Below are 70196 nucleotides of genomic sequence, written 5' to 3'. Positions count from 1 at the left end.
CTAACCACGGCTCAAAAGCACCAAAGCTTCATTTGATTTTATAACTTCTTTATGAGTTAATGCAGAATAGCGTGAATGAATTTAGTGGTAAAAAATATAAGCGGGGAGCCGCAGTGTGTCTCTTATTTCTTCAATTGTTTATATCTTTAAGGTATTACAAATAGGCCTATTATTAAAAGAAAAAGAAAATATATTCAGAAGAAATAGACTGTTTGTTTTTATTTTATTTTCATTTTCTTCGGTTTTTTTTTTTTTTTTGGGGGGGGGGTCCGTTTGGTTCATGTTAATCATGCTTGCCTGCCCTATAGTAAATGTTATATATCCAAATGTAATGCGGGTTATCAATATCTGCCATAATAAGCATTGTTTGCATAAAAAAATGATGCACCAAAAACTCACTGTCGTTACGTAAAGTATCATTCAATATGAGACCTGTTCTTTTTTTTAATTAAAGCTTATATAGCTTCAATTTAATTATACAATTAAATTGAATATTAAGAATATCCACATATATGAATAAGGCTACGATCGGGAACGAATGAAAATAATCAAAATAGGCTGTGAAGATTTCTAAAGGCATTCTAACGGTATATAATTTCTTCGTCTTTTTCTTACTATCATTGTTATTCTTTTTCTTTTTCTTCTTTTCTTCTTCTGTTATCTTCTCTGTTGTCTTTTCTCTTTTTCGTCTCCCTCTCACTTTTCCCTTCTTCTTTTTCCTTTTTTTTTCTTCTCCTCCCCTCCTCTTCACGTTTCAATGATTGTCTTGTAATATTTCATTGATGCTCCTTTTCCATATATATTGTTCGTTATACACTGATTTTAAAATGTTTACTTTGTCAATTGTATGTTCCACACGGCCCCAATGGAAATCAGTCTGTGAACTGTTTGGGCTTTTTAACCGTGTATAAATAAAATAAATCTTATCTTATCTTATCTTTAAAGAAAGTTACTGGTTCCTACTTAAATCAAAAGTCAGTTTACAGTAGTTTACCATCTACGTTAGATATACATGCCATTGACTACACACAGTGGCGTAGACAGGTCTTTTTACCAGGGAGATGATTTCATAATAACCCATTATGCATCTATATGTTACGCATGTACGTGTGTGGTGTGTGTGTGTGAGGGTGGGTGTGTGTGTGTGTGAAGTTGCCGTGGCCGAGTGGTCTAAGGCGCCTGGCTATACATGGAAAGTCCGGGGTTCGATCCCGGCCGCGACACCTATACCATTGAGCAAGGCATTTAATCGACAATGCTCTTTTATCCTGCATTCAAATAAATGGAAATGCATTATTCGTAACTAGGTGTGTACACTTGTTTTTTAGGGGGGTTCTTTAAGAAGAAAAAAAGTGTCTATGTGGGCGCACGCTCTTGTTATATTAAAGCTTAAGATGCACATTATTGTTATTCGATGGGAAAGGGAACGGTAAATGAAATCCTATCAAATCATCAAGAGCAGGGCTACATACCTGAGTAAGCGGTTGGGATAGTAGCCACCACGCATACACCAGTACACATTATTACATAGACCTACTGTGCTCTTCATCATCATATTTTTGAAATTATGTTTCTTTCTCTCAGTCACTCTACTTTTTGTCAGACTTTGTAGTTCGTTTAAAAGATAGTTTACAGTAGTTTACGAACTACCTTGGATATCCAGGTTATTGGCATATTACACATGAGTGTAGATCAGACGACATTGTATTTGTCAACTAAAACTAATTAAAGTTAGGATCTGTATACTTAGAATGTTGCTTTCTGATTGGTGAAAAATGAATCACGTGATGAAATAATTTTGCCCATCAAACACAAGTCGTGTTTCATTTTGTCACTGAAGTCACAACAAAACGTTATCGTTATTAAAGTATATTGCACCGTGCACTATCTTTGGTATAAGTGCGTTGTACTGTAATATCTTGCATAAAAGTTTGTTTGCATTGAAAACGTAACCTTAGAATTCAGATTTCTTTCCTTTTTTAATGCGGTAAGATATTCAACCTTTCAGCATGAATTATTATTTGCTTTATTTTAATTCGGGAATGATCAGTCGGAAGCTGCAATCGTTATCACACTCATCATGTGTCCAACCAACATTGGGCATTTCTTTTGGGCATTTCTATTAATCCAGTGTGATGACTATTTTGCTCATTCTAAATTAATTGCTGCTTATTTTTTAACCTTACTGGACAATATGCTTCCCCGCATTGGGTAAAATACTGCCCCAAATTGATTGGACACATAATTACCCTCGTGGTGATAAAAATTTTACCCAATATTTTTTACAGTGCATCTTTATCATGAGAATATAAGATTTGTTTGTATTCTGCCACCCATTCCCGATGTTAATTGCCTGCGTTAGCGCAGCTTAGTCAGTTCTGATCTGAAACATCACATTTGATTCTTGGGCAAGAAAACTTAAAAGTGACTTCATTATTTTTCCTCAACAGAAGTAAAATAGATTTACATGAAACACACTTCGTTATTTCTCTTTTTTCCTTTCATTGTTTTCCGATTTTTTTTTATTTCAATACTTGAAAAATCATTTGGGGTGGTCGTCCTTCCCCGTCGAGACACGAGGCATCGTCCCTGATGAAGTACTTTCACAATCATTGTTTAAATTAAACAAATTGACACAAATGAGCTTTAAAACTTGGATTTTTTACGACTTTCCCCTGCTTTCCAACACAAATCTTATTACTTATTTTTTTAGTTTGTTAGATAATGTCTTCCATTAGCTGAATGTATATTACCATGATATAATTTTTTATTTATATGGCGTCATCGCATCATAACGATTGCAAAATAACTCACAAAATATTGCAATCTCCTTTAATCAAAGATCAACCCACACATATCACAGAAATTGTCTCGATTTTTATTGATAATCTGACTTTGGTGTTAGAGGAGTGATATACTGTATCTATATATTGAAATGAAAATGAAACTCACAGATTGCAGATGACTCACATCTTTTTATGATTTAACCCGAATGTTCTCAACTTTAAACAAAAAATATATTTCATATTTGTTATCTATCCGGATACTCCTTCTTTTTATTTGTAAATACCAACTACCGCCTCAAGCTTTCAAGTCATGTCCTTGGCATACAGGAGCAGGGTGATGTCACAGTGACATCGACAAACCTGCTTCTGACCGATCAAAATTATTACGTTAATTTCAATGGCATACCTTAGATCGGTTTGAAATCGGTTTCATTGATGTGACTGAGAAATCAAAGTGAGACTCTTTACAATTCAATTCTGTTGCTTAGTGCCAACCGGAGGAATATGCATAATCGCCCTCAGCACTGTTTCAAAATTCCTGTTTTATAAAGACAGGAGCAAACTTAAAATGAAAAGATTTGACTCTTTACACAGATAAAAGGGTAATGGAATACAAATTATATGCCCCCCTGCCTAAATTACGAAAGTTGATCAAATTTGCATTCAAACTTTCCAAAATTTGTGTATCATATTACTGTGATTTCTCATTTCGAAAATAAATTGTCCTCCTGATTTTTTTTCCTTGATTTCGTTTTATATTGTATTTTTATTAGTCATTTCAATATAGTTTAGAAAATATTTCTCCATAAATTTAGATTTCATTTGTCATCATAGTCACATTCAATGAATTTCTACTATTTTTTCATTTGTTAGATATACAGGTAATATCATAATCGTGTTAATGTATATCAGCTTCAAAATGTCTAGATAAAATTCTTAAAGGAATAAAAAACTAAAATATCAAACTAACAAAGATTGAAAACTGTAGATATTTTCAAGTTTGATGAGACAAATATGAAATTGTTATTTACTTTCAATGATGGTAGTGAATCACAGTCACAGTGTATAAAAAAAAGAAAAAAGCGGAATAAATGTGATAAAGGCGTTATATAAGGTTCGTGAAAATATTGGAAGAAGGGTGATAATTGGGTAAAATAACGGCAAGGCTGTTTCCATTTTCAGAATTGTTGTTTAAAAACCCAATGCATACATGTTTCCTTCCAAGCGTTAGCGATTTTTTGTCTCGCCCACCAAATGTCGTTCGTCGTCTGCAGTCGGAGGTCAACGTTAACATGCAAGACTCATATGACACCTAACTCGGCAACCGTTAGTCACTTTTCAACCAATCTTGGATGGTAGATGGACTTGGGGGACCTGCATGTTATGCTGCAGTCGGAGGTCACATGGTAAGGTCAAAGGTCATTTTCAGGTCAACATTAAAGTTTACATGCAAGACTCTTATGACAAGTGTTATTCCATCCCAGTCATTTCACAATGAACTCGGCAACCGTTAGTCACTTTTCAACCAAACTTGGATGGTAGATGGACTTGGGGGACCTGCATGTTATGCTGCAGTCGGAGGTCACATGGTAAGGTCAAAGGTCATTTTCAGGTCAACATTAAAGTTTACGTGCAAGACTCTTATGACAAGTGTTATTCCATCCCAGTCATTTCACAATGAAGTTTCGATACAATTCTGCTGCGTGCCCTCGCAAATCACGATATTTCGGGTTATTTTCATAAGTGGGCGAGACACAAAATCGCTTTTGCCTTGTTTAACCAACTTGTTTCACAGCGTATATACAACTTTATTGGGCCTACATAGGGAACGGTTTGTTTGCATTAATGCTTCATTTACTGTAATGATTTGATTTTAGCTTAAAATCTGATCCTCGGAATAAAGATAAGAAATGTATATATAAATATTAATATTAATATTAATGACCAATATATGCAAATAATTTACATTTTATCATGTTGCATGGTATACTCATAGTGTAAAGGTTGTTAATAGGATAATATATAATTGGTTTGTACCACAGTGTTGTAAAAAGGTTCTTTTAGCTTTTAGTCTTTAGCTTTAAAATTAATAAACACCATAGCCTCACACAAACACTGTAAAGTGTATATGCGGTACAAACAATATGTTAAATGGCTTTTTTTGTTGTTGATTTTTTCCGAGTAGTTTGGCTACAGCTATTACCACTATCACTACTATCAATTATGTTTCTTACAACAGCAATACAAACAACATACCCCCCCCCCCAAAAAAAAAAAAATGAATGATAAATAGAACAATATATGGCAAAAACAAAAACAATGATTTAACCATTAATGATGGTAATAATAATGATTACCATCATGATCATCATCATTATCATCATTTTCAACATTTTTATAATATTAATAGTAATGTAAGTAATAATTACAATAATAATGATATCAATGATTATATAAACTATGATAACAACTCTAATACTACTAATTACAATGAATAATGATTCAAAAATTGGTGATTATGATGATAAAATAACAACAAAAATGTTTTATTTATGAACAGAATGGATTTATATCTACGTGTCATCGCAAGGAAAAGAAGAGAGCAGGTTTTAGGTGATAATGTTCGGTGTGAGGGACATATCTTGAAGCTGTACATCATTTTGATATGAGAGTATGACATTCGATAGGTAAACATTCCAGTAGACGGTAATGGAGAACGGGTGCTAACCATCGCCCTAGGATGTAATTGCATTAGGCTTTTAGCATATCACCGAGATTAAGGGGAGCAGAGGGTCGGGTTGTACTATACAGGGAGGGGATGGGGTAAAGAGGGATTGAAGAAAGACGACTATAAGAAAAGAAAATGGGGGCTCTGATCGAAAGTAAGAATGGTTTTGGGAATGAAGGTAAGGAAAATGTCGGGAAGATGGTGAATAATATCGCGTGGAAGAGATAGTGTGAGAGGGTTGTTAAGAGTTCCCAGTTACACCGGGGGAGTGACTCCCGGTTCGACCAACGCTATTACGTTGTTTCTAATGACATGCCACCGGTCGGTTTGATGTCTCTATCCTTGGTGTGACAGCAGCATCAGGGAGAATGTCAAGATAAGGTAATGTTGTTTGCGGGAGGGCAGGGTTGATGAGGAATGGGAGTGGAGGAATGGGTGTGAGTGTTGAGGGAAGAGGGTTATACTAGGAGTGATGAGCGTGTGAGGAGGAGGGCAGCCAATGCAAGGTGTTGGAGAGAAGAAGGTGTGGAATAGGGGTGGAGGAGGAGAATGTGAAAGAACATGAGAGACATGAGAGGAGTTAGGAAGAGGGAATAGATCAGGGTACGTTAAGGTGAGGAGAGGGTGTGGAAGAGGGTGCTTTAAGTTGAGGACGGAGATGTGTAAGAATTTAATTAAACATGATAAATAAGAGGAGAGGCCGTTGAGTCATTTCCTAAAGAGTACGGGTATTTGTGCATGATGGTACGAAATGGTCAGGAAAGTGTGTGAAAGAAAACGCCTATTAGGTGGAATTTGAAAAAGGGTTTTCAAGTTTGAGGATGGGGGAGGGAGGTTTTACATGATTAGGAGAGGATGTGGAAGAGGGTTGTAAAAAGGTTAAGAAGAGGGATGTCAAGCCTGAAGAAGTTTCCTTTTTCGGTTAACGTTGTCAAAATTATATTTGGTTCTCATAGACAAAAAATTTTCGACCATGGAAGGTGATAAATTATGAGGGTTTATCGGGGTGAAGAGTGTGTAACCTGGAAGGGTAGAAGAGACGATGATAAGGAATAAGAATTTGCGATAGAGAGGGGGGGGGGTGATAGGGTCTAGTTGGACTGACTGGACGAGTGACGGAAGGGGAGTTTCATTGAAAAGATTTGACAAATCTTGGTCTACAGGGAAAGGATGACACAAAATAAGGATTTATGAATATATGATGCTGCAGACTGAATGGTGTTGGCTCTTGCAATTCTTTCATCGAGATGAAATTAGTCCTCCGGACACAAGATGCCATATTGATTTCCCTACTGCTTCAAGCAAGAATTAGAATTTATATCATCACATGACCACAATACCACAGGGCTAAAGTATATTCAGTTTCAGCAGAATAGTATAGTAGAATTTTGCCCTAATGAGCTAATAAAATTGGAAACAACAACAGCTCCTCAATATGACTTGTGATATTTTCTATAAAAAATACTGAAAGTGATTTTTCTTTTGGGGAATTTAAAAACACACACATTTTCATACCCGTTATCTAAAAAAATATTTTTAGTCATAATTATGTTCCATTGTAAAATTGGAATTTATTCAACATGATATCATGGAGAGATGCTCGCATATATTTAAAAAATTGAAACTCATCTTGATGGATTTTCATCAGGCCTACACCAATACTTTTCTGTGGTTTTTCTGTTTTTAGGAAAAACAACTTTTCGCTCACAAGTGTAGGCATAATGATACCCATCAATGTAATAAAATCCCATCAAATTTCTTGGTACAAAGCTTGTAAATAATAAACCAGTTCGTAGTTACTTCTGGGACAATTTTGGTCAAATGACCTTTCATTTCTTTCATTAAGATAGGTAGATTTCAAAGCAAGATATTACGTAAGCTTGCCTTACATAGCGGGATGAAGAAATTGAATAGACCAGGTGACTAGAATATAGCACATCAATGAACACTCTATGAAGTTACTAGTTGCATTTCTACTTTGAATGCATACTAGAGGATGTTGTACAATGTACTTGGCAGACTGTGAAATATACCAGTCATTCGTGGACGCATTTTTTTTGTGGATGTGAATGAAACACAAAATTCAAAAGAATATATGAATAATCAAGACATCGAATTTGGTGCTTATCTCATTAAATTTTAAACCACCATGTCACTTTAGTACAAATGACCTTATTATGATCATGCGTAGAATATTTTGATCATGCGCAGAGTCGAACTACGAACTGGCTTATTCCATGAAAAATGCATGCATTCACACCAACCGTACCCGGAACTAGAAGTGAGACTTTATGCCTGTATTCTCTCTATACTATTACCTTTTAGTGTATAAACAAAAACAAATTGAATATTTTTGTGTTTTAACATTTCTGTTAAATTTGAGGGGGATTGCATTAAACTAATATAGTTGTCATCACCAACATTGAATGGGTATGATGATTTGAACAGATATAGTACAATCAGTACACAAAGTTATGACATTTGAAAGTTTTGCATTATTTCGGTGAGACTATTATGTGTCTTCATAAAAGTGCAATGAACAAGCTGATGATGTCATATTCTACTTATTTTTTTGTATTTTATGATAAAACATTTTATATATTCATTTGTTTTCTTCGAATAATTCAAAAAATGTCTTGACTACTGATTTTATGTGTAAGAAAATCATTGCTCCATCTTATTTAGTTACACGGGAGACATATCATACACACATGTATAGAAATATTAAATAAATATGGTTCATGTCATCATCATCATCATCATCTGGTATATCATAGAGCTAGGTAGTCCTGTAGAAATTCCCGATCATCGACTACGGGCAGATAATAATAACATAAGGATAAGTCTGGAGGTGACACCATAATCAGCCCACCTATCAATGAGGGTATGCATATAACTCTTAACACAAATATCGCTAAACTTTAAATTTCAATAATTTCGTTATTTGCTATCAGATTTGGTGAAGTCTCCAGCATTTTGCTCAGCAAATTTTACTCTATTTATTCAGGTCCAAATATTTTCAACCCGGAGTTCCCCTTTAAGACTTGAGGAAATAACGATAGCCATCAAACATTTACATACTTGGAAATCTTTAAGCAGACCTCTACATATGAAATCTTGGCGTGAAGTATTATTCGGAGGGTAAGGAACGATATTTTAGATTGAATTCAGTCAAGATTCAAAGAACTGTAAATCGAATCAATGTTAAACATGCGCCCTATTAAGCGCGTGGTTCCTGCAGAAGCTTTGTAACATATTCTAATGCACCTGTAAATTCTACTACCACGTAAATTCTGACAACTTAAAGATTATTTATTCTGAACGATGTTCAAATGTGATACTGGGCTGTACAGGCGCGATGTTGACATCGCCCTATATTGGAAAGAACTTGACCTGAATCCCACCCAACATCAGGACTCACTCAAGTAGGCCCTACAGTAACTTGGAATCGTTTATTGATTACATCAAGACAATCTCCAAGACTCACTTGGTGACGTAAAGTTGGAGACGTAATACAAAAAAGATGTTCAGATGTTAATAACCTTAATGCTTAGTCACACCGTTGAAAGCTACTCCCGATCGACATAAAGCTATTACACTATTTCCTTGGTAAAACATTGGTCGGTTTAACGTCAGTTTCGTTTTTGTGGCTCTACAAGGAAGAACACCTTACTGATCAGTTGGAGCAAGACGCAGTACGTTTCTCAAATATTTGTTTGCACCATCAATGTCACTCCACAAATCCAAAGTCACCTATATACCACATAACCCTACAAGACAATAGCAATGTTAAATGACAACGGTTCCTAGGCAGTCTGATCATGTGGGTTTTCATGTTATTGAACCATCTATCAGAACTCAATATAATATTTCCTCGTTTGCCTAAAAATAGCATTTGTTACATCTAGTTGCCAGCTAAGAATCATAGACAGACCATTTGCTGTTTTCCCCTCATGCCATGAACACCTTTTGATTAGTCAACCTGATATACTGAATTGATTGGATAGCCCATTGATCTTTTATTCATATCTTACTTCTTTAACTAAACAATGAAAATCTTTTGATAATTTTTTTGTTTATCTTATGTTATGTACCATATTTGTTGCTTTATTGTATTATGTTTTTGTTGTTATATTCTACATTTTGCTTATTCCTTATGATTTCAATCTTTTATATTGTAAAAGCTTTTCGTAACTAAGCTCTGTGCTGCGATGGAAGTTTTTATCTCAATAAACCATTTTGAATTGAATTGAACAAGCTACGTCAATGCTTAATGCACTTCAAATCATAACCCTACACTGTTAACAAGGATTAGTAAAAACAAACAAGTTGTTGGTGACTGTGTTTCCGACCGAAAACTAAGATATTGATTCAAATGTTCCAGAATTTTATTGATGTTGCATGACCATGTTTTGATTAGACATAATCATTCACAAACGGATCGATTATTTTGAACTTTTGTTCTAAGAGTTCTAAGAGTTCTAAGAGTTTGTTTACATTGTATACAGTCTCTTTCTCCCAGTCTCCGATAATAATTGTGTCATATCACTCTCCAAATGAAATAGATGTGATGGCATTATAAATATCCCAGTGAGGAGTCCCTATTCAATCTGGGTCAGTGATTGTACTCTCGTTGATTGAATACAATAAATATCCCCCAGCAGCGATGGGGGATCTTTACTAGAGGCCAAGCTTATATCGTTCCTTAAATATCGTTCATTATTTATCAAGTTATAGTCGGGACGGGTACTTTAATGACTTGGTCAGTAACGGCCCATTGCACATAGCTGTTAGAGGTCTTAGTTGATTGAATATGCACCCGAAGGTTTGATACAGGCATGCTGTTTTAATGGCGTGGGCTCTTGAAATTGTCTTTACGAATAACCAATGTGAAAATTATTACGACCGTCTCATCAGACAGGATACACTCTTTACTGAACCTCATAAAATAATTAATGAGACAAGAGAAAACTATTGTTAATAGCACTGTTTAGCGCGGGTTTTAAAAACTTTTTTTAATGTAAATTAAGTGATATTTTATTAAATATTCCATGATAGGAAATATTACCAAGCTTATCCTAATAACTAGCAAATGATAGCCAAATAAAGGGTGCTTGGCGAATTTTTAACTAAACATTTGAAGTTGTTGTTAATATCAGATGTCAAAGACATAATACTTTTTTCTATATAGATGACAATTAGATGTGATAATGAGTTGGATTATCGCGGTACATGTTTTTAAAATGAGCATGTGATTCTATGAGGAACACACTTTCAAATAGAGCATAAATTTCCTTTTTACTAAAATTCCTTCTTAACTATATAGAATTTGTTCTAACCACTACTGTCTTCTTCTTCTTCTTCTTCTTCTTCTCCTTGTTTCAAGGAGGAGTGCGCCTGTATCCGCATCAATTCCATTACCCATCTCATTTTCACGTGACTCTGCTAATGAATGTAGTCATTATCATAACAGTATACCACGTACCTCTGTCAGACGTCCCATTAACCAGACAATGATAAATCAATTCAAGTTTAAAACTGTCACACCAGAATCCATGTTAAGACAGAAAAGAGAGTGGACTTCATCGTTATAACCCAACTGCACAAATTAAGAAAACCATAATTTTATATTGCCTGTTTTATACTCTGCACTTAATGATGCTTTCCAATTATACGGATTATGTTTATATATACGCCGCAAAATAATATTGTAGGAAGACATACAAGACAATTCTTACTTTCAACAGTTTAGCTTCTCTACCTAATAATGATAATAATAATAATAATAATAATAATAATAATAATAATAATAATAATAATAATAATAATAATAATAATGATAATACTAATAATAATAATAATATCAATGATAATGATGATGATAATAATAATGATGATAATAATAATATTAATAATAATGATAATAATAATGCTCTCTTAAACGCTCTTAGAAAAAAAATCAATCAATCAATGACTCAAAGTCGTTTCAAAACTCTAATTATTATTTAGTATTTCTGACCATTTCCACTGGCAGAACATTATTTTATTCCTTTCCCCTTCACCTGGTCACGCTGTCCATGCAATCAGTAAGCAGCAAATCATATTCTACCTCCATCTACATGCGTGACTGAACCTTTATTTCATTTTTTTAAAAAGAGTTTTCTAATGAATCTTGACATTTAGAAAGGTCCCGGCAAAATTGAAGTAAGGTATATAGATTGCAATCTTGTTAAAAAAATATGGGTTTAAGATAGATCCAACTATGTCCCGTATAATGGCAGATTGGTCATGGCTATAAACTAACATGTACGTCGACTTTCTCCATACACTGTCCAATGTTTCATCTTCAATCTGGTAAAATCCAATAAGTGAAATAATAAATAAACTAAATACTGACGGTAGGAGTCCTTAAGACAGACCTGTATAAGCTTTTTGACAGCCATGTATTTGTATCCATTGTTATATATTAAGATAGAAAGCACGCCTTATTATTATCATTATTAACAAAATAAACTGGACCCATAATGATTATGTCTCTTATATCGATTATTTGTTAACGTATATAGGTAGGTATATTATAAATATTTGTTCATAAAAAATATGGTCCGTATTCTGAACCCTTTTACCCTGGTCTAAAGTTATGGTTTATCTATGGATAACCATTTTTATATAAACACTTTTAACTGTAGAATTTTGATTTATCGCTTCATTTGATTCACAAATCATTCATAATATAGCCAGTTAAAAGTAATTCAAATATTTTTTTTCCACTATTAAAGCGTGAAAAATGTAACATTAGGAAAATACAATGTGGATAAAATTTTCATTTTAAATGTAAAGCCTAAGCCTTTCGAAATTTTAGCACAAGAGCCACACCAAGGTAAAAGTTAAAATGGACCTGAGGGAATGGGCCTATGATTTTAACTGGTAGAATGAACATTTTGTATCTTTGTAAAAAGATACTAATTATGAATAAATTGGCAATGAGAGAAACAGTGACTGATGGTTTTATGAAGGGAGATCACAATTAGAAATACATACAGAGACATACATTTAATGAATGATATCATTGAAAATGATATCCTTTCACATTGGATTCAACCTTCGACTGATCTATGATGCCACACATGTTCCTATAATCAATTACACGTGAACGATTTACCAACACCACCGCTAAACTACTTGGCGCGAAAATATTCCCAAGTAGGCACGAATTTGTTAGCCCGTCTGCTTGTCCCCTATCTATGGATCTATGTACAGATGAACGTATAAGGGTTACATCGTGTGTGCTTTGCCGGTTACGTGCTGAAAGATTGAGCGTTATACATTGGCCAGCTAGAATGCTAGTCAGGGCCCTGGGAACGATTTTTTGACTGGGGGTGCTGATGTAAATATGGAAAGCAGAAAAATTAAAATAAAATAAATAAATGAGTAAAAAGGTTTTCACTACAAAATGATGGACATCAAATTGGTCCAGAGAAATTTGAAAAGAAAAAAAAAGGGGGGGGGGTTCACTACAAAATGAAGGTCATTTTGGTTACATTTCTCAATTTGTACATTTCTTCCAGAATTCCTTGGGTGCTGCCTATGGAGAATAATACACGCAGCAACCCCGCTTCCCAGGGCCATGTTACTAGTACCTAATAGGTACCCTAGGAGTTTGAATTCTTTATCCGAAAAGAGTAGAAAAAATAATAACGATGACGGAGTGGGTATACAACGACGACATCGATAGTATATCAATCAGGGGCGAATCCAGGATTTTCCAAAAAAAAGGGGGGGGGGCATTTTTTACAGGAAAATCTTAACACCCCCAACAAAAGGTCTTCAATACCAAATCGAGGTCATTTGTTCTAGGAAAAAAATTAACAAGCAAAAAATAAGTCTTCTCGAATTCATGTAATTTTGTTCCATGAACAATTTGACAAGCAAAAATAAAAGGGTCCTCACTAGTCTATGCATGACGTATTCCACTCAAATATATTTGTTGTGCTTCTCAAAGGGGGGGGGGCACGGGCCGGATGTGCCCCCCCCCCCTTGATCTGCCACTGATATTCTTTGACACTGTAATAGCTCTATGATTATACTCTACCTCCAACCATTAATCTGATACGACTTTCAATAATAACATTGTTTGGAAACATATAGTTTTTTTTTACTTCACAGCGAAAATGCGGAGTTGAAAAAAACAACATCAATAATAGATACAAAAGTAATTATGATGTTGTAGAGTATTAAAATGCATCAGAATGAATAAAATTGGCTCTTTAGATCTGCTATTATTCTCGGTCATTTTATTTTATCGGTCTGAAAATATATAATAAGTATTAAAATAGCTTAATAGGCAATGGATGAAACACCTGAATATTCTTAATAACATTGAAAATAACGCACTAGATTTGGTCGGTCAGGAGTCGGTTTCGCTGCTACGAATGGTCATATTAGTGCTTATTATATGCTATAGTCATTGCATTTACATAACTTGCACATAGTTTCTGCGCTATACAAGTTAGTATATTATTATATTATTGTTATTACTATTGTATTATTAACAGAACAATATATTGAAATAAGTTTACATGTATTTAAAAAAAAAGAATAGAAAAGAAAAGAAAAAATGAAAAGAAAAGTAAAGAAACGAAAGAAGAAAATGATATAAAATAAAACAAAAGAAAAGAAAAAAAATGAAGGAGAAAGAAAGAAAAGCAAATAACTCTAAAATATGAGAAAAGCTATTAAAGTTTTTTTTCAAAAGCTGTGGATAATCGTGAATTCTGATTGGTTGCGAACAAAACCAAAGATAGAAGAAGAAGTCTAATGAAATAATTCATGAAATCAAAGATTCTTCAATAAAATAGTAAACGATAACGTAATTCATTATAAAAGATTTGCACAATGACAGATCGTCAAGACTAGTTTAAAGAGATTTGCTGGAAGGGATATTATACCATTGCATGGTTTTCCGTTGGTTTCAGCGCACGTATGCATGCAGACAAAAAACGTGCATGCGAGAGTGAAATCGATTTATCAAATCAAGTATTTAACCTCTATAATGACATTTGCGATTGAATCAAAATGGGAAGGATTTTTATGTGGAAAATGCATAGTAAACATCGCGTGTTGTCATTTGACAAGGTCATTCGAGGGCCATGATAACATTGCGAATGCCATCATCTTTACAAAAGTCAGGTGTACAATAATCCTATCGTGTATTCATAATACACATAAGGATATACGGCCATCATTCTAATTCACCCGAGATTTTGATTTCTGAAATAATATAAAGCAGGTCTGAGTTCATTACAAATACTTTTTTGGTGTCCCAACCTCTACCTATTCTCAGAATTAGGAATTAAAGACCAACTCCCTATGTAAAAAGTTAATTTAAATAGACAACACAACAAACAGGAATAACATTAATATTTCGTTTAAAATAAATCGGTCGTAAAATAAAAAGGTGTGGCATGTTTTGACATATACTGAATTTCACAAAATCTTTCAAGATTCAAGATATATTTTATTCAATTTAGCAGCTACGAAGGCTGAATTGACATTGAATTTACAATAAAAACATATAAATTGCACATAAACATGAATAAAATCTCAATCACAATAATAATCTTAATTCAATTTAACCATAATAATTCAAATATACAGTGATAATTCAAATTTACAAAAATAATGATTCTAATTTGCAATACTAATTTCGATTAACCATAATAATTTCAATGAACAATAATGATTCCAAAATAAGAGAAATGATAAGTTGAGTGTGTGTGTAAGGAAGCGTTTACAAGTAGAACATAGAGAGGAAAAAACGGTCCTGCTGAACAAAAAATCGAAAAGGTTCAACATAATGGGAATAAAGATATATGGAAGGGGGGTACAAAACCATCTTTCAGCAAATTATTATTAAAGTTTCAAAATAAATGGGGCATTGTTACAAAATAGGATAAAGGCATAATTGGTAAAATTGGCCATTGTTTCGTTCATCTGTGTGTTTGGAATATAACGAAAATATAATTACTTGAACATACATAGGAAATTGATAATATTCAACATGGATATAAAAAGGGTAATTAATACATTATAAGATAAGTTCATTTGGGGAAATACGTTGCACGTTTAAGCTTTATAGAAACACCATTTGTGTTACTCATCTATCATTTAAAAGCCTGATTAGATAGGGCATAGTACCATGCAATTCATAGATTCAAGAGATAATTTTTCCAAAATAATTAATGCACTGGCATATAGATTATGTTGGGGACTGCATGGGGGCAATTGACTAAAAAAAGTTTTACGACCAAGAAAAAAAATAGGGAGAACAGGGAAGGAGAAAAAGGTAATATGATTTTCAGACTACTATTTTTATATCTATCACAAAATTAACTATTTTGCATTAAAGAGGTCAAATGGTTTTGCTTGCTCGCAATTTCTGTTTGAAGAGAGATTTTGCCCAGTACGCGATGCCTGCATGGTCTGGCTCATTGCGCCACTGTAATGGTCCACCTGAACTTTCAGAAATAACGTATAATATTTCACGGTCTGGTGTTACGATATCATTGCCCGACTCAATTGCACAATGATTCGACCTAAGCCTGCATGATCCTCATTCGATCGCAATACGTTTTCAATGCGTTCATCCGATCAGTTTGCAGGAATACCCTGCTGTTTACAGGCAGTTCATATCTAATACAGATCGGCCTCTCAAAGCATTTAAGCAAACCTTGTACTTTTCTGCTCCATTTTCCTCCATCAATCTTTCCATTTGGTCTCCATGGAAGACCAGCTTTATCTTATGTATTATTGCAGCTGAAAATAGGCCTTTAAACCTGGATAGTAAAACCGTTTTCGATGATTTTTTTTTGTACTTCATTCCTTACTTGCGATCGAGAATGTATCCTCTTGTATGGTAAATCAACTTTGTATATATTTGGTCATTTGTTTGTTTATACTTTTTACGACAGAAAATGAAACAAACAAGGCAGTTAAATTCATTTTCAACCACTTAACGTGCCTTTTGTCCCTTTGTTATAATCTCATCCTATCCAGTAGCTGTGCATGGTCAATTTTTAGGAAATTCAGTATCGAGCATGGGCAGAACATTTTTTTTTAATCGCACCGACCTCAATTCATCTTCCGTAATGACGTTTTCAAAACCATTCATTGATCGAAGGCAGTTGACACTTCGTTAACTCCGTGCAAACACTGTAAAAAAATGAAGTGCTATTTTAGCACTTAAAGTGCTTGTATAGTGACTGCACTACGAGTGCTGATTTTCTAGTGTAAATTTGAACTAAAAAATCAGCACTCGTAGTGCAGTCACTATACAAGCACCGTAAGTGCTAAATTAGCACTTCATTTTTTACAGTGTAAACATTTTTAACGACATTTGGAAACGGGTTCTAGATCTTTATGGGAGAGTAATAATAATAATAATAATACAGGTATATTTACCCAGGGAAGCCGCTTCAGTTCCGAAAACTGTTCTCCCAGCGGGCCCTGCTATTAGAGTGCTGAGGCATTGTTAAAATTTACAAATTTCATAATAATATACACATTCTTTTCAGGATATGTAATGGTATTTAATATGTATTGTATACCGTATAGCCTGGGTATGCATCTGAATTTTATCGATAGATTCTGTTTTATTGGATATTATCAAAATGACACTAGGTTCATATCAGTTTTTAATTTATGATATCAAAATATTTAGAGGCTACAGCTGATCAAATTATATAAGCAATGCGATGCTTGAATCAAATTAATGCATACGTATCAAGCATGAGTTATCTACTAGGCATGCCATACATAACAATCATTACTATTATGCACATTACCAATACCGTGTAGATGGTTGTTTAGACATTGATTTTGAGCTCTAGAATCCTTTTCAATGTCACAATCTTCCTAAAATATCACCTTCCTCTCTCGCGTTATTAAAGTCTATCAATAAAATCAATGGCAAGCTTCATGGCATGCAGTATTCAATGAGTATAAACCACCTGCCGAGGTATATATAGCACTTCCGTATTTAATATGCCGAAAATAAAATCGGTAAAAAAAATAAATCACCTGACAGTCAACCACAAAATAACAGAAGTGGATTGGAATATAACATGAAAATTGAATGGTATTCGTAAATCTACCCTGCTTTCAATTTTGTGGTTGCAAATTACCTTTATATAATTGCTATCTATTGCCATTGTTATTTGGGCGGTTAGCGCCTAATTTAGGGCCTTTCCACACGTGATTCTTGAATCATCATGTAATGATGATTGCGATTCGTCTTTAGAATTATCGGACCTTTCACACGCTCACTCGAAAACTGTGATTTGAGTGAAACTTAAGTGGAATTCACCTCCAGAGTAGAATTTGAATTCGTGATTGTGATTAGCGTTCTTGATTGTAATCATGTTCTTAATTGTTTGGTTTCACACGTGCTACAAATTCGTCATTAGCCTTATTTTTCACTGGAATCATCAATTGTGATTTTTTTACCGTGTGAAAGGGCAGATAGTTTAATGTAATCTATCAGTAGAGTGGTGTATCTTTGGAATTAGGGGATATTGTTAAAGCTTGCGACACAGGGAATATATATTCCACAGCCATGCAATATGCGGTTTAGATGTAATCTTGAAAGACAGAGTGTAGCACATGGCCCTAGGAAGCGGGGTGATTTGTGTATCATTCACCATAGGCAGCAACCCTTGGAAATCTGGTATATGTATGCTAAATAGCATGTCACACAAATCAGCTTCATTTTATATTGAAAAGCCTTTTTTTTCCTCTTCAAATTTTTCCTGGGCCTCTCTATATTATAGCGAAACCCACCTTTCTTATATATCACATATCGAGAGATTCTAGTTAACCCTACGTTTATTAACATAGAGAGAGACCACAATTGGAGTGGCAGTTTCGTTTCCAAATCGTTCTTTTTTACCATGATAAAATCAAATTATATCTAATCCGAATATTAACTAATATCAATAGAAAAGATAATTATGAATATGCGATCAGTTCCAACGACTTCTTTTAGTTCTTTATCATGTTTCATGAATGATTCGTAAGGCAGGCGAATCGTAGCATTCTATAAAAATGTGCCTTAAAATTCTTGTTTAGTCTGGAGTTAAACCGAGGTTCAATTATCAAAATACCCTTCAGGGAATCCTTTCTGATCCTGAATGTTTGCTCACTTTTGTTTGTGTTTCTTTCATGGTCTCCGTTCTTTGGAATGTGGTTTAGCGAACATCAGGTGACAGGGGGTAGAATGCCCCCTTACAAAGTTTTGACGAGAATCTTTTATCTGTTTGCTTTTCTCAGATATATATTTTGACGAGAAAGTACTTCCAGAAATAGGGGTGACCTTTGACCTCCTTTTTTTTTACAGTTTAGTCGTCAGAAAATGTTTGCCCCTTCTTACGAGGTTGCAGATATGCAACTGGGTTTAAAAGCAGTGGTTAACCAATACGCTATACGATTTATATAACAGTTTATTAAAAAAAATTACAATAAAATTTTCTCTATTATTGATTCTGATTTCGACAGTTCTAGATTAGTTTATTTCTTGTAACTTTTTTATTTATGTAAAATACCTTGAAATATTTTCCTCAATGATATTCAAGATGAACTTATTTTCAAAAGTAGCTGCAGACCAAGCCGTTAGCTACCGTTGTCTGTATAGGCTCTTATACCCTGTTTTATTCCCTCTATCTTGGGACGATCCTTTGAATAAATTAAGTTCTTACTTGCTTCATCGCAATCCAACCACCCTGCCATGCACCTCATGGTTATACATCACATTCTTACACTCGTTTAATAATTCAAGCTATAAGTTAAATAAAAGATCAAGTGTGAGCATGCGATAGATGATTAATCACGAAATTTGACATTATCATATTCCCATTCCAAAAATGAATTATGAAAAGACGTTAGGTGAAGGTGATCACGGATGACATTAGCTCGCCCGGTAACATTATAATGACAATACCTTTAGGGGGACGTTTATAATCATTCTTGTACGAGTTCTACCTTCTTCATAATTTAAACTGATACGAGGCACATACTTGTGATTTCTCTATAGGGAAGTAAATATATGCAACCTTTAAGCTTCGTGCACTCTACCAACATAAGAGTACCCGCACTATATTCGTGCAAATACCTCACTTTTTGTATACACTGCCCCGCATGTAGGTATAATTGGGAACATATTACATTCTCCCTTCGCTGCTACAAAGAAAAAGCAAATAATCAAATTTAAGTTTTCATTTTTCCTAATGAAATTCCAATTTGAAGTGTCTCTTTTACAGTTTTTTCTTTTCATTTTAGAGTAGCCAATGTTTCTGCATTACTGCTTTCTTGTTTCCGTGCATTTTACAAATGGTTAAGTATTTTTTTAATGAAAAATTAATGAATCGAAAAATCAATACTTAACATAATTATGTATGTAATATTTTATCAGTTTCTTTTGTATAGTTTTATCTTTTTGTAAGTTTGCATCTCTGCACAAAAGACTGAACCTCAAATTTCAAATTTAGTTATTACTGAACTCAAATTAAAAATCTAAGGTGTCACATAATACTTTAGGTTGTTCTGTCTGTCCGTTTGTTTATTCGTTCGTTTTATATTACGTTATGTTGCATCGTAGCTTCGTACCGGCAATTTTCTGTTAAAATGTCCAATAGATTGATGCCTATTCAATATAGTGGAATGTGTTTTAATTCTTACACCTGTAAATGATAAACTATAAATCATCAATATACTGTAAAACTATGTGTTATCTGAAAGACGATGCATGCCATGTAAAGATTTGGTTCGTTCCTCAAAAAATATCACCGTCCATTCATGGGCGACTCCATAGAATAAGGGGAGAGGGGATATAATGTGACGTCTTTTTTGCAAGAAAAAAAACAATTGTACTATATATTTCTGATACTCAACCGTCTTCTTTTTTTCTTTCTCCTTTTTTAATTTCCTCTATCATTTGTCCATCTTATATGTGTGTTGTTTAATCCCCTGATCACATAAGACACCATACCGGCGCCCCCCCCCCCCCCTTCATGGGACATGCTGACATGACCCTTGTGCATTAAAGGAAGAAATAAACGAAATAAATCACCAATTCTTATTACCATGATTATAGATGCTTTCGCTGCTAAAATGGTAGAGTCGTGTAGGAGTCTAAGATCGCAGTCTAAGTTGGTCCGCTGGGTTGCTATTAATTTGACGCGTGTCTGATTGCATTGGATCAATTCAGTAGAGTAGAAGGTAGACCTACATAGTATAGATGACCCGGGTAAATGATCACCTACAAAGTGTCACTTGATTCTTAAAGGTAGGGTGGATGAGAATGGGGCCAATGTCTTCTGTTTTAGAATCTGTAGTGTAGCAGAGGTTACCGTTCATGGTCCGATTCATGCCATGAATTGTTAAAAGTATGAGTTAACTTTTTTTTTAAATATCAAAACTTCGATGCACTATCATAATGAACCCAGTGCACATTTGAATAAAGACTATTTCAATCATAATAATTTCAGTTCGATATCCATTGTAGCAGCGGAAAGAAGTTCATTCAATTTACTTCGATTCGTGTCATAATTGTAAAAAAAAAAGTTTCATCTCTTCCACTATTATTTTGTAAGGATCTTAAATAACTCTGATCTCATTACATTTTTATGATAAATGACTGCCAAAAATGATTTCGACGCAGAATATTATTTAACCTGATTTGCTAAATGGAATAAAAATATGTTTTCAGGAGTTCAAATTGAGTATGCAGTCAACATTATGACCATTAAATACATTAGGAATAGTTTTTCTTTTCAAGCTATATTTCACGTCGTTTATAGTCATCTGCTTAGAAAATACATCGTAAATACAAAAACACACATACAAAAGTTTAACATAGGAAATCAAACTTTTGTTACCATCTATTTATCAATTTAACGGACATCGAACTCACTACCTATATCGGTGAAAAATTTATCGGTCCCAAATTCATTATATGTTCATGACCACAAAAACTCAGTAGCAATATGAAATTAATGAACAAAAACATTTTTTTGTGATAAAAGGGGCGGATCCAGGATTTTCCAGGGGGAGCATTTTACAGAAAAATTTTGGCAACCAAAAAAAAAAGATCTTCACACCAACTTGAGGACTTTTTGTTTCACTACCAATTCTAAGAAAATTGTTCCAGGAAAAATTTGACAAGCAAAAAAAAAAAGTCCTCACTGGCCTATGCATGACATATTCCACTAAAAAAAAAATGCCCCTGAAGGGGGGAGGGACGGGCCGGAGGTACCCCCTCCCCTTGATCCATTTCCAAGTAAAATGCATTTTTTTTTATTGTAAGGAACTGCCGGTCGATGTCAAATCTTGGTTTGGTTTTATTCACGATTTAAAAAATACGTAATTATAAACAAAATAAACATTACATGATCAAATAATTATATACAATATAACAATATACAATATAACAATAATTCAACTTAACAATTCGTGTAATACAAAATTATATATCGCAGGGATAGACCCGTTTCAGATTGGCTATTAATAGCCAACCTGTTCTTCCCCGGGGTTCCTTAATATCCGTTAAATCAAATGTAAAATCAAAAGTCAAATAAATTCAACATATGAGCCTGCTAACAAGATACCCACTGGAACACATTCATTTGAAAATCCGAAACACCCATCGCCATCGGAAATCTCCATACCATATAAATGTCAAAGACTTCTTAAGAATATTCACGAGCTTATACTCCAATTAAGAAAAACTCCCGAAAAAGCTCTAAAGTTCCATTACCATGATTAATTTTATTTCATTTTTACATCCACTAAATTCCAATTATCCACTCAGTTCCTTGGGTATAGATTTTAATTCATCCATCCAATTTTTGCATGCTTTTTCCCTTTAGCGTTTTAAACTGCAATATTGACCACATTAAATTTTCTTCAAATGTACTTTTAATGAAATACAGTTCTTCTGCATTTTCAAACGTTTCCTGTTTATATGGTATAGAACGTTCATGAAATGCTTTATACTAATTCTTTATATTGCGTACACACAAGCCACCCCCCCCCCTTCCCCATGCACCCACAATATAACACATTATACCCAAACCACTTACACTTATACACGCGTAAAGAGCCCCCTTCGCGGGCGCCCCCGCCCCGCCCTTCCTCTCCCCATTCTATCTCACCTCCCCCCTTCTCTCTCTCTCTCTTCCTCTCTCTCTTCCTCTCTCACTTCATTTGTGTTTATATCTCTCATGCACACACACTCTCTCACACCCTAAATCATCCACACACACACACATTTAATTCACTCAGTCGCAAATTCTGAATATGCAGGAGTGCAGTAAGCCAACAGTTTCCTCATACACTCACTCAAATACCCACGCACACACTCACTCAAAAATCTGAGTATATACCCAGGAGCGCACTATACATCCACTTCTTTTCCGCCTGTCAATCATATATGTTCCTGCTTTTTACCCCCCCCCCCCCACATCGCTCTTTCTCTTTGAGTAAGGAAAATCAGCTATGGTATTGGCGGTATAGCCATCATCGATGATCAGATAGATCGTTTGAAGAATTGGTAGAAGGTTCGATATGGACACAACCATGCAGTCATAAATGTCTAGATTAAAAGATATTCATTTAAGAACTATGTTTGTAGCTGGTTGTGTAGTCATTACAGCGCAATCTATATAAATTTCGACAAATTGATAAGATTCCCACCAATGTTCCCGATTCCTTACGATTATTTATTAATTATAATTATTTATTATTATTTGTTAATTAATTAATTCCCAAAGTATGGAATAGCCTGCAAATTGATATAAGAAGCTCTCCATCCTTGACTCTCTTCAAATCAAAATTAAAAACATATCTCTTTATTTAAGAAAATATGCTGTGTAGACATAATTTTATAAAGTAAAAAGAGCTCTGAACAAGCGCAGCTGAATATATCCATATAAAAGCTGCGCTATACAAATTAATATACAAATAATTAATGTTTATGAGTGCAATGGACAGAATACTTCATGAGGTAAAAGACGAAATGATCCATTCAACGAGGCGTAGCCGAGTTGAATGGATCATTACTTCATCTTTCACCGCATGAAGTATCCTGTCCATTGCACGAATGAAAAAACATATTTGGTTTATATGACACCTAAACAAATATTTTTTCCATATGAAATTCATGAATTTCGATGCAAAACATGCTCATGCAGTGCGAGTTCGGTCTGTTGATTGTTACGTCATTACAACATGCGCACTGCTGGTGCATGAGCTGCAGCTGCAGCTGCAGTCTCGGTGCGCGAGTGCAATGGACAAAATCGCAAAGCAAAATCGTATGGATCCAAAATTGCACGGTTGATAACGTCATTGCAAAATGGGCTGAATGAACGATATCAAACAACCAATCAAATCGCAAGGATCTATCTAGGTGTCATATAATGCTTATTATATAACTCAAACGAAGATTCTTGCCATCTGATTGGTTGAAAGGTGTTCAATATTTGGTCCATTTTTTACTGCGTGCATTTTGTAATTTTCCATTGCACGGTGACCGTGCATTTTTTATTTTTCCATTGCACGGTACGCGCGCTAGCGCTCGCTCAGTATAATCCTTGTATGTCTACTTATTGTGTATGTGTGTGTGTGTGTTCGCGCGCATGAAGTTAGCGCAGATCAAACTGACTGTGCGCACTCGACTCAGATCCATGAAGCAATGCGCGTCACAAACATGAAAGCAAAGGGCTGATGAGCTGTCGATACATGGTGTTATCCACCGACTAGCAATTATCAAAGAAAAATTAGTTGCTGGAAATAGGCCAACCTAATCTTTATCTTGTTATTCCTTTTTTTACATTTTAAAAAACTTTGTAACTTATATGAGTTATATAAAACAAATAATGAATGCAAATATTTGTGCAATGGAAAGAATATTTACATTCGATGAAAGATTAAAAGTTCCATTCAACTCGGCTAACGCCTCGTTGAATGGAACTTTACATCTTTCATCTCATGAAAATATTCTTCCCATTGCACGCATACACATTCATTATTTGTATATTATATGACACCTAGATAGATCCTTGTCATTTGATTGGTTGTTTGATATCGTTCATTCAGCCCATTTTACAATGACGTCATCAACCGTGCAATTTTAGATCCATTCCTCGTGCAATTTTGGATCCATACGATTTTGTCCATTGCACTCGCGCATCGAGACTGTGTCTACAGGCACCAGCAGTGCGCATGTGGTAATGACGTAACAATCAACAGACCAAACTCGCACTGCATGAGCATGTTTTGCATCGAAATTCATAAATTTCATATGAAAATAAAATCAATTTTTAGGTGTCATATAAACCAACTAATGAATGTTTTTTATTCGTGCAATGGACAGAATACTTCATTCGGTGAAAGATGAAATAATGATCCATTCAACTCGGCTACGCTTCGTTGAATGGATCATTTCATCTTTCACCTCATGAAGTATTCTGTCCATTGCACTCATAAACATTAATTATTTGTATATTATTATTATTTATCAGTGTGGATTAGTGTGGATTTCTCAGGTGGCATCAAGTAAAGCTTTTATTCTTCTTTGTATGTGGGTACAAAATGAGATCTGCCTGAAATGCGAGACAGGAATGAGAGCATGAAATGTGTTTGGAGTTCATAGAAAATATTGGGGGCTCCATTTCAATATCCCCAAAAGGAAAGAATAGAGTCTTTTTGTTTGCTGACAGGGGGAGGTCTGGTGGTGGACAAACGCGAATCACAATCACTCCGTGTGTGAACAGTGAATGAGAGTAACTCACTGACTGGCACGTTCCATCAATGTTGCGTGTAAGATGATCTCAGCACACATCTTTTGCATACAAGACTTGCAACTTATTTGGAGGCGATGGCATGGATTGAATATTGAAACATCCCCCTCACGCAAAGGATAAGAAAGAGAAAAAAATGCACGCGATGTTTTGAAACAAATAATAATGTTAGGTAGATTTCTTTTTTCTTGAGATATTGGGAATTGCTTCTACTGATGTAATCTGCACTTGAACGATATATTGCGTCCTTCCTCTATAACTAAAATTTAGTACATACAATCGACTCGCCAAGTTTCAGGTATGATGTCGAGACCTAGACGATGTGAAATATCCTTTCATAAAAAAGCAATCTACATGTACATTCAATCTGCGTTCGTAGAAGATCGGTAATACATTGGATTTACAAAAGATTCCTATCAACTTTCTATCACAAACATAATGCAGATAGAAATGCCTTTATCACTTCGTGCACAAGGCAAACGCGTCATAGTTTAGGGGTTACAAAGAGATGCACGCCACAGTGGGAAATCTGCACGCTGATGTATAATGTAGGAACGGAAATTTTCATTTTAAAAAATCATAAGAATTCGAATTCATCGAATTTATCAAACAAACCACAATATTTGTTGTGGCGACGTCTACCCTACACTCATATGCTAATGGTTTTAATATAGGGGCTCAACAACCTCATTTACGATATAGTCAAGAATATAATGACAAAATACTTTACAAACTCTCTTTTAAATTAATCTGTCGCAGAAACTGTATCAACAAACTTTCGGGCAAACATTTTTATGTATATAATGATCGTCAGAATACTCTCTTCGTATGAACAAATCAATTCTCGTCATTCGTCTTCTCTGGTCACATTCCAAGAGAGAAAAATTGTGCTTAAATTAGCGATGCTGTACATTTTCTATCTAGCATGTCTTTTGTATTACAATTTGATGTCTTGTAGCATTCCAAGGAAAAAAAACATGGTAAAGTTCACTTCAATGTCTCGGGGCTGGATATTTTATATGGCTTCTACTAGTTCTCCAGCTTGTCTTTTTGAATTATAATATGGTAATTCTGATGACATGACTTAAATGAAATCGACATTTTCCTCTCATGGCCACTGTATTTGGACGCAAAGAGAATATGGATTCGCGTCACGTTTAGTCTATATGGCGTGCTGAGCGGTGTGTTTGAATAGCAGTCCAATTTTCACGCTGAGACATGACAAAGTCAAAGATAGAAAGAAGGGGAAACAGAGATAATAATGGAGTGAAAGGGAAAATAGTACATTGAGAGATAGTGGGTTAGGAAGAGAAAGAGAAGGAGAGAAAGAGTAAGAGAGGGAAAGCGACTGAGGGGGACCTTGACGGACTGGGCCTGGGTACAAACATGAATTGTGGGGGAGGGAGGAAATGGAATTGAAAAGAGAGAGGGATAGGAACAAAAAACACACCCTCGCGCACACACATGAAAGAGGGGGGAGAGAGAGACAGAAATCGATAGAGATACACATACATACAAATCCTAACACACCTTACACAAATAGAGAGAGATGAACAGAGAGAGAACAAATACAAATTCAAGATATGTATTTTCTTTTCGAGATCTTTGTCATGAAAAATGTTGCAAAACCAATAAATGAAATTAAAAATGAAATGAGAAAAAAAGACAAAAAGTGTGGAAAAAATAGAACTGGTCAATGATTATTATGCGCGTGAATATGTGTCTGACCAAAGCTAAATATCAACCAAAATTAAGGCTCTTATTATTTTGTTCAATTAAAAAAAATAACTGGTCTATTACTCTTTCTATTCTATGAATGATTTCTCTCTGGAATACCCCCCCCCCCTCCCAAGAAAGAAATAAACAAATAAATAGATAAATAAATAAAACAATCTATAAAACAAAAATATGATGATAATAATAATAATAATAATGATAATAATAATCGAAATGCGTCCCCCAATAGAAAATTCAGAAATCCTGAATTTATGTTGAGATAAGTTCATTCTTCATAACAAGATCAAGAAAATGATAGCTTAATGTAGGCTTGTACAGTGGAATTGATTTTTGTTGTTTAATTTTTCTCATTTCGGATAGTTCATAAACCATCTCCTGGCTTGTCTGATGCATTCATTACATCGATATCTATTATAGAGAATGACTGTGTAGACTAACTAAAGCGCTTCTAGGCATAATGTGAAGATAGAGGTCGAATTACAAGTTCGTTTTCCAGAGCACTTGTACTTGGCAAATAAAGGCGATGAGTTTCCGTATCTCACCCGTGACAATTTATTGCCCTGCTAACATACTACATGACAAGGTCTTCTTAGTCATGAACTATACCCTCCTCTCTTCATTAGTCATTTGGAAAATGAAAAAGTTATAAATAACCTTATTTTGTTGTGATAAACGATTCACTTGAATATTGTGTAATCGTTAAATGTCGACTTTAGTTAGCCCAGATCATTATTTAGTAGTAATAAGTATTTGTAGAAGTAGTGGTAATAGAAAGAGTAGTAGTAGTAGTAGTAGCAGTAGTAGTAGTAGCAGTAGTAGTATAGTAGTAGTAGTAGTAGTAGTAGTAGTAGTAGTAGTAGTAGTAGTAGTAGTAGCAGTAGTAAGAAGAAAAAGAAGTAGTAGTAGAGTCGTAGTGATTGTAGTAGTAGAAAGAAAGAAGAAAATTAAATATGGGAAGACGAATTGTTCAGAAATGAGGAGGAGGTATCGTATGTAGTTTTTTGTTAAAGTAACTCCCTAGGAACTCGGCAATTCCGCCACATCAACGCCAACCTGGTTTATTACCAATTACATAGGAAATATTTTACTCTAGGTTAATCTGTCATGGTTACCAACTTTATAGACGACATTAAATACTCTTTGGCCTTTTATTTAGATTGGAGATAATAACCGAGCTGGTATTTGAATTCACAATCTTGCAGTCATGAGTCCATTGCTCTAACCATCAGACCACACGACAAGAGAACAGGGAAGGAATAGTATTCGAGGAGTGATGTGTTTGAAAGATTAATGGCCAAAACTTGTCATCATGCTCATTGCCGTCATCGCAAAATTATTAAGGAAAATCTGTAACTCTGTGTAAGCATCTGAAGATCTCTAACTGATTGCAGGACTTGTGATGATAACCATTCAATCAAGATAATTGTTCTGCCATTTCACGGTGATGAGAAAATGACCTTCTCTGAGGTAAACCCTCTAATTTGTAATCTCTGAACCGTAAATAAAGCCAGAAATGAATCCGTCAGGTTTTAAATATTTCCATATTTTCATAGGCGGGACTGAGTGACCGTAACGTCCATGATCCGTCTTATAAAAATCATAATCAAAACTCTAAACGAGGCTGCAGCGTACCCTATAAGTCATATATAATATGGGTAGAATATATTATTCTCAGAACCAGTCGGTTTCAGAGAATCTCCAGAAGGCACAAAATCTATTTCCATTATGAAATAGTAAGTTTTTCTCGATCGCCACCCCAAGCTGAGTGCTAGGTTTTTTCTACTTTACTTGACTGATGGAAGAAGAAAGCTGGTTTGAGAAATATCTTCGGAAATAAGTATTAAATAATATCCATTAACTGTTGGAATAGCATCACAATACCTTCCATATAATGAACCGGGTAGAAATTATGTGAAAGGAAATGGTACAAAAAAATCACGATGAGCTGACTCGATGTTCTAATTTCAGAGTTTTCTATTATCCTTCAAAATTTATGTATTTCTTTTTAGATGTCATACAATAGGTTCATTGATATTATACAAAACATGAAAAAAACATCTCGCTGAAAAGTGGCTAATTTCTGTCATCAGATATTACTCTCAGTAAACGAATTCATAGGCCTACAGTCAAATTTTATGAAGCTTTCACCGTGGCAAGTTCTATTATATAAAAAAATGAAAGGATCCTTATTAAGGCGGTCGTGATACTTTCTTTAATGCTTTCATAAAAATGTAATACCACGAGCGTGACAAGTGAAGAGATAATTTCTCAAATTTGAAATTGCCGAGATTTAGCATTTTCCGATAAATGTAACAAAGTGCCGTTCATACAGAATACCTCTGAAAACCATTTGGGCGCGAAAGTAAAATCCAGTGTCAATATACACCGCCTGTCCAGAGTAAACATTCAATCACACGCGTTTGCTTCGGTTAATTAGGACGATGGCTGAGAGACGCAAGGATCTGAGAAACCCCATCCTTCTTCCCTTATCTCTATTCTCTGTCTCCTTCTCTCTCTCTCTCTCTCTCACACACACACTCTCTCACTTTCCCCATCTTACTCTTGATCAATTGCTTTTACGTCTTAACATCACATCCTGCTAAGAAACACACTCTCCACACGCACGCTACACATGCACATACTCTCGCACAATCACGCACCCTCATGGAACTTCACGCCCTACGAATTTATCTAAACGGCAATTTGGCCTAGGAGATCATTCCTTCATAGTTTTGAATCATCATAATTTCTTAAAAATCAGCTGCGATAGTCATGCTGTTGCTCCATTACTTCATAACAGTATTTTCCTTTTACATTACATGTTGTTGGATATTAAACTTTAAATTTTCTTCGAAAAAAAAGAAAGATGAAAGTCAAGACAAAGATTCATAACGGAGTAATAACATTATAGTTATTACACATCTGAAGAAGATATGAAAGTATTGTTTATGATAGATACATATCTTTACTAACAGAACACTGTGTCGCACATTTTGTCATTATCGTGCACTATGGGAAAACAATATTTACATTATTAGAATGCTCAACTTAATGAGTGTGATTATTCCACACTGTGAACACACTGTGGATCATTGTATACTACACTGTGGATACAATATAGGGCTATGTTCCAGACTGTGAATACACTGATAGACAATGTATTCCACACTGTGAATGCATTGTGAGACACTCTATTCCACACTATGAACACAATATGGGACAGTGTGTCCTTTACTGTGTTCCACACTGTGAATACACTATGGGACACTGTGTCCTATACTGTATTCCACACTGTGAATACACTATGGAACACTTTGTCTTATACTGTGTTCCACACTGTGAATACACTATGGGACACTTTGTCCTTTACTGTGTTCCACACTGTGAATACACTATGTGTCCTATACTGTGTTCCACACTGTGAATACACTGTGGGACACTTTGTCCTATACTGTGTTCCACACTGTGAATACACTATGGGACACTTTGTCCTTTACTGTGTTCCACACTGTGAATACACTATGGGACACTTTGTCCTTTACTGTGTTCCACACTGTGAATACACTATGGGACACTTTGTCCTTTACTGTGTTCGACACTGTGAATACAATATGTATCCTTTACTGTGTTCCACACTGTGAATACACTGTGGGACAGTGTGTCCTATACTGTGTTCCACACTGTGAAGACACTGTGGGACACCTTGTCCTATACTGTTTTCCACACTGTGAATACACCATGGGACACTGTGTCCTATACTGTGTTCCACACTGTGAATACACTATGGGACAGTGTGTCCTATACTGTGTTCCACACTATGAATACACTATGGGATACTTTGTCCTATACTGTGTTCCACACTGTGAATACACTATGGGACACTTTGTCCTATACTGTGTTCCACACTGTGAATACACTATGGGACACTTTGTCCTTTACTGTGTTCCACACTGTGAATACAATATGTATCCTTTACTGTGTTCCACACTGTGAAGACACTGTGGGACACCTTGTCCTATACAGTGTCCCACACTGTGAATACACTGTGGGACACTATTGGTGGTTATGGTCTCTCCTCTTTACTGAAACATATTTCAGGAAGTAGTTTGAAAACATACTCCTTTTTTCTTTAAAATTATCACTAATTTTACATAAGTTTACATAAATACAAGTGCAAAAGATAATATTCGCAACCTTAGCCATTATTGCCTTCAAGGTGTTAAGGGAACATCATCTTTTCTTCTATACTACAATAATACTATGTAAGTGACAAAAGAGTATACCGCAAATTGGCAAATATGGATGATTATGTGAAACATGTTTTATTGTATAAAGAATATGAAAGGAAATTGCGGGTAGATTGTGTGTGGGTGGATAAAAATAAAATAAGTGCGTGTGAGCATGAGTGCTGGTGTGATTATGACTGATGTGACTTTCCGGTTAAATGGATCGTAATAAATACAATTTATTTGTCTAATCAACACCGAGGCGCAGTCCATAATAGAAATTTGTCGGACTTTTGGAGTATTGTGCTGAAATGGTGAGACATTAATATTTTGTTATTGAGGTGACCCAAAGAACTGAGGAAAACGTGCAGTGTTTTTACAAAGTATATACTTTAAGCTTATATGATGAGCGATACAAGGAGCATCTGACTGAACCTTCGAACTACATCCGCGGATTTTAATTTGATTTCTATCTCCTTCGAATGGCTTCTGAACGAGACATAATGATTTATGACCAAGGGCGAGTGAGAGCAAGCTAACCGGTGAATCGTCTCATTAACTATACAAGTGTTTGCAACGCATCATCTACGTTCACAATAATTAAAATACTTAAAGGGATGGATCCTTTAGAAATTTCTAATCAGTGTACGTTAATCGACATTAATTGGTATGAACGAAAAGACGCATCATCCCAATCATTGCTTATCTGCTCATTATGAACGGGTAATTGAGTGGATACTTCGCCAATGTTCATCACAACTTGGATTCTTAAAGGCATGCCTAACAATGGCTCTAATCATACCGGGCGCAGTGCATGACTTAGGATCCCGGAAAGACGAATCACTTTGGTAATCAAATGGTCAGACCGTTTGCATCCGAAGGACGCATCACTTACGTCTTAAAGTAATGCATCATTTAGTTCTTGAAGTGTCGAAGAGAGCATCGCTTTTGAGGTCATACAGGTATCTAACACTTAGCTCTTAAAGGGGTGCATCAATTAAGATTTACGACGGAGCATTATCTACATGTAAGTCACAAAAGCAACGGCTTCTCAGGATATGCATATTCGCATAGAACAATATCTCATATCTTCAATCAATACATCACCACTGTATGTTGATAGAGACTTGCAATAAAAAAGTGTATGCATTTTAGATGCTGACATGAATTTGTTTAAAGTATAGCGCACTTCGAGTATCTATTGAAATCAGTCCTAACGGCATACAACATATCATCCAGGAACCTTTTTAATTGACGAGAAATTGTTGACACATGATATAACTGGAAAGATACAGAGATTAGCATGACCCCTCACAAAGATGAAACGCACAGTCGTGAAGCATTGTTTAATTCAAAAAGAAATGTTTAATCGAAGTACTAGTATATGAAAAAAATGCAATGAAAAAAAAACGCTGCTTGATAACATTATATCATAAACTATAGAGTGCGAAGTGGAGTAAGTTCCCGCAATATTATATTCAAATTTGTAGATTTTAATTTCAAAGGTGTTTTTGTTTTAATATGCAAATGCCATATATTATTTAAAAACCAATTATTCTCTACAATAAAAGGAATGTATAAGATACAAGAATTATTATTTGGTATCTGTAAACATACCTTCTTAATAAATAGCATCACGGGCACGTCGTGGTCTAGTGGTTCTGACTATCGCCTTTCAAACAGAGGGTTGGGGTTCGAATCCTAACCATGGCGTGTTTTCCTTCAGCAAGAAATCTATCCGCACTGTGCTGCACTCGATGCAGGTGAGGTGAATGGGTACCCGGCAGGATTAATTCCTTGCATGCACTGAGCGCCGGTGATGGTAGCTCGAGCTAAAGCAGGTGTAATAATATCATCGCTTTGTATCCTCAGGTAAAAGGCGCTTTATAAATACAGCTATTATTATTATTATTATAAACATTAATTTCATCAGAAGTCTCTGAGCTCTCAATAATTACACTGACTCTAGCAGGAAAGCAGTAAAGACGATATGCGTTTAAATTGATAAATTCCACTGTCATGCCCTCATTGGCCTCACCTGGATCGAGTTCAGAACCAAATGGATGAATATGTAGCTGAAGGTAAATTGGGGATGGATTTGAACCTGCAACGCTGTGATTAACAAAGGTGAATCAGAAAAACTAGACCATGACGCTACCATGTCGGCATAACTACTGTAGCGGTTGTATTAATATCATTCCAAATTACATTGTTGCCACCTGTCTTTTTATTTCGTATCAGATTTTGTTATTGAACCCTGCAATGTCAAGTATCATGATTATAATGAAAATGGTCCATCTACAAGCTACATGCACGCAATTCATGAATGTTGTATATATAGCGCATATCATGGGAAAGAATATCAATTCTTTTCGAATAATTTATTCATCTTTACTTTGTGAGCGTCTGATTCATTCAGATACTTAAATACTTCAGTATCATTTTCTCAGTTATTCAGACATTTGATGAATCTTTTAGTGATGATAGATAAGCAATGTAATATCCACGCTTGAAGGAAAGTCTCCGTTACAGAGACCACTCTCCGTGTTGTTTCATGGAGAATGCGAGTGTTTTCAAATGCTATTTAAGTTTATATCTGAGTATAATGTATCCATCCTTAAGGCAAGGCATAGAGGCAATCAGCCATCAGTAGGGGAGGTTGTGGTATACCAAACCCGGTATACCTACTTCCCTTGACGGTCACTTTGTCAACAGCGGTTTAATTTCGATTTATGTTCTCTTCTCTTTCCCGCCTAATCAAATTGACTGGACACCTGAGACGGTACCCTCCTTGCTATCCCCCGTTCACATATGAACAGAAATTAAGATCATACAAATCCTTCATCAATCAATCATATGTATTTTTTTTCATTAAAATGTATGCAATTTTCTAGTAAATCACGTACTTCTTGCAACAAAATCAATTACAATCATTTAGGCCTATGAATGTGATGCAGTGCTAATCTTATAACACAGAGTACATTAATTTGCATAAATTTCTTAAGAAGAAGGAATCGGCCGTTTTTGCTTTAAAAATTCCTTTATTCTTTGTTTCAATATCACTTTGCAAGTGTTGATCTTGTATTGATGTCATAATGTGCGTTTAAAATTATTCAGATAAAGTTATGCGTAATAACATAACCCATGTGATCTACTCCATTTTATATTTGGCTGCTACATCGAGATGATATTATCTAAATTTCTAAACACCTGACGTTTCATCATTTCAGACCTTAAACTGAACTCCTTGACGCCTACCCACACGTTGATTCTGAATATAATTAAATACATTAGTTTTTGTGCATCATTGTCATGTTCCAAATTGTATATCTTAAAAACGAAATATTTTCAAAAAAATCAAATTAATCTTATTCCTGCTTGCCTATGCGTATTTATTTTAACGACTGCTGTGAACTGACTCTATTAAATTCACCAATTAAAACACATACGATGTGACCAATCACATAGCGTTCTTTGCTAAGTTAAGAGGTTTTATATTCCCCATACACACGACGTAACCTAATAAAGGTGCCGCAGAATGAGAAATCGTTCCGATGAGTGCCTTTGATTTACATTCTTTTTATTTCATAACTGTAAAGAAGAAGAAAAGAGAGCATGGCTTCGACCATCAATTGGATTCCAAGTGTCAGAAAAAATAAGACAGATACAGAGACGAAGAGAAAGAGACATACGACCGAGATAGCGACCAACAGAGATAAAGACATGGAGAGACAGATGGACAGAGAGAAAGGGACAGAGAACGACAAGAAGAGAGAGGAAGATATAGTCAGGGGCAGATTCACTGAGTAAAAAGAGGAAGAACAAAGAGACGGCGGGCGGGAAAGGGAGATGAAAAGGGAGAAGATAGTTTTAAAATGTAAACTTGTAAAGAGTCGACTGACAAAAAAAGAGATTTATTGTGGTGTTTTGAATTTATGAAACTTTTCAGGTATTTCACATTCTTAATTCTACGAATGCTTTTCTCGTATTAAATTGCCAGGTTTACCTAAACAGGAAACAACGCATTGTTCTCAAGAAATTCTGGAAAAAACATATTTCTATGTCTTAACTTCCATTCATGGGTCCGAGTCTCAATCCGAAATGTAAATCGCAATCTGGGTTAAATTTGAAATTGAGGCAAAATGTGAGATTCCTTCTACACAATACATATTATCACAATTTTATGTAGCAAGAAACCACTGACCGCCAGGATACAAATAAGTTGAAATGAATACGTTTAGTAGTCGGCTGAGTGCATTTGATGTGTCTGCTTTTTGTCAGAAACAACCGTGTTCTATAGTCAAATATTATAAAGTATTATGTGAGATTGCTTTCTTATATTGAATATCTCCATTACCTGCAGACACGCAGAATAATCTGTAAATGAAAATAAGATGCTATCTAAACCATTCGCACACACCCTCACAATCAACCCCATAGCTATGTTTACATTGTAGACCCCCCTCCCCCGATTTCTCCCAGTCAACATTTAAGACGTCGTCCTTGCCAATCGATGCCTATACGTATTTCGATCAGACAGTTTTCATTCTGTAAGTCAAAAACCTTTTTAAATAATGCATTAGAGTCACGACGACTTAACCCATGCGTATAATTTAACAGTTAAGATTCATAACATTTATGCAGCGTTGGAGTCAACGCTGTAAATATTCGTTCAATCAATTACACGAGCACAGTCTCATAATTACAACGTATAGGCCTATATAGGTCATGAATAAAACATAAACAAATAGTATTTTATAGAAAAGGTAAATGGTTATAAATTATATGTTTATGAAGGAGAAAACAGGTTTTATTAATTACCCTATGGTTTCATTTAACAATATTTGAATTCAAATTATTATATTTATTTGTTTACACACGTACACACACGTAACCAAGCTTCTCCTACCAATGGCGGATGTCGTATAAGTCAATGACTTTAAACACAATAAATATGCATTAGTAACTATTTTTCATTTAGTTTTATTATCTATTGTGATTACTTACTATTTAGAAAACATGTTAGTCCAATATATCACTCTTATAGTACGGAAGATGGAATTTTAGGAAACCACCTACAGAAAATATTATTCACTTCGTAACAAGTGATCCCTCACCCCTTTTTACAGAAAACACTCTAAAACCAATTGATATTCACTCCATAAAGAGTAATTTTACCGTCGGCTATCGCTCCCGAGTGAATTAATAAAAAAAATAATATCAACATTTACAACTCTTCTCTTTTCTAAAAAACACTAGGAAAATAATTGATGTTGCGTGATAACATAGTTACTCTATGGGTGTTGATATCAAGATTTAAAGGCCATGAAGTTGCACTATGTTTTGGATTAAAGATTCGTATAATCTCTAAAAAAAAAGGATAAATTTTCACTTGTTTCTCATTCCCCTTGTTAACGACGGTAAGAATCACACGAATGTCAATATAAAAAGGATGAAATTCACTCCACAGCAAGTAAACGTCCCTCTTAATCTAGTGAATTTTATTCACTCGCTCGGACGAGTGAATTATTCACTCGATATTTTTTTTAACGTGAATACTCTGCATTTGCTCTCATTTTCGACAGCGAATAATACACCTGAGAGGGAGCGTGACTGGGAATATGATATAGTGAGGTAGAAAGTGATTCGAAACATCTGCACTGTCAGTCCATAACCACATTGAACTCCAAACTTGTCGAAATACACCGGCCTCAATCTATTTCCTTTTTGGGAAAGGTTGAAAATACATGGGTATCATGCGCTCGAGTGGGTTCATAAGAACTGAGATTTGATTATTGATTTACTCCCCTGTTGGCTCTTGGACGAAACTATTTTACGTGCATTCTCAAAGAAAATATAAAGTCATTTTATTATTACTATTACACAGGGTTGTGATGGGTGATCATTTTGTATTTTTATTTTTTATTTTCAAATCATTACAAAGTGAAACAGGTGGGGATTTCCTTTTAAATTTTCATTTAATACGCCAAGGCAAACAATTATGGGTAAACATGAGGCATGTGCTCTCCTGCAAAATAGTACCCTGTGTTGAGAAGTGCCCTCTTTTGTGCCCCACTGCCATTAATGGGGGTGGAAATGAGTGTCATTAGAATGATCGATTTTCGATTACGGATCTTCATTTCTTTGGAAACCCTTTGTCCTCTTTTTTAAAATGACTGATCACATTCTTTGGCCAGGCAAACTGGATCAACTTTATGAGCCCCCTTACGACATTCAGGATCAGTCCCCTGGATAGGCCTTCGTGAAAGTTCATTAAGAGACATTGGTTTGGTTACAACTTTTAAATTAACTATAATGTAAACTCTTAATCACGAATACTGATAACATATATATAGGGTTTAAGCATTGAGTAATTTATTTCTTCCATGGCGGCGGCGATAGAAAACATCAGCCATGTTAACAGTAAGACTTTCATATCTTAATGAGATTTCTTCGAAGTGGGTTTGATGATGATATTCATCTGTTTACTGAAAGACTCGGCGGCTGGAGGTATTATAAAACATCATGGAAGGGTTCATTTTCAGCAACCTAACTCCTCTGTATCTTTCACTTCCATCTATTTTGGTCACGCCAAGGCGCTGGATCTTTTGCTCTTATTTTTCCGGAACCGAGATAGAGTTACGCGGTAAGTGCACCTGAACTCATCGATGGTATCTATACATTTACCCCCCCGCGCGCTTCTCCCCCTACCTCTCACCCTCTTCTTTCTCAGCGCCTCCTTTATCGCTCCCTTCCTTCTCTCTATCTCCCTCTCTCCCTCTTCATCTATTGTTTTCATCTACTCCATTCCCTATAACATTGATAGTTTCTACATTCTCTTCTCCTCTCATATCTTCTCTCTCCTCTCTAAACTTTAACTTGATATTCAATTTAATCATGTCTAATCAGTGTGATACCAGATACGCAAGGTTTGCTTATCAGCTATCTTATTGGATTAAGAACATGATATATGCTTATACTATCAAATGAAGAAAGGTACCGATTAGACATTGAAATGACCCTGTTGTGCAACAGAAGTAAGAAATATAACATTAAAACAGTTGGATATCATGATAATAATAATAATCATATTCCACTTATATAGCGCTTATCGCATCCACAATACAAACAGAAAAGAAGTGAATACCGAACTTCGCTTTAATGCCTGCGGTACTCGCATTTTCATTGCACACTTCAAAAACAATGATTTTGTATCGCTACATGTAGCTTTTATCAAGCCTCGTTGGAAAAATATATACATGACTATATTGGAGATGAAGGCATATTGGCCTTGCTTCGAGAGGCGATTGAGATATTTAGCTTGGCGTATTACCTCAATTGGGTCAGCGGCACGGTGTGTAACCTTACCCCATCAGGGTACTTGGTAAACTATTTTAACTGGATTAATGGCAACTGGCATTTCCTTGTCATTTCCCATTTCCTTTCCCTCCGTTCGGAGAAAAACTGGTTAAGATTTGTTACTTCCTCCGGGTATTGTGGACGTTATTGGAAGCTATTAAAGACCCCTCCCCCATCCTTCCCGGCAATCCAAATGCAGGTTGGTTCATGGTGACGTGGGATGGTTTATTCTCTTAGTATGACAATAAAACTTTTGCATAGAGATTCATTAGATTTTAATATCTACTACCCTTAAATATAGCTCCAGCTCAAATAATCTCACTGCCATCTGAGATACTCGATACTCCTATACATTCATATTGACTAATAAATCATCAAATCCCAATATTTGAACTATACATGGTCTCCTAATCACACCTTTATCAATGAATAAATATGACAAATAAATATTCGTTTAATTAAGTTCATGACTTTACCTTGGTAATAACTAACTCCCTTAGATTAAGATGTAAAAAAAAGTAAGGATGGACAGAAAATTGTTAAAAAAAAAAAAAAAAAAACATAGATGGATTAAAAGAACTGCAAATCTTTTTAAAAACCCTTCAGGTGGAGGTTTCATTTCCCAGCACGGCCCTTGAGTAAGGCTTTTTATTTACATTGCTCTTTTGTTTTGCATCAAAATAAATGAAAAAGCTATATTCATTATTAATCCCGACGCGTCGCGACGTGTGGACACGTTAAAAAGCAAACTACAGTCACCCCAACGAAACCAATTCTAGACCGACAAAATCTGTTACATCGTTTCCAGTGATACAACAATGGTCAGTTTCGAATCGGCTGTAGCATAAGACAGAACAGAAAACGTTCATGCTCGCTCTTCAAAAATTTTCTACCAAAATGGATACAAAAGTTGTTTATATAATGCACTAATATTTGATTGCACTTCGATGTCGTCATTAGCAGGATTGCCAAATAATGGTATAAACGCTAATTTTTATATGCTTCTTTCTAAACAGGTTGTCAGTGTCAGATTAGATTCATACTACGATAACTCTTGTTGATCATTCAAATTTGCAGAATATGCCGTCTTCATAATTATGTGATCTGAAATATTTTGTTAGGGTGGGGCTTAACCTTTTTTTTAAATTCATAAACTATTCACACATCTATAGATGTTATAGTTAAAAATAAAACATTTTTTTTGTTGCATGCATAACTGCTAATCAACGTGAATCCATGGACTTTTCTCATCTACACGGGAGCCCTAATCTATTTGATTAGGCTTGATATGTCAGGAAGCATTGGTTGTGACAACGAATGATATATTCCCTTTATTTGCTGATTCCTGCCTCTGAATAATCAACGGAAACTCATAATGAGTTTTAGGCGAGAAATGGTAAATAGGTGTTATCTATCAAGGGAGCTCCGTAGCTGCCTAGGCAGATGGGTGCCATTTGTCACACCTTCAGCGAATACGGTAGATAAATTGATACTTTGTCTACACTGCTCCGTCTACTTTACATTTTGTCTCATCTCACGTGGTCTAATCCTAGTTCGTTTTCAACCAGTTCGTCTATCATTTGGTCTCATTTGAATTTAGCCAATTTACCACTTTGTCTCATTTTTAATTATACTATGCACATACTGCCTATTTCCAATGCTTGGTCGAACGCCATTTAGTATTATGATTAGATTAACTGTTATGAATCAATTTGTTTTGTTTGTTTTTTCATATTCCAAAGTGCAAAATAAGTAGTAGACAAAGTTGAAATTGAACAATTGGGCATTACAATGAATGGAAATTAGACGATGTACGTATTAGACTAAACTTTAATGTAGACTTCATGCATGTAAGAGCAATATTAATATTATATCAGATGGATTAGCCCGTGCGGTATTAGAATATTTGAAAAGTATACCAGGTCAATATAAACCGTATTGTTGAATACCATTTTCATGACCTTTTCCACAAAATGCTGCATTACACTTCGTTTTATTGCATTACCATGAGATTATAATAACTCCATAGTGTTACATATAGAATATCGAATATATGACTTTCGTGAGATAAACAAAAATCTTCTAAAGGAATACAATAAAGCTATTGTACGTGACGTTGATCGGGTGAAGGGTTGTGTATACTCTTCATCGAGTGTTATGCCTATATCATCTTCTCATACTTTAATTAGCCTTGGTCTTCACTCTGTAAAAGAGTTCTCCCTATAATATATATTTGATTCAATGGCGTTCGAATGTATATTAGAGGGGGATATCTTTGACAGAATTATACTGGTAAGAAAAACAAAATAATCTTTTGATTATTCAATCATGCATTGATCATTACAAAGACTTGGGAGAAATGATCGGTCAAAATCAGATCATCAAACTTTTTTTGTATAGGCGTTTACATCCGATGAATGACTATGGACTAAAAAAAAAGTATGAGATCCTTGCATTTCTAAGAGTTACTACATGTACTTCTATTCTTCAGGGAGTGTAAATAAGCCACACGATTCCATCATGATAGATTGATGAGGGAGATACGTATCAACATATCTAATCAACGTCCATCACCATAGCGAATGATATATCAGATGCATCACTTCATCAGATAATGTAATACATCAGATTCATGCCTTTCACCAGTAAGTGTGTAACACGCTGACGGGAGGGCAATACACATGAGAAACATGACTTCTAATGCAAGAAGAAACCAGACATATGAATTCTATCATCGCACTGGTTAATAAGAAGCATTGTATTTCCTTTCACGTGATATAAGCCTTTATGAGGGAAATATAGATATGGATAAAGAAATAAGATATTTACATTATCATCTTTATTGCAATGTCTATTCCACGTTTTTGCTTATAAATATTTGTTGTGTTTAGATTAAATGAGATCACGTGACCTAAAGCAGATATGATACGATATATGAAGACCTTATCAACACGCTGAGGAATGATAATCCGCAGACTCAACATCTTAATTAGACAGCGTCATCATGTATACATTATATGACAAACTCCAGTCCTATCGCAGCTACATACAATTTCCCCTTCAATTAGATCTTGCCTGAAAACAAATCATCATTTGAATAATAATAGATACAAAACAGCCACTATTAAGAAAAAGGGCATTTATCATAATGATCTACATTTTCGACACTTTGTGCGCTGTTTTTGGAGTGTGGGAGCACTGAGAGGGTGCGGTGTTTGAGGGTGGGTGAGGGTGTGTGTGTGTGTGTATGTGTGTGTGTGCTGGTATACAAACGAATGTCCAATTTTAATATGCTCGATAATGTTGTATCTTTGACGATATTGTGTATTTTTTTATGCTTTGATGTGTGCTATTTTCTTTTTTCAATTAGTATGCAAACCTCTATATCGATTTGCTGTCGTTTCATTAATAATTCCTTCTTAATGCAATATTTTTTGTTTATTCTTCTTTCCACATCTTTGGAATTCTGATGGTGTCATAACATAATATATCTTGACTGCGCTTATATTTAGAGACGTTCTATTGAGAGCCATTAAAAAGCGGAATATTAATAATATTGTTGAATACTTCATCTTTTCCGGTCATTCTTTATCCACTCGACCAAAATATTAGATAAATTAGAAACAATTAATATTGACCACAATCACGTCAGCTATTCAGATCTGACAATAAGTATGATGATAACTGCGTGTGGGTGTGTTGCGGCATTGACCTGCCTATGTAATAGGATGAATGAAATAGATCAACATATTAATAGCACTAAGAAAACAGTGTAATGTTTATCTAAGATTTCCCAGGCCCCAAGGAGCTTCATACAGAAGAATGATTGGTATGGTACGCCAAGCGCTTCAGGGGCACTGTTTCATAAAATAATCTGCTCGTCAAAGGTTAACTGTGATTTACAAACGTCTTGAATCAGGCATGCCAAATGGGATCAAAATATTTTTTTTCATTCCTATCCCTCTGAATTATGTTGACTTCCATTACTAATAATGATTTTATTTCAATGTATTATGTCCTGAGTGGTAATTGAGATTATTTTAAAATGCAATCGCATTTCTTCAAGCTTCGACTTACTCAACTTGACACGCCATAGTCCAACCGTTCCTAAAACCATGTCTTGATTTACAGACAGCTTTGCTTTGTGAAACACGCCCCTGATTGAGCGCCACAATGCCAATCCATAAACACACAGATGGGTATCGTGTACAGGGTGTACAAAGATTTCATAGTTGTTTCCCTTTTTTTTTACTACAAATAAGTCAGTATCTGGATATCAATAAAAGTAATCTGCAACACTTTTAAATAATCGAATTGAATTGAGCCACAATGCTAATGATGAAAGTGGTATTTCGATTAACGATGTTTAAAAATAATATTAGATCACCAGGGTATCAGTAATATAATTCTAGTCACCAAATATTAAATTAAGCAAATAATTTTAGTTATTTTTGAGAAAGTGGTTGATGATCACGGAGTACTATATTTTAAGAAACAAGGCTGGATTTTATAATAAGAAACCATACAAATACACGATATTTTATTTCTTATTATGAATCTACTCGTTTTATAACAGTACATTATTTTGTTTTATTCTGTAGGTGTGGTAATGGACTTTCTACGGCTTTAGGCGATGATTAAAGAATCTTTTATTGCAGACTGCAATAATAATTCTGTATTATGCAGTAGCAGATAAGATATCATCATTAGTCTGTAGAAGTGCGATTTCTTGATCTTATACAAAGATCATGATGGTGGTGTAATCCAGCTTACCACGCGTGATTGGAATAATAAATGACTAAAGATTTAAATTACTTGCACGTAGCGGGTATAATTACCATTACACAGGCAAATGAAGCTCTTCATCTTTGGGCGTTACCAAAGAGACATTAAGAAAGCGATTGTTTTAAACACCCCCTTTTTATTCACCCTGTAAATGCAGCAGCCCGTTAAACTGGCGATTAAGCTGCCTCAATGAGAGCGATGAAAAGATAGAGATATCTATCTACCGTGACATATTGATGACATCATGCATGGTAGAAAAATAACCAATGGAAAAGAGGTAAATATTATGTCAGTTACCTGGTCATGACATGATAGGGAAAGAAAAAAGGGGCATGTTGATATTACCTATATCGTTGGTCATATCATACTTTCTAATATTATATATTTTTTTATAACTAATCACGAAACGCATGATTCATCAATGTAACCTTCAGTAAATACTCGTCATGATTGCTTAAAGACATTGTGACAAATAAATCATATGCCTATGTTATCCAATAAGTTCTAATATAGATCTATATACTATTACTTCAACTGTTTTTTGCATGTAATTTCCTTTTTTTCGTGTGTTGATAAAATTTCCCATTTCTAACCATAAGCACCACCCCAATAGATTGATAATAGCGATTGAATTCGTAACCATTAACTAAATTGGTCCTATATTTTTAAGCCTTCATTAAGAAGTTTCATTATAATTATAGTAATTGCATTTAACAAATAGGCCACCTCTCCTGTTATAATTTGTGTTGCATTTAAATTTAGTATCGATTTTCTTTCATGAAAATTTAATAATCCATTTTAATGACATTATCATACTGTAAATGCATTATTAGCGTCAGCGGCTGGGACAAGGTATTTCGATGGGGGTAGCAAAACAATCCCAAACTTCAAATTTTACTTCATTTTTTCCTCAACTGAATAACATGAGTGATAAAAAATGACATGTAATATTTTGTCCTCCCCTTCCTTTCTGCTTTATTATCCTTGTTTTTATCCATTTATGCTCATTTCTTTTTTCTTTTTATCGTATTTTCTCATACTACGTGTACGTGCTACTCTTCTGTTTGAATATCTCAAATTTAAGGTCCTCTTTATTATATCTCCATGATTAATTCCATGTAAAATTTCTATTTCTGTCTTTATTATTTTGATACTGTGTAGTAATTTTGAAATTGTACTTAGGTGACTCTTCCCAAATTACAATGCTTTTGTTCATTGTTGTGTTTAAGATGTATAGTTTACGAATATCTTCCACTGAATGGATGTTTCCATCTGTCTTTAATTTAAAAAAATGCGATTCAATTATTTAACTACCGTCACGTGATCTTGTAGAAGACATATTGGTTATCAAGCATTCCAGTATGGTATGTAGGGCAGATATTGCCGTACCATCACCAGAAGCTATTAGGGATGGACAGAAGATGAAAATGAATTGATCATGATCCCTCAAGATATACAATATGTCAGTCATGCTTCAATTTCTTTTTCCATATAGGCATTATCTCATTCCTTTCTCCACTCATTATTCTTGGCTGGAAATTCACCGTGTCTCCTTGTTTATTTCATAATAACTCGATGATTTTCTCATCTTTCCTAAAAAATAGGAATATATAATAATTGTCTAATTTAGATCTCTTTAAATTCTAAATCACTCACCTTTGTTATGATTAGTCTAACAGATTTGTTCAATTTGTGTTTAAACATCAATAGCGCTGAAGAGATTATTATATGTGGCCGGAATTGATAGTTACTTAAACGATGCTAATACATAACAAAACTATACTAAATTACAATTACAGTGATGATGATGATGATGATAATGGTGATGATGATGATGACGGTGGTAATGATAGTGATGATGATGCGGCTGTCGATTATGATGATGTTGATGATGATGTCGATGGTAATAATAATCAACCTCGTCATCACATTTATCTCTTTCAATTTCTTTTATCTTCCTCCCTCCACTTTCTTAAACATCGTTCTATATATCCTGCATTCATCATCATTACGCAAAGACTAACCTTCATCTTCCCCCTACATTGCATGTTGTTCCCTGTGGATAAGAAATGTTCTGCAATTAATTCAGTTGTCATTTCGAAGGGCTTCCAAGTGAAAACACGTTTCTCTGTGTCTCACATAACCATCATTGCTGGGTTTGCAACGTGAGGATTGATGTTTCGGCTTCTCCATGACGATGTATTTAATGACAAAATAGCCAGGGAAAACTATTATAAGAAAGCAAAACTATAGGTAAAATGTTCCAGTTTAATCCTATGGAGGCACTCAGATGAGAAATCACAAATGAACTGAATTACAGAGAAGAAATTATTTCTTTCAGCAGCAGAGTCGATGAGATGCGAAATCGCCGATGCACTGATTGAAAAAGCAGAATTATATTGTCATCTAATTCCAGATCGAATCTCCATTTCCGAAAGTGGGTTATTAAGATTTCCTCTGTTTGGCACTGTATATTCCATTTATTTTGTACAAGGAACCAGGCTTAGGGGGCGATATGTTCTTAAACGATAAAAATAAAACTTTAGATCATGAGTTATATGCTTGAAAGTCACATTGACACATGGAAATCGATTATCGAAATTCGAAGAGAAGTTTACAAAATTTAATCTAAATTACCCGAGTCAATAACACAAAGCTTTCAGATTAATCACTCAATGTCAACGGCTAACCGACACATTTTTGCATGTAAGCCCTATAGTCTATCAAAAGCTTATCAGTAGCCAGTCAGAATTGTTCATTCAAATTAAAATTGATCGTAAACATTTGTGTTATGAATCCTTAGACTACGGTAGTAGGCACATCATCTCTCGAAAGCCATGAAAGCATATGAGCTTCATGCTTCGACAGATCTGGAAAACGCCTTTCTCAACAAACTTGACAAAGACCTTTCCCTTGCAAAGCAACTCACGTTTACTCGTGTCCTCTGCAGATGATTTTCGTTATAAAGATCATTACGTCCCTCCGATATTGCATGTTGATGACAGAAAAAAATGACATTTCTGTAAAAAAACCTCTTCTTTGAATTTCCTAAAGGGCACTAATACAATTGAATTTTATCCAATCGATACCGGCATTTTGTCTACTGCCCACGTGTGTCTAGTTCTTACACTGACCTTCTTTGCACCCACCACCTCCCTCACCTCTCGCTCATTTAACTTGTAAACCGTTCTTGAAAGATGCATGATGCAAACTGTATCTTGTAAATGGTTAATGCAATATGTATCTTGCACATTGTTGATGCGATATGTATTTTTGCAATCGAATTCTTGATGTAAGTTGTACATTGATAAAGCAAGACGCACGTTGTTGTTTTTATGATGATGATGATGACGACGACGACGACGACGATGATGATGATGATGATGACGACGATGGTGATGATGATGATAGTTCATTGTTGATGCAAAACGGATGTTGTTCTTGTTGATGACGACGATGACTATCATGATGACGGATGATGTAAATATATCTTGCAAAGTGTTGATGCATGATGTATCTGCAATTTGTTAATATAAGATGTATCTTGCCAATTGTGAGTAGACGTACCTTGTAAATTGTTAATGCAAGACGTAACATTACCCGATGTATTATTTGTTTTTATAAACGCGCCTGTTGAGGCAAGTTAAAGATATATTTCAAGACAAAACGGTAGCTTGTGCAGAAGGAAATGCTTTTTTTCGATTCCTTATTTTCGAATCCTCAGAAACACAATTCCGAATCCCTGTCGTTATAAAATATTCATACCATGCCAAATGCATTTGCAGTGGAAAATGCTTCATAGTGTTAAATCCATGAATGTATTTCCTGTCTGCATAATTCAATACCAAATGAATAATAGATGATTTTTACCGATGTCTGACTGCAAATGGTTCCTATCCTTTTTCATTTCCTTCTTGTTATACAGTATGGATTCATCCAAAGGAAAATAGATGAACAAGCCGTCCATTAGCTCCTTTTTATTACTTTAATTTTTGAAGCTCTTAAAATTAGCCTCGCGTTATTTTTAGGCTGATAATTGAAATGACGATGGATTTTAATCAATACAATGGTCATATTCATAACTTTTCCTCTATCAAATAAAATTAGTCGTTTTATTATCGTTAACTGTTCTATCCATTGTCTAATCACCATTATTTTTTTTCTCCGTTAGAAAAGTTATTATCATCATCATTGCACTAACAAATTTTCAATCGAAATTTCAAAAAACAAATGTGAGGCATATAATCATTGTCATTGTTTTTTTTAGCACCTTGTAGTGGCATTGTCGTCTGAAACGGTATCAAAATAAAGATATAAAATGGTTGTCTGGTGGTTCTTTAAAACAGGGGTCGTTGGCTCGAATCACAGAGATGGCGAGTTGTCTTTTAGCAAGAAATTTATCCACATTGTACTCGACTCAACCCAGGTGAGACTTATAGATACGAGGCAGGATCAATTATTTGAATGCACTGAGTGCTTGAAGTGGCAGCTCGAGCTAAGCCCGGGTTAATAATAGTTGCGATATATCATTCTAATGATCTTCAACGATGATAACAATGAAAATGTTCTGATAAAAACAATGAATAATCACCTTGAATGTTCTTGTCATATCTAAGACACCAAATTAATGTCAGTGTGTGTCAGAATGTAGTTTATCTATCAGTATTGCAAATATCCCACCACCATCTTGACAATCATCATCATCGTCGTCATCATCGGCAGCTCAGACAAGGTTATTCCTTATCACCCATTACACTCTTAAAACAAATCAGTGAAATTGACTAGACCAGTAGTCGGCTGGGTGCAACTGATATGGCAATCACTGATAGTCACATTTCTGACATATATTCTGGTCAGACATAACTCAGTTCTAGTAAATACAGCTAGAAAAAATAGTCAAATATGACTAGAATATCAGTTGCACCCAGCTGACCATATTAATTAGTCATTTTTAGAGCGTACGTAGGGATTCGATGGTGAAGTTGAAATAGGGGGTGGCTTGGGGCTTTGCTGAATTTATGTGTCGCAAAGTTTACCCTTTCTTGTTTCTGTCATCCCAGTTTTATCCTAGGTAGAAATGGATGATTCACAATCATGGCAAATGTACATGGTAGAATATTATATAGACGTTATACCATGTGCTTTCTAATCTAGTCTCGTTAATACGAGTTCGCACTGTGGTGCGAGTACGATTTTTACAGCTTCTTATTCTATATTAACCACTCTCAATATTGGGCCCCGTTGCCTAAATATCAGTATTATAGTACCTCTACCATCCAATGGTAACTTCCCTGAAATCATTGACTCTGATTGGCGAATGAGCATTGTTAACATGGTAATTACCACTAGATGACAAAGGTACTTTTATACAGTATTAACTTTTGTCCAACGGGGCCCAAGACTAGAATGGATCCTAACAAGTGAACAGGAATTAAGCCCTCTTAACTACCCTGGTTCTGGCAGAGCAACTGTTACACGCTCCTGCGTTTCAGGAAATGAATTCCTATCCGGTTTCCATTACCACGATTACCTCCCCTGGGTGGAGTGTAGCTAAATAACAAAAGTAATAAATGAAAAAATCAATATCGAAATAAATAAATCTGTATATGACTTTAAACCCTGATATCGGAGAAAGAACATGAAGAACGACATTTCAAGAAAATGGAAAGCTGATTGCCTTTGGAACATGCAAACCACAGTGGACAGCTGCTTTTCAATATTCATTCTTATTTGGGACACGAGGCACCTCGGTCGACAGCCAGCTAGCCTTCTTGGGAGACCACCTCGGGTAGGGTTACAATCCAAAGAAAGGCGGGCAAAGAGAGAGTGCCTCAATATATGCGTGTGTCAAGCTATGTGCTGTCTGCATATCTAAACGACAGATCAGGGTGGGAGAATCTGATATTGCATTTTTAAAGTACGGATAGTACAAGTCAAATAGCTGGTATCATTCACTTTAGAGCCTTCAGCTACAACAGATGTTAACCAGGAGCTGGCTTTTGGTCGTAAAATACGATAATATTAGACCCCTTGCTCAATGAAGAGTCAAAAAGATAAATATTACAGAAAAGGAAAGTGCATATGCATCTTGTACGAAACAACACAAAGAAAGGCTGTATGTTTAAAAGGGAAATAAATATAAAAACCCCGAATACTACCATTTCGGTAAAAACAATATATAAACCTTCTGACTTTCAATTTTTGTTACACGTAACATTGATATGACCGACACCAGTCGATTAAATTGCCACCAAATAAGGACAGACTTCTTTAAGTTTCTATACACAGATTGCATATGACTTCGAATGTGAGGAGAAAAGAGTTTTACTTTAAGGTGTCATTTCTCGCGTACTGCATTCCATTTGCATATTTTCGATCATTGTGCAAAGTGTCTTGAAGATATTATTTAATCATTTTCACTTATGAAGAAAAAAAAACTTTTCGAAACAAAAGTTTCTTTTTCCCCAGAATCAGTCTCAAGCATTTTCAGCTACTGGCTTCCCAATTCAGTTAGTAATTTCGTCAGATACATTCATGAATTTATGAATATGGGTGCATGCTATTGGCAAAAGGTGGATTTTGTGAGGTCAGTTTGTTCGAAGGAGTGTTTGCCATAGTGTGTGTGTGGGGGAGTGTGTGTGTGTGTGTGCGTGGATGAGTGTGGGTGTGTGGGGCTGGATGGATGTGTGTGGATTTCGGTGGTGTTTTGTTTGTGACAGTTCGAAATACAAGTGTGAGATGGGATGAACCAATCTGTTTCTCGCTTTCTTCGATGTAATGTGGGATACGTTACCCAAATATTCTTTGATTATCGATTTGAAGAATGAGGGGGGAGCTGTAACAATTGTTTTAGTAGAGAAACACTTGATGGTTGGTCTTCCTTTGGGTTATAAACTTCGACGATTTATTTATTATTTTTTCAAGACTTCCACAGATCATCGCTAAGCTTTATAAGAACTATCTTCTTTAATATCGACTTGCTATTTTTGCTATACTCTCATCCGCCCTCTCCCCTCATTCGACCTTCTTTTTATTTTTCATTTTCTTCTTTTCTCTTTCTTCTTCTTCTTCGTCGTCGTGTTTTCCTTTTCCTTCTTCGAAGATCTCTCATTATCTTTCTCATCTTTCCTCTTTTTCCACATATTTCCTTCTCGATGATCTCCCGTGTGACACGCTTGACTGTACAAATCGTTCAGTGGTATGTCATTACACGCGTGAATACCGATGGTGATTACACGCAACGGTATGCTAGCGCACCAGCAGCATTCTCCAGCCATTTCTATAGAATCTGAAGTCTGGACATCTCGACATTTCTGATCTTATACATTTTCTCTTCAGAGAACTTTGTTGACTCCAAAATAATACGCCACTTTTTAAAATTATTCAGATAGTATGCATCCATATCAATAACGATTATCTTGCAATGTAATAACTGATGATTTTTAGACGGCATTCCATTTCACAATACTGTATAACAGAACAGTATGCCAGCCAATACGGATATCTGCTGTATTTGAGCTCATGTTTCAAGTTGAAGAGAGTACCTGAAGAGTGCGATGATATGATGGCAACATATTACTAACACTCTTCTAAGTACACCCAAGGGAATAGAGAGAATCATCTCTGATATTATATCAAGAGCCTTGAATAAATTATTGATAACACGCACGCACACCCACACCGTTTCCGAAGGCTGACAGAATAAAGTTCGATTTCAACACTTTGGCTTGATTCTCAAAAATCATTGTGTGACATCAAAATACCATTGTTTGAAAGATTTTTCCATTCCCACTGTGCTGTGCTGTCTCTCACACTAACACTTTCACCATCTTACACACGTCTTCATAAACACATGCACACACACCCTCACTCACACCCTCACACAGCCCTACCCACCCTTCCTCCCTCGCTCGCTCACTCCACACTCACACAAACACACCTTTAAACACCCACACACACACATTTTGCGAATATAAACATACGCTCTAAATTTTATGGATAAACAAAATCATGCAGAGAGTAACCTGCCGAACTCCAAATCTATGTTTGAATCTCGAAGTTTTTATTTTTAATCACTTGAGATTTTAAATCCAACCTTTAGCATTTCATCGAATCCAGGATCGAACCGGTTACTATCCATTTATTTTATTATCCATACATTTTAGAGTGTACGCATAATTATGAACATCAATGCAACAACAAAAAATCACGAATTATAAATTTGAAAAGACATAACTTGCTCTGATAGCATCGTTTTCTGCTTTTTCAAAATACAAATATCTCTCCAGGAAATTTGTCATGATTTTCTCCATTGTTTTTTAATTGAGGGTCTTTCTTGTATTAAACGGCACGAATATCATCTTGCGCTTATCTTGATGGTGTGAAAAATAAAAGGAGAAACGGCGTAAAGTTTTGACCCATGGGTTCGAGTCCCAATCACGGCTCCTTGAGCAAGGCATTTACTTGCAGTGTTCTTTCATAATGAAAAATGCTCTAAGCATAATTTGTACCTGAATTATGCCCTTAGTACATAATAAGGAAATGAATGGAGGAATACATGACTGAATACATATTTTATTGGTTTTACCTCAAAAACATTGCACCTTTTCTTCGTCACTTTTTTCGAAAATGAAAACAACGTCTCATATTCATTGTTCCAGCTATCGTCTTTTATTAATACACTTTTTTTCTAGTGAAGTAAGAATTCAAATATTATTTCTATTTAATACCATCAAAAGTTGTCACAAAAAAGGCTCTCACTTTCAACATAAACATGATAAAACTATCAAACAAACATGGGAAATCAATATAGCAGGTCACGTTACGGTAGGCCTAATCATCTATGAAGCATTTTAGAAACTATCTTTTGGATACAGGATTTTGTGCAAAGTTCACTCCGAAAAATCTCGGGTCAAATTTGACGCCAAAACCATTTCTGATGATGCGACAACCCGTGTCAGGTAAAAAAAATATATAAAATGACCTGGAATAAGGTCCAATATGACACAGAAAGGCTCAGATCTAATCCAGGAAAGGTCAACCGATTGGATCTTATTCCGGGTCATATTCTTGACACGTAATGTGTTCTGGCAACAGCAGACCCGGATTCATGGTCAAGTTTACCCGGGATGATGATTAGAGGGTAGTTTATAAGCACGTGTTCTTTCGTTGATATTCACCTTTTAAATCTTTCATAAATCTTGCAAATCATTTTCCAATCTGCAAATTATTTCAGGTCGGCTCCTTGTATCAATCGATATATTTATATATATATATATATATATACTTTTCATCCTATCTCGTCTTTCCATTTCAATCTTTCTGCCTGAATTTCCTTCCCTTCTTCATTTTACACATGGTGAACCGTAAACCTTCTCCACGTTATATATATATATATTGGCTATAGAGGATATTGATTCTATCAGTTTTATATTTCTAACATTAGTCTACAGTCAATTGCAAAATACGTTCGTTTCTTGCAACAATTCTAAGATCGTCGAATATGGGATCAAATACTATGGGTTATAATTAAGTAAAGATTGTGCGTTATACATTGCTGCTTATATAGTGGGATGAATTTTATAAGCTATAATTGACTTATGCATTCTATAATATAATTGTGAAGAACGCTTATATATATTAAGAGATTGTCTGACCATTTATGGTTTAAGATTGTTTACAGGCCAAGCTAATATATTCGTTAACAGCACTCTGGAAAAAAACAATACCCACCATAATCACCACATTTTTAGAAAGCTTTATTTAAATGCAAGTATAATACACACAAACTAATCCCGCGTCCATAAACGGGTAACATGACGCCGCAAAAAAGCAATCTTCTCATTTCGTAAAAACAAATCCATTATAGCGTATATCTCCAAGAATTTGATTTATTGAATTTCATTTGTAGCGAGCCAGGAACTATAGAGATAGAGAGCGAGAGGGGGAGATCGAAAGGGAACAAAATCAAGTTGATAGGAATATTTCGAGAGGGGAGAGAGAGAGAGAGAGAGAGGGGGAGGGGGAGATAAGGATGGGTGAAGGAGAAACAGAAAGATGGACAGATAAAAAGCAAAAAGACAGAGGGGTAAGATGAGTTGAATGTGGATGAGGACGTGTGGTTTTAACATAATTCCTATATGAGAGGAATGGTGCACTCGGGAGTGCACTTAAAGGGAACGCCTCGCATGAAGAACACAATTTTTTACGTATCCCATATGCTACTAAAATTAGGGTTATCATTACTAAGTAACATTACATATGTTCTTTTCCCTCTTTCTATTTAGTTTCATTGCGTTATAATTTTGTCTCCATGCAATAGTCGTTTTTTTCTTCATTTGACAGAAAGGTCTAAATCTTACCTACATTATTTTGTACATGCATAAATATAGGCATTTACTTTCTTTGATATTACATGGGCAAAATGTGATTAGTAACAATGCTTTAGTCTTTGATTCTTTAGACAAAATAATGATTTGTTGATAGTATACAACAAAATTTGGTCCTGGAAAGAAGCATATTGATGCTTGAATAAAGTCATGCTTAGATCATCTATATTGCTATAGGTCTGAAGCTTCAAAATGATACTAACTATTCATCACAAAAAGATAAACACATGCAGCATTTTTCTTTAGTCTTACAAACGCAAGTAAAACATGGTAAAATAAGAGAATATTCACAAATAGGGCCTATAGAAATAGCTCTCACTAATGGATGATTCAAAGACCTTTCGAGTAGTTGGGAATGAACAACGGGGAATAAAGGTTTAGTTTGCCATAGGGGGGAAGGAAAATTTATTATGCGCATCGGACGTACCACACTGCATGCAGACATGTATAATACATAATATTATATTGTTTTATGCATAATGCCACCGAAAAATGGCGCGAATTGGGTCAGAAAAATTGTATCTGGCCTGGAGGAAGCGATACACACATGAAGTCAGACCAAAAGCTGGCTTTTTTTCATTTCGACGTGGTTCTTGATTTAGGAGAAACGTTTGCCAATAAGAAATGTACAAAAGTGGGCATGGTTAAGCTTTTTCTTCAGTGGGAATATCAATGGATACATGAAATTTCATGCATTGTTATATTTTATTTGGCAGAATAAATATTTTGGTTATAAATTTTACTTAAAGAAAAAAATATATATGTGTGTGCGTAATATATATATATACATATATATATTCATAAATACATTATATTCGGAGAATGAAGTACGCGCTGCCTTAAAAATTAGCCTGATCTCGAATTGAATCGTCTACAATTTTAATTTTATCAAATTCTTTTTATCAATTGCTGTTTCACATGAAATCTAAATAGAAAAAGTCAGAAATTACCACAATATTAAACTTACAGCTCACACAAGTTTAATCGATTATGGTTATGAAATTGGAAAGAAAGAGCCCACCCACAAAGATACTAATCGTCATTCTTATCCCAGGCTTTTTTATTTATCCCCCATTATCCCCCATATCGTGCTAACCATTGTCAATATACTCAAATGTATTAATCACAAAGTGTTACGAATCTCCCTCTCTTCAATTTTGTTCGAACCATTACTGTCTCAAATCGAATCGATTCAATTTATCAAATAAAAGGGATCGGGGAAGGTCACTTTATTTTTGTAACTGATATCAAATTACAGATGGCCGAAAAATATTAGATGCTTTGAGGACCCCACTGGAAATAAGCTTTCGAGAATTCGTGGGTCATCCTGTGCAAGCCTGTTGTTTTTTAAAATGCGACTTATGTTGTGGAACCTTGCCAAATCAAATCAAATCACATCAATAGGATGCACAGACCTATTATATGCCCTCATAGCAATCAGTCCCTAAACAACAATTGTCAAACAAGATGATTTTTTCAACATACACATTATCAACCAATCAGAACTGTTAATTGATTGAAATTATGTGTGTTACAGAGCTCAGGTAGTGTTTCAAAAAGGTGTTTGTAACACTCCACAACGTATTCACAAGTAAAATATTACAAACCAAATTGTTTCTCTAACGATCTTTAGTCGCATTAACTCAATTTTGAATATCTTGACTATGATTGAATATTTTTTTTCAATTAAAACACATTTCCGGGGCAAAAGATGTAAATCACTTGATATCAGGTCATTATGTGTCACATTTTCCCGCTTCAAACCCAATGTTTTAAAGTATGAAGAATATATCTGAAATGACTTAATTTAAGCTGTGATAAATAACAAACTGTTATGTTAACTATAAGACTAACTGTTACACTTCGTAATTCCGAAGGTTCGTAATTCCGAAGGTTCTTTATTCCGAAGGTTCGTAATTCCGAAACACGTACATTGCCTATACCTCGATGTTCGTTAATCCGAAAACGTAAAAGGGTTCGTTAATCCGAACATTTGTGGCGTTATTACAAAGGTTCGTTATTCCGAAGGTTCGATAATCCGAAAACGAAATAAGGTTCGATGTTCCGAAGGTTCGTTTATCCGAAAACGAAATAAGGTTCGTTGTTCCGAAGGTTCGTTAATCCGAAAACGAAATAAAGTTAGTTAATCATTTAGTTTTCGGACTAACGAACCTTCGGAATTACGAACCTCAATTCGTTTTCGGACTAACAAACCTTCGGAATTACGAACCTTCGGAAATATGAACCTTCGGAATAACGAACCTTCGGAATATCCGAACCTTCGGAATAACGAAGCTTCGGAATTATGAATGTATGCGGATTAGGTTCTCGACCTTAAAATTTCAGCATGAATTATGAGACTTAAATGAATGATAAATCTGTTTGGGATTTTTATATTCCAGTTGTTTCTAGATTCGAAATACCCAGATCCATGGGACTCCATCTCAAGTAATTAAAAGTTTCATAAAAATAACAAATTCAACCAACTTGGAACTTTCTAAGGAAGAGGATAGAACGAAGGAGATACGTGAATGGTCGGCCCATCTTCCAAGGATGTGAACTTTTCAACATGGAAATCACTTTTCCGTTTCATTTGAACACTCATTTACAAAGGGGTTTTCTTTATGATACATTAAGCATCTTAATATTGTTGTATGTTCATAAAAAGAAATGACCCTCATTCGTTAGTTTTAGGGCAAGCTAAATAATCCTATATTCGACCTACTCTAAAACTATCATTCAGTTTGCTATTAAGAGGTTTTAGGATACAAATAAGAAGAATAATTGCACGTATTGTGCTTTATTATTTCAATAATATTGCTTTTGGATTTTTATCTATTCTACTACGCGTTTTTATTTAACTTGACAATAGCAAAATCTACTTAATTCATATACGCAACGACCAAACATAATTACGTAACAAAGACAATTGCACTTGTACATTCGTATTTTAAATTCTTTCTTTTATACCTAACAAATACATTGAATCCTAATTTCTTGGTCCATTTTGAAACATACCATATAAATACGCTTTTATTGAACTCTTTGGTTGAAAATGTATGAAGCACATTTGAACTAAGTTTTAACAAACTATCTAAAAACTATCCACAATGAGAATCATAGTACGCACACGATTTATTGATTGATTGATTGACCGCTGACTGATTGATTGATTTCAAGTACAAACGTTCAATCACCAAAAAATCATTTTTTTTTTAATTGTTATAGAAAACTTCCAAAATGTACGATCCATTGAATAAATCTGATATCATCTTTCTTTCGCTTGAAGTGAATATTTGATTTACACAATTTATGTGATAAGTATACCTTTGGAGAAGGAAATACATTAATAGAGAAGAAATATAATACATTTCAATTCAAGTTATCAAGTTAGAGAAAGATACATTGATGTTCACCAAACTTCCCCTTATAACATCAATCCCTGGATCCATTTTACCATCCTTATCATTTTCTTGTTACACCAAATCGTTTTCACTGATAACTTACAAAAGTGACTTACATAAGAGTTGTGAGTCGCTGCGAACAATAATGGCATATGAGTATAAGACCGCATTTTTATAAGGTTTCTTCTTTGGGGAAAAAACAAAGGTAAAGAAATAAACCGTGACAAACTAAACTCACTTCCTAATACAATGAAAAGATAACTTGTGTAAAGAAGGAGACATGGAATGAATAACCTCATAACTAATCCTTAAAACTCCAAGTCCCTTACCAGAACGGACCACTTCTTAATATCACATTATATTACACACCCCGCACTGTCTCCAAGCGCGTAGAGGTATCCGATATGCCGAAGACTGTCCTTCTTTATTGTTCCCACCTACTGTTACTACCCGAACAACCTCATTGAAGAGAGAAGCAACATGCCAATTGAACTTGGCCGAACATTCCACATAGGAACATTTCCACGTCTTCCTAACCATTTGAGAGATATGGCGTCTAGGTACCCTTGACATTCTCTGTAAATCTTGTTTATTGCCTACTACGATCATGGGTACCTCGTATCCTATGGAATCAGAATCAAAACAGTCCAGAATATGTTCTCGCAGATCCTTGATGTACTGGAAGCTCTCCGGTGCAGTGATGTCATATACAAAGATGAGAACAGAGGCCGTCCCTATGGCGTTGGCATAGGATTGTAGTTCTTCCCATGTGCAAGACGCGGCAGCCCGCCTGCAGGCACGCCCATCTAACGGGGAATAAGGTATGACCGGCATATCAACTATACTCATCTCATAAATCTGTTCGTTTGCGATAACAGCGGAGGTGTATACGCATGGCTTGGTGGTGGATCGGTATCGAGATGGCAGTTGACATCGTGCAAACTGCTCTACAATCGATGTCTTCCCAACACCGGGACCACCTATAAGCACTACATCAATTTGGCTCTGTTCCGCAGGGGGAGGACTAGACCCTGGGCCACCGCCGCCCCCAGTCACGCGGCCACCGCGGTCCTCCGTGTCTGACTTGGACCCCTCCGAACCCAGGTCGTCTCGCATTTGCGTCTACTTTAGAGAAAAGGGGGAAAAGAAACCCATCAAATTAGAAACCACTTCTATGTGAAATATTCTCAGCTTCCTTTTTGGTAACCTATTTCATTATTACATGGCTGAGAAAGCGTCGAACAGCGTGCAAATAAGTCCATCAACTACTTGGACAAGAACATGTACGAAAGATCATAAAGTAGGTTAAACATTTCATAACGTTTTATTTGGTCAATCATTCATATACGCGAATCCTTGCAGTGCTAAGAACTCCTGGAAAGTGAGAATGTCCTCTAACAAACAAAAAGGGGAAAACCAATCCGTTAAATAGCGTGCATCTGCAAATGGAATAGCTGGAGAATATCATGTTCCTTTTTGTTGAAAAAAGAAGAAGAAATCATCACTTTTAATGCAATGAAAAATGTGTGGATCATTAATCACATACACTTCCAAAGATAGCAGATGGTTGTGCCTTGTGAAGTTCATATAAAATCTCCCATCTTGTGATACAGACTTACTTTCTCTTCTATGTGTCTGCTTGATAAGTCTATATGATAGGTTCGATGTACTGATGATTTATAAAGAGAAACAGGTACGTCTACCCGATAGTGACGGATGGAAAATTTTCATGTTCAAATTACATCTTATATGATGAGGTTTATTAAAGTTGGGTGAAAAATATAAGAATGACATTCAGCCAATAAATTTGTATATATATATATAATGAATGGTATATACAGCTCCTGTGGCAGGTGTCTGCAAGGTAGTTTTGCCGTTAACGATTCACGAATCCACCAAAATTATCTCATAAATGTATTCGGTAACTTCCTTTGCACGAATGTCGCAGGTGTTTCGAAAGCTCAAGAGGTAAAATGAAAAATCAGACTCGCAGAATGTCTATAATGCGCTTTAAAATATGTTCAATCGTTACTTGCCTCCAAATAAACAATTAAATGGAAAATCCACAGTTTCATCTTATTGCTTTGATAGCTATACTGCAATGTGAGCGTGAAGTGTTGACACCTAATAATTGTTCGACGCCTTTCCCATTGATATCTCAGAATGATGTGAGCCAGCATTTATAAACCACTCGAGTGAGATCATTCATTGGCTGCATTCCGAGAGAGAACAGAAGGGATAATGTGTCATCATTAATTTCGCTTCGTGGAATAAACAACAGTATGCTAATATAATGCAGATGTAAGCAATCCTTCAAGAATCGATACATTTGAGGATGCAGTCCAAGGTGGATCGATAGCTAGGTATGTCAAGGCTTGTGCGCTGACAGGGAGCGAGGTAAACTCTCTTGGCAAAGTAGACAGGTGACAGGCTTTCTGAGCTGGTTGAAGATCAAAACCAACAAACTCGATCGCAGCGTAAAGAAAGGTCAAGTAAGTCAAATCTCATTATACGATATCCTCAAAAATAGAAGAACCAATCTTTCCCAACTGGAGCACTTTTACGGGAAGCAGAAGGTAACATCATTTTGAACGCAACGAATGAACTTTTTCCTATGATTATGACTATAATCATGATAACAGCAGTGTGTTTTTCATGACACAACCTGTTCAAATGATTTGTAGACAATGCTGAATTCACATTTATGCTTCCTTAAACAAAATATAGTCGAATTTGAAGTAAAGACGTCATAATTAAGAGAAGATTCCACTTTTTTCCTGTCTCTTGCGTTAATAAGATAGGGTATTTCTACAATGAGGTATTTTTATTATTTTTCTTCAGTTTGAATATTCTTGAAACATTTACAATCCACTGTATTCTCCTTTAGGAGGGTTTCATAATGATCCAAGAGGAGTTGATGGATATTTTTCCAAGCTTTTGATCCGTTTACCTGCTAAGGGTTATTATGTTATTCGTGCAGCTTTCATTGAGAATTAATACGTCAGTATATAGGCCAATTTTAAAGAGAGCGGTGATTACTTTAAACCAGAAATATGAATTAACTCCTTGATGAATCAATGCGAAACAATTAAACAATAAACGTTTGCTCTTTAACGAGTATGTGATGCTATCCTACAGTTCATCCAATACATTTCGATGACTTTGTCTTGTAAATTGAGAGGATTTCGACATCATACATTATATATGAGACAAAATTGTTTTTCCTTCTTAATTCATTCAGCATCCTGGGGTATACTTCCACGAAAAAAAATGAACAACGGGAAAAACATACGACGTATATTCCTCGGATGGAATAAAAGAAGAGCAAGAAAAGCCTTGAAGTGTAGTGGCTTCCCAGTTGGCCACTAGTGCTTGCTATCCCGCGACCGTGCCGTCTGCTTTCGTGATTTAAGTGTCCTTAGTGAAATTCATGAAAACAGACAAATTAGAGGACAAGTACTCCCTGATGCCACGCTGACCTTTTACTATGTAGACCTTTACCCCATTCAAAACAAACACGAATAAAAGAAAGAAACCACAAACTCCTTTATATTAACCTGGATTCTTGTCGAGGGTTGGTATCTCACTGGAGCCTAAACACGATCTACTGTAGATATCAACTCATCACTTTGGCTACCTCTAACATACATGCATTATTAAGTTGTATAGTAGTCCAAGCGGTCGTGTCCGCTTCATGTGTGCGAGCTCGTTCCTTGTGTGAAGCCGTGGAGCTTGGGTTACAAGTACGGCCGCGGGATAGAAGCTTCGGTCGCACAAATCAAATTCGCTTGCATTTTCAGCCGAGCTCTCGCCGGTATATGTCATCGCCTCTGAGCCGAGTTTCTGTTATCTTCTGAGATGTGGCTTGCTTTTCTCACAGGAGCAGCAGCTCATCCTCATTAACATAGATCTACATTACATTTCCTACCCTTTTTGATATACGGCTTCCTCCCGAATCGATTGTCTGGCATTTTTGCCATGAAATGTTGTGCTTTCAGAAGTTTCCTATATAGTTAGTATTGCAAGCTGACGTGAGGCCTGCATAGAAGCTCATCGGAATGGTAACCTATCAAATAAAAAAAAACTGATACACATGCAAAAATTGAAAAAGCATAGTTTTGGGGTTAGCCAGTAAGTAGAAAGGCTGATGGTATTTTCAATCACAAAGACCTATATATATATATGACCAGCCCTTATAATTGAGCAAACAAACAATGACGTAAAATCCTTTAGATTGCCAGCTTTGACACGAACCATTTTCCTTAAGGGAAATGGTACTTTAGTGTTTAAGAAGGCGACACAGTTTTTTTTAGGTATAGCATTAACTACTTGATGTAAGGTATATTTTATCTATCTCATATCAAAATTCCACAATTTTCTCTTTCCCTCTCTCTCTCTCTCTCTTTCCCTTTGTCTCATTCTTAGTTTCTTTTACTAACTCACCAGGCACAGCGATAATTGTTTTGTTTCATTTTCTCGCCCTCTATCTTTCTAAGTCTTTCCCCTTTTTCTGACTTTTTTGTCTGTAACGCATCATGCCTATCACCCCTCTCTCCATCTCTTTCAAGTTCCCCACCAGATCAAGAGATGCTAGTGACCTTGATTGGTGCAGTATTCTGGTTTTATCATAATAATATAGAATTTTGTGAATATGATGCCGTAATATGTAAATTGTATGCCTGAATATTTCTTTCTAAGTTGTTATCTTCAGACCCGTAATAAAGGATTGTTTTATTGTTTCGATACATTAGTTTTATGCTTATATGAGTATAAAGCTTTAAATCAAGTAGATAGAAATTGTGTCTACTCTAACCTTACTTGCATTCCAATAATGTTCTTTATTTAAAAAACACACCGCACAATATAGTGCTAGGATTTAAGTAACACTTAAAGTAGCTTTAAGTTTGTTTTTTCAACTCAATCCAAAAACGAATCAAAACGGAAACTATACAAATTACTACAAAAGGAAATCAATTATATACGTGTAATAACTCCGTGTAACAATGTGTAATAACGATACTCGTCACTAATGATATAACACTGTAAAAAATTAAGTGCTAATTTAGCACTTACAGTGCTTGTATAGTGACTGCACTACGAGTGCTGATTTTCTAGTTTAATTCATATAACAAAGGCAGAGGAAATAGAGAGATTCGCTAAAAATGTTCAAATTTTAATTTCTATGGGTAAAAAATGATAGATACAATACTCTCACATGTGAAATGTTAGAGGTCCAACTTACTGTAATAAGGCATGAGTAAATTTGTCAGAGGTGAAAATGTCTGAGGTGAAGTTGTTTGCGGAAAACAAGTATTAGCTAATGTTTAACAGAGGCTCAATAGAGCAATCTGCCGCAGGGGATTTTTTTAGACTGACAGTTTGCGAATCTTCAACAAACTCTTAAGACCTCATCCGTTCGAGATGTTTAGAATGCACATAAGATTCAGGCATTATTTTGTACTTAATGCACAGCGTCACGACGAAGTTGATGATGATGATAATTATTGAGGATTAGGTATAACCTATTGGAGTATTCCTGTTTCTTAGATGTTTACACTTCCTTTAAACATTTCATTCAGCAATTTCAATCTTATTCAATAATATAATAAATGAGTTTTGGAGATAAGGTGACTTTGTTATATCTATATAGGTGGTCTTTTTTCCACCATATTTTACTAGCAGAACTATTGACCTATTTCCCTGATCGAAATACCTATCTGATAAAAATTTAGATGCAGATGTGCTCGAGATCATCAGATGTGTTTTATGCACCCCTAAGGCTGATCGATAGATTTTTGTAGGCTTTTCAATTCTGGCCAAATATATCAATCAGGAGCAACACCACGAGAGTGATGAGTATAGGGAGACTAACCCAATCCTATGATTATTCAAGTAAATAAATGTGTGCATATATATATATATATATATATACAAACACACACACACACACATATATATATATATATATATATATATATATATATATACAAGAGCAAAGGGCAGAAAATATTCACAATTATCCTTATCATTATAACCATCATCATTATCATAAATACCCCCCCCCCCCACGATTAATATGAGCCGCCATCGATGTCAAGTTTATGGATGGGCTTAATAATAATATTTAGTGCATTACCGGTGACAGAAAGTTTAGACTAAAAAAATTATAATAATGAAAAGTCAATTAATTGATATTTGTTGCGAATTAATATAATTTTCTAAGGACCAAATATATATGATGTTTACAATAATTGGTCTAAATGTAACAACAGATCACCCCCCCCCCCCCCCGAACATTAGGTTCATCGGTCGGATTTACGCCATTGATCTATTCCTTGGTACTTGTCATTGCTTTCATTAAATACCATATGAGAAATAAGGTTGATATTATATAGATAAGAGGAATCATATTAACTTCATGTACGTCCAATATCCTTTATCAATTCGTTTTTGGACAGCCAAATCTCCGCCTCTTGTTGCATTTGAAATTGTGCAATGGATCCTGAAATTTGTGCACTTGGGTATATACAGGAAGTTAGATATCTGTGAAAAATGGGTTATACAAAATTTGAAGAAAAGGAAATAATCATTTAGAAGTTTATACCATGTAAATATTTTCTGTTCACGTTTGTATGAGAAAATAAACTTTGGAAATCGTGAATGTATTCATGATAAGGATAATGCTTTTAAGATGTATGCCTTCTACTAGGCCTGTCTCACTAACTGAAGACCTCATAATTATGCAAAGTTCCTCATTTTGGAACACTATACCCGTATTCTGCCCAAGTCGATTTTGAACCTTCCTGTTCACCAATAATGTCCAAGCATAGGCAAATAATTCAAAAATATCCGAAAAAGACGCAGAATAATTGGCTATAAAATCAAGTAGAAATAATAATCCAAAGCAAAATTTACAATGGAAATTGATATTCTAAATGTTAACAATTTCCTCTATCCTCACACAGTCCATGTACAAACAAGTTGGTATACAAAATATTTTGGTAAAAACGCTAGAGCTAGTATCCATCAAAATGAAGTCTAAGTGGGGATAGCTTTTCGCACTCTATATACAGGTGCAAGTTTGCACCCCAAAAGCAATATTGATATCACCGTCCACCTAATATGGAAAAGTGCAAAGCTGCTTGATTTTGTACTTGTTTGACCCTCTGAGGGACAATCTGCACCCAAACGAGCGATCATACAACAACCTAAAACAAAACCGTGAAAACGGTTGAGATGATTTTGCCTGAAAGGAGAATGAAACCTTTGGAACAAGATAGCTTGTGTGAAAACAGAAAAATCAAAGAAACAGATCAACGAAAGATTGAGAAAGATCGGACAAATAATGAAAAAGTTATGAGCATTTGAATATTGCGATCACCAATGGTATGGAGATCCTCACATTGGCAATGCGACAAATATGTGTGATGTCACTTGTGAACAACTCTCCTCATTACTTTAGCATATATTTCACTTAAACTGCCTCTTTTATCACATCTATCGGTAGATCATGTGTTCTTTCTATAGGAGGGCATGTAATGCAGATTTTTAAAGGAATACATCATGGATAAAGAGTTTGTATAGAAAAAGCAGGAGACATATTTTTAGGGGTAGTTTATAGTCCATCAAAGGGAAAGTTGTTCACATGTGACATCACACATCCCTATCGCATTGCCAATGAGAGGATCTCTATAGCATTAGTGATTGCAATATTCAAATGCTCGTAACTTTCTCATTATTATTTTGTCCGATTTTTCTCAAACTTTCTTTGTCCTTATTCTTCGATTTTTCTGTTTCGATAGAAGCTTACTTGTTCCAAGGTTTCATTCCCCTTCGTTTGGGGTGGGTGCCATATTTCCACCTTCTCCAGTACGCACTCCTCCACCTTAAGCAATCGAAATGTAGCAAACTGCCCCCTTAATCATTTTGATGCATAATTTCTATTTCTTGGAAGGTGCAAAGTTTTAATAAGAGATCTCCTAATGTTGCATGAAGTAATTTTCCTGTAGCGTATGCCAAGCAGTTAAAACAATTTAACTATCATTCATAAATATTCGAGAGTGCATGTTTGCTACAGTGGTATATTGACTTCCTATTTGTATTAAACAGTCCCATCGTCCTAGATCTCTTGCTTTTTATCGGTTCAATTCTTATATGGGTGAATTACTAGCTCGAGTGCTGATGCGCGTTACTTTACACTATAATGCAATAAAAATATATTAGAACGATTCCATTTTGGACTGAGCCTGCAAAACACCATTTATGTGAGCAGGCGATCTTCTGCTGCTCACTGTAAAATCAAATTAGTGCAGTCCAAGTGATGAAATGATGAAATATCAATCGATTGTGGAATCGCAGCCCTACATCATACCTTCCACTTCAACACACTTTTTATCATGTAATGGTATGGACTAAATGTTGTTTTTAACGGATGAAATCAAATAACAGTGTTATAGCTTGTGCCGTGTGGCGGGGTATAGACCCATCCCCCAAAAATATGTATTTGCTTATATATATATATATATATATTTATTATATATTATTCTTGAATATCTTTCTTGTATGACTTTTCCACATGCAAAATGTACGACAGTTTTCTTTTCACTTAAATTTAAATTCTAAAGCTCGCTCACTTTACTCGTCTTTTTTTTTCCTTAAACGTGCAAGATTTTTTTAACTCAGCTCCTCATTACGCCAATGGGTTTTGAAATTGGGGCGGGGGTTGAACTGAAATGGGTTGGGCTGACAGACAAAAAATGATAATCAGATAGTAATTTTACGGGTCTTTTTTTAACACTTTTATTGAAAAAAGGGCGAGCTCAAACCTTCCCCCATCCGGTTCCGCCGGCCCTGAACCATTTGGTGTCTTGAATGAGTATACTTTCATTTAAATAAAAATAATAAAAACAATAGTAAGTATCTTTTCCTGCATTCATTTCAGTAATAGGTGACATATTTATAGGCCTACATGCTCCGGAAGCTGCACGCCGTTGAATGTATACAATAAACATGTATACAGTAAACATGACAGTGTAGCTCACCTGTCTGACATCACTATTTTCATCAATGTTGTCATTCTTATATACAGGTATATTTTTTTGGTAAAAATTGATATTGAAAAGATGAAATTGTGAATAATTATAATATGCCTGAATTTAATTTGTCAATCAGGTATAACAAAAATATGAATAATATGAAGAAGATAAGATTCAAGGTTTAAAACGATTCTGATAAATTTTAACTTATTTTGGGGAAAAAAATCCTATTAAATTGTGTCTGGGTGTTTTTTAATGCTTACTAGATAATAAGTTATGACGATTTCTATCAAAGTTTGAAACTTACGTATTTAACTCACTAGTACGTCTATTGTAGCTAGGTTTTTAAGTTTTGTATATTATTTACTGGATTGGATCTATGTAGATACCCATACTAACACAACACACCCTAACCCTAACGCACCCACCCAGGCACACACACCTTACATGTGCACACCCAGGATATTCATCTATCGTTCTCTCCCTGTAATCGTTCAACGCACACCTCACGCACCCGCACTACTTCGCGCAACACACCCCATTCACCATCACACAATCTATAATACACACATTTCTCACACCACCCTCACACACCCACACACACCCTGTTTCTCTCTAATCTATTTTATCATTTCTATTTTTGTTTTGTCAATATCCCTTTAATATATTCTTGCCATTATGTTAAACGCCTAACTTCTCTATAATTTCCTTGACGTCGGTGCGCATATGTCTTTTTTTTTCGTCAGCTTCCATGTTCGTTGAATAGGATGGATATATGATGAGACCAAAATATCGATGAAAGTATTGCTTGAGGTCTTTTGTCGAAAGGCGCTAGTACCGACCATTAACCTACTCTGACCTTTTCATCTTTCCTTCCTTTGCCGATAGCATCAGCTATAACGAAAAGCCGTCAGATGCTCCGAATTACAGCTTTACATATATAGAGAGCATCAGAAATCTTTACAGGCTGGGAATTATGTGTATTTTATGTAAACATGACGATCTATTCAGTAACACTAATCAGTATACGAACATCTGATCTGAAAGCGAATCATTCTTTAAGAATTATTATTTCCACAAGTACATAGGGAATAAAGTTATGGCAATATCTATTAAAGTTTGGTTACTTATTTATTGCTGTCGTTCGTCTATTTTTTCATTTCATTTTTTTTTTCATTTCCATATTTTATAATTTACCTTGTACTTACTATCTTTGTTTGTTTGTTTGTTTGACTTTGAAATGAAAAAGCGAATAAATACAATCAATCAATCGAACATTATTATTATTCAAACTACAGCTGTGGGTGATTTGAATTTGTTAAAGATGAAATTTACCAATCGACAGAACTCAAGCAATGAAGTGACCAGGGTGTCTATTTTTATCATTATTATTCTTTCATGCTCGCTTTATTATTATTATCATCATTATTTTAGAATATGGTTAAAGCCGGGGAGATATTTTCATATTTCAATGTTGATAGGCTATCGCATTTTTTATATAGTTTCACGAACTAACAGGTGAGTTTAACACAAATATCAAGAAAATGCATTAGTCAAGAACAGTTTGGCTTCGATAATCAGAAATACTAACATTTTCTCTTTTAATACGTCATCAACATATTCCATAATGTATGCTACAGAATATGGTAAGTATTTGGAACTTTAGTGTTGTTATTCAGAAGCGATTATCTCGGATTTACCTTTTTTTCAAACAGCAACGCTTATCTGTCATTTCGTGAAACGGGGGGTTTGATCAAAAGATTACTAAACGTTTAATAAACTTGGCAAATGTTAACCATCAAACCCCAAAATATATGAGATATTAAAAAATGAAGAAAAAAAAACTTTATTGTAAACAATTGTGTTTAAGGTGATTGTGAAGGGATATCCATCATAGCTTGTCAATTACTTGTTTTTTGCAATTGCTTCTATGGTGGTGACAATTATTTACCTTTTTTGATGTTGTTTGGAAGGAACAAAATATTATGGACCAAAGCTCCTTCCCCTTTCACTTCTTGTTCATTCTGGATCCGCAACTGAGTCCAGGCACCGCAACAAGCATTGTTTACCAAATGGTATTTATCTTTGCCTATACACCATGTGTTTGAAATATTATTTGTAATTGAATGCTTGCATCATTGGCATCGTCTGAAAGTAATGAGAGGCAACAGAGCATTTTAACATGGGTGCGGGACGACCTGACCCCCTCCCCCTTCTCTCTCTCTCTCTCTCTCTCTCTCTCTCTGTGTTCCCTCCTCATTATCTTCTTAATCTTGTCTATTCATTAACATCGCATTAATACCTACCTGCAGCCCTCCCATCTCGTCTATCTATAAATATCAAACATTACTTTTATTTATGAACTGAAATCAAAGATAATTCCCATTACTTTTTAAAAAGTTTGGTCAATGATGGCGCTTGTCATTTCATATGGGTACTCCAGATTAAACAGATCGACAAACAAATTCATTCGCCCATAAATCTTACTTTTTGTTTTCATAATTTCACACATGCAGTTAAGGCGGTAATATTATTTTGGCTTCAGACAGCTTCCGTTCCGGCGCTGGTTTACGTATAATTTTACTGATGGCATGTTTTCTTTTTTTGTCATTACTACTTTTTTTTAAATCAAATTGTTATTTAAAAACATGAGAGCCTTAAAGATAAATAGCAATCATCAATATATGCAAATTTGTTTTTGAGTAATGGAATATGCTGGTATCAGCACACAGATGAAAACCACTAAGTCTATGAAATTAGTTATTCCTTTATATAATTTTCAAGTAAGAATGAAGGATGGGTGTATCGTAATCAGTAGGTCCGTTATTATTGCACGCTCATTTTTTTCCTGCATTGTCTTAATACCGCCTGGTCGGATTCAGAGTGTCAAATCTAGATAATTAGCCTAGAAACCTATTACACCCATTCTGTGATTGTACACCGAATGGGATTTTAACCCCGCCCCCCCCCCCCCCCCCCCCCCCACTCCGGGGTCGGAGGGACCGCACGCGTGTTCCCAAAATGTCCGATTTCACTGCAAAGTTACTGGAATAACAAGTTAGATATAATTTTGGTAAACCCGTGGTACAGATCTGCAGCGGGGGCGGGCGGATCCAGCTTTGCCAATAGGGAGGGGGTGGAATATATTTTCATAGATTTTTTTCCCGATCGGCCGTTAAATGTTGATTTTTGTTGTTGTGGGTTTTTTTTTTAGGGTGTGTCCTTACTATAAGACTGCATGTAACTGGTTTATTCACATTTTAGCTTTATTCTTTCAAACAATTAGGTAAAGAAGATCAATGTCATTATAGGCCCGAGAATGCAAGCGCGAGCTAATTTTTTTCCCTTTTGAACATGATGTATCTTTTGCTATTAAAAGGAAAACTCGAATTTTCAGCAGAAGAAATTGTACATATATAGTAATTGACTTCGATCACAACGGAAAAGCCCCATTTTCTCGAGAAGATTTTTTTTCTTCTCTCTCTCCCTCAATTTCTCCCTCTCCCTCATTTTTTTGCGCCGCAAATAGGGGGGCTGCGGCCCCTTAGACCCCCACCTGGAACTCCCTATGCAGGGGCTATGCAGCAGCAACCAATGGAAATAGAAATCCTTTCTTCATCATTAGTGTGTGGGGTGGTGGAACCTGTCGATGTCGACCTCTTTTTACGATCGACCCGGCCCCCTCCATGCTAGCTGAAAAGGGGGCGGAGTTTACAATCTTTTGGAAGCAACCTCGATCACATCGCACTCGCTGAGCTGAGCCGAGTTTACTGTCGAAATTTGTTACTCAACTTACAATCGGTATGTGACTATTTCTGCATATTTCCATAACTTACAGCTTTTTTTGTTTCAGTGAGGTAAGATTTTCAAAAACAAGAATTATAATACTTTACTAATA

The 70196-nt window shown here is 35.3% G+C and overlaps 2 protein-coding genes and 1 pseudogene across 2 annotated transcripts in view; 2 read left to right on the top strand and 1 right to left on the bottom strand.

Moving 5' to 3' along the window:
- The first annotated feature begins 32580 nt into the window (after positions 1 to 32580).
- LOC129255186 (U6 spliceosomal RNA) lies at positions 32581 to 32681 on the top strand (annotated as a pseudogene).
- A 19437-nt stretch (positions 32682 to 52118) lies between these two features.
- LOC129274471 (ras-like protein family member 10A) lies at positions 52119 to 61972 on the bottom strand. Its single transcript, XM_064111853.1, has one exon. It carries the CDS (start codon positions 58377 to 58379, stop codon positions 57615 to 57617), a length of 765 nt encoding a protein of 254 aa, XP_063967923.1. The 5' UTR covers positions 58380 to 61972; the 3' UTR covers positions 52119 to 57614.
- Positions 61973 to 70011: 8039 nt separating this feature from the next.
- The window catches only part of LOC129274482 (uncharacterized), a 7035-nt gene continuing 6850 nt past the window's right edge, over positions 70012 to 70196 (top strand). Inside the window, exon 1 of the mRNA XM_054911288.2 lies at positions 70012 to 70099. The gene's annotated coding sequence lies outside the window, so the exon portion shown is untranslated. The remainder of the gene's footprint in view (positions 70100 to 70196) is intronic.

The sequence above is a fragment of the Lytechinus pictus genome, chromosome 2, assembly GCF_037042905.1.
Source record: "Lytechinus pictus isolate F3 Inbred chromosome 2, Lp3.0, whole genome shotgun sequence".
NCBI lineage: Eukaryota > Metazoa > Echinodermata > Echinoidea > Temnopleuroida > Toxopneustidae > Lytechinus > Lytechinus pictus.
This window is presented reverse-complemented; position numbering and strand designations above follow the sequence as displayed.

Coding starts and splice junctions, on each gene's coding strand:
- LOC129274471 (XM_064111853.1), bottom strand. CDS start 58,379: ATGCGAGACGACCTGGGTTCGGAGGGGTCCAAGTCAGACACGGAGGAC.